We start from the raw sequence: 69,348 nt of genomic DNA on the forward strand, positions 1-69,348 counted from the left end.
TGTGGCTAGTTCTGTCTGTCTGCTGTGTGGCTAGTTCTGTCTGTCTGCTGCTGTGTGGCTAGTTCTGTCTGTCTGCTGCTGTGTGGCTAGTTCTGTCTGTCTGCTGCTGTGTGGCTAGTTCTGTCTGTCTGCTGTGTGGCTAGTTCTGTCTGTCTACTGCTGTGTGGCTAGTTCTGTCTGTCTGCTGTGTGGCTAGTTCTGTCTACTGCTGTGTGGCTACTCTGCTGCTGTGTGGCTAGTTCTGTCTGTCTGCTGTGTGGCTAGTTCTGTCTGTCTGCTGTGTGGCTAGTTCTGTCTGTCTGCTGTGTGGCTAGTTCTGTCTGTCTGCTGTGTGGCTAGTTCTGTCTGTCTGCTGCTGTGTGGCTAGTTCTGTCTGCTGCTGCTGTGTGGCTAGTTCTGTCTGTCTGCTGTGTGGCTAGTTCTGTCTGCTGCTGTGTGGCTAGTTCTGTCTGTCTGCTGCTGTGTGGCTAGTTCTGTCTGTCTGCTGTGTGGCTAGTTCTGTCTGTCTGCTGCTGTGTGGCTAGTTCTGTCTGTCTGCTGTGTGGCTAGTTCTGTCTGTCTGCTGTGTGGCTAGTTCTGTCTGTCTGCTGCTGTGTGGCTAGTTCTGTCTGTCTGCTGCTGTGTGGCTAGTTCTGTCTACTGCTGTGTGGCTAGTTCTGTCTGTCTGCTGCTGTGTGGCTAGTTCTGTCTGTCTGCTGCTGTGTGGCTAGTTCTGTCTGTCTGCTGTGTGGCTAGTCAACTGCTGTGTGGCTCTGTCTGCTGTGTGGCTAGTTCTGTCTGTCTCTGCTGTGTGGCTAGTTCTGTCTACTGCTGTGTGGCTAGTTCTGTCTACTGCTGTGTGGCTAGTTCTGTCTGTCTGCTGTGTGGCTAGTTCTGTCTGTCTGCTGTGTGGCTAGTTCTGTCTGTCTGCTGTGTGGCTAGTTCTGTCTGTCTGCTGCTGTGTGGCTAGTTCTGTCTGTCTGCTGCTGTGTGGCTAGTTCTGTCTGTCTGCTGCTGTGTGGCTAGTTCTGTCTGTCTGCTGCTGTGTGGCTAGTTCTGTCTGTCTGCTGCTGTGTGGCTAGTTCTGTCTGTCTGCTGTGTGGCTAGTTCTGTCTACTGCTGTGTGGCTAGTTCTGTCTGTCTGCTGTGTGGCTAGTTCTGTCTGTCTGCTGTGTGGCTAGTTCTGTCTGTCTGCTGTGTGGCTAGTTCTGTCTGTCTCTGCTGTGTGGCTAGTTCTGTCTGTCTGCTGCTGTGTGGCTAGTTCTGTCTGCTGCTGTGTGGCTAGTTCTGTCTACTGCTGTGTGGCTAGTTCTGTCTGTCTGCTGCTGTGTGGCTAGTTCTGTCTACTGCTGTGTGGCTAGTTCTGTCTGTCTGCTGCTGTGTGGCTAGTTCTGTCTACTGCTGTGTGGCTAGTTCTGTCTGTCTGCTGTGTGGCTAGTTCTGTCTGTCTGCTGTGTGGCTAGTTCTGTCTGTCTGCTGTGTGGCTAGTTCTGTCTGTCTCTGCTGTGTGGCTAGTTCTGTCTGTCTGCTGCTGTGTGGCTAGTTCTGTCTGTCTGCTGCTGTGTGGCTAGTTCTGTCTGTCTGCTGCTGTGTGGCTAGTTCTGTCTGTCTGCTGCTGTGTGGCTAGTTCTGTCTGTCTGTCTACTGCTGTGTGGCTAGTTCTGTCTGTCTGCTGTGTGGCTAGTTCTGTCTACTGCTGTGTGGCTAGTTCTGTCTGTCTGCTGTGTGGCTAGTTCTGTCTGTCTGCTGTGTGGCTAGTTCTGTCTGTCTGCTGTGTGGCTAGTTCTGTCTGTCTGCTGCTGTGTGGCTAGTTCTGTCTGTCTGCTGCTGTGTGGCTAGTTCTGTCTGTCTGCTGCTGTGTGGCTAGTTCTGTCTACTGCTGTGTGGCTAGTTCTGTCTGTCTGCTGCTGTGTGGCTAGTTCTGTCTGCTGCTGCTGTGTGGCTAGTTCTGTCTACTGCTGTGTCTGTCTACTGCTGTGTGGCTAGTTCTGTCTGTCTGCTGTGTGGCTAGTTCTGTCTACTGCTGTGTGGCTAGTTCTGTCTGTCTGCTGTGTGGCTAGTTCTGTCTACTGCTGTGTGGCTAGTTCTGTCTGTCTGCTGTGTGGCTAGTTCTGTCTGTCTGCTGTGTGGCTAGTTCTGTCTGTCTGCTGTGTGGCTAGTTCTTCTGTCTGTGCTGCTGTGTGCTGTGTGGCTAGTTCTGTCTGCTGCTGTGTGGCTAGTTCTGTCTGTCTGCTGCTGTGTGGCTAGTTCTGTCTGTCTGCTGTGTGGCTAGTTCTGTCTGCTGCTGTGTGGCTAGTTCTGTCTGTCTGCTGCTGTGTGGCTAGTTCTGTCTACTGCTGTGTGGCTAGTTCTGTCTACTGCTGTGTGGCTAGTTCTGTCTGTCTGCTGTGTGGCTAGTTCTGTCTGTCTGCTGTGTGGCTAGTTCTGTCTGTCTGCTGTGTGGCTAGTTCTGTCTGTCTGCTGTGTGGCTAGTTCTGTCTGTCTGCTGTGTGGCTAGTTCTGTCTGTCTGCTGTGTGGCAAGTTCTGTCTGCTGCTGCTGTGTGGCTAGTTCTGTCTGCTGCTGCTGTGTGGCTAGTTCTGTCTACTGCTGTGTGGCTAGTTCTGTCTGTCTGCTGCTGTGTGGCTAGTTCTGTCTACTGCTGTGTGGCTAGTTCTGTCTACTGCTGTGTGGCTAGTTCTGTCTGTCTGCTGTGTGGCTAGTTCTGTCTGTCTGCTGTGTGGCTAGTTCTGTCTGTCTGCTGCTGTGTGGCTAGTTCTGTCTGTCTGCTGCTGTGTGGCTAGTTCTGTCTGTCTGCTGCTGTGTGGCTAGTTCTGTCTGTCTGCTGCTGTGTGGCTAGTTCTGTCTGCTGCTGTGTGGCTAGTTCTGTCTGCTGCTGTGTGGCTAGTTCTGTCTACTGCTGTGTGGCTAGTTCTGTCTACTGCTGTGTGGCTAGTTCTGTCTACTGCTGTGTGGCTAGTTCTGTCTGTCTGCTGTGTGGCTAGTTCTGTCTGTCTGCTGTGTGGCTAGTTCTGTCTGTCTGCTGTGTGGCTAGTTCTGTCTGTCTGCTGTGTGGCTAGTTCTGTCTGTCTGCTGTGTGGCAAGTTCTGTCTGCTGCTGCTGTGTGGCAAGTTCTGTCTGCTGCTGCTGTGTGGCTAGTTCTGTCTACTGCTGTGTGGCTAGTTCTGTCTGTCTGCTGCTGTGTGGCTAGTTCTGTCTACTGCTGTGTGGCTAGTTCTGTCTACTGCTGTGTGGCTAGTTCTGTCTCTCTGCTGTGTGGCTAGTTCTGTCTGTCTGCTGTGTGGCTAGTTCTGTCTGTCTGCTGTGTGGCTAGTTCTGTCTGTCTGCTGCTGTGTGGCTAGTTCTGTCTGCTGCTGTGTGGCTAGTTCTGTCTACTGCTGTGTGGCTAGTTCTGTCTGTCTGCTGTGTGGCTAGTTCTGTCTGTCTGCTGCTGTGTGGCTAGTTCTGTCTGCTGCTGTGTGGCTAGTTCTGTCTACTGCTGTGTGGCTAGTTCTGTCTACTGCTGTGTGGCTAGTTCTGTCTACTGCTGTGTGGCTAGTTCTGTCTACTGCTGTGTGGCTAGTTCTGTCTACTGCTGTGTGGCTAGTTCTGTCTACTGCTGTGTGGCTAGTTCTGTCTGTCTGCTGTGTGGCTAGTTCTGTCTACTGCTGTGTGGCTAGTTCTGTCTGTCTGCTGTGTGGCTAGTTCTGTCTGTCTGCTGTGTGGCTAGTTCTGTCTGTCTGCTGTGTGGCTAGTTCTGTCTGTCTGCTGTGTGGCTAGTTCTGTCTGTCTGCTGTGTGGCTAGTTCTGTCTGTCTGCTGTGTGGCTAGTTCTGTCTGTCTGCTGCTGTGTGGCTAGTTCTGTCTGTCTGCTGTGTGGCTAGTTCTGTCTGTCTGCTGTGTGGCTAGTTCTGTCTGTCTGCTGTGTGGCTAGTTCTGTCTGTCTGCTGTGTGGCTAGTTCTGTCTGTCTGCTGTGTGGCTAGTTCTGTCTGTCTGCTGTGTGGCTAGTTCTGTCTGTCTGCTGCTGTGTGGCTAGTTCTGTCTGTCTGCTGCTGTGTGGCTAGTTCTGTCTGTCTGCTGCTGTGTGGCTAGTTCTGTCTGTCTGCTGCTGTGTGGCTAGTTCTGTCTGTCTGCTGCTGTGTGGCTAGTTCTGTCTGCTGCTGTGTGGCTAGTTCTGTCTACTGCTGTGTGGCTAGTTCTGTCTACTGCTGTGTGGCTAGTTCTGTCTACTGCTGTGTGGCTAGTTCTGTCTGTCTGCTGTGTGGCTAGTTCTGTCTGTCTGCTGTGTGGCTAGTTCTGTCTGTCTGCTGTGTGGCTAGTTCTGTCTGTCTGCTGTGTGGCTAGTTCTGTCTGTCTGCTGTGTGGCTAGTTCTGTCTGTCTGCTGTGTGGCTAGTTCTGTCTGCTGCTGCTGTGTGGCTAGTTCTGTCTACTGCTGTGTGGCTAGTTCTGTCTGTCTGCTGCTGTGTGGCTAGTTCTGTCTGCTGCTGTGTGGCTAGTTCTGTCTGTCTGCTGTGTGGCTAGTTCTGTCTACTGCTGTGTGGCTAGTTCTGTCTACTGCTGTGTGGCTAGTTCTGTCTGTCTGCTGCTGTGTGGCTAGTTCTGTCTGTCTGCTGCTGTGTGGCTAGTTCTGTCTGTCTGCTGTGTGGCTAGTTCTGTCTGTCTGCTGTGTGGCTAGTTCTGTCTGTCTGCTGTGTGGCTAGTTCTGTCTGTCTGCTGTGTGGCTAGTTCTGTCTGTCTGCTGTGTGGCTAGTTCTGTCTGTCTGCTGCTGTGTGGCTAGTTCTGTCTGTCTGCTGCTGTGTGGCTAGTTCTGTCTGTCTGCTGCTGTGTGGCTAGTTCTGTCTACTGCTGTGTGGCTAGTTCTGTCTGTCTACTGCTGTGTGGCTGTTCTGTCTACTGCTGTGTGGCTAGTCTGCTGTGTGGCTAGTTCTGTCTGTCTGCTGTGTGGCTAGTTCTGTCTGTCTGCTGTGTGGCTAGTTCTGTCTGCTGCTGTGTGGCTAGTTCTGTCTGTCTGCTGCTGTGTGGCTAGTTCTGTCTGTCTGCTGTGTGGCTAGTTCTGTCTGTCTGCTGTGTGGCTAGTTCTGTCTGTCTGCTGCTGTGTGGCTAGTTCTGTCTGCTGCTGTGTGGCTAGTTCTGTCTGTCTGCTGTGTGGCTAGTTCTGTCTGTCTCTGCTGTGTGGCTAGTTCTGTTCTGTGTGGCTAGTTCTGTCTACTGCTGTGTGGCTAGTTCTGTCTACTGCTGTGTGGCTAGTTCTGTCTACTGCTGTGTGGCTAGTTCTGTCTGTCTGCTGTGTGGCTAGTTCTGTCTGTCTGCTGTGTGGCTAGTTCTGTCTGTCTGCTGTGTGGCTAGTTCTGTCTGTCTGCTGTGTGGCTAGTTCTGTCTGTTCTCTGCTGTGTGGCTAGTTCTGTCTGTCTCTGCTGTGTGGCTAGTTCTGTCTGTCTGTCTGCTGCTGTGTGGCTAGTTCTGTCTACTGCTGTGTGGCTAGTTCTGTCTGTCTGCTGTGTGGCTAGTTCTGTCTACTGCTGTGTGGCTAGTTCTGTCTGTCTGCTGCTGTGTGGCTAGTTCTGTCTGTCTGCTGTGTGGCTAGTTCTGTCTGCTTCTGCTGTGTGGCTAGTTCTGTCTGCTGCTGTGTGGCTAGTTCTGTCTGTCTGCTGCTGTGTGGCTAGTTCTGTCTGTCTGCTGCTGTGTGGCTAGTTCTGTCTGCTGCTGTGTGGCTAGTTCTGTCTGTCTGCTGTGTGGCTAGTTCTGTCTACTGCTGTGTGGCTAGTTCTGTCTGTCTGCTGTGTGGCTAGTTCTGTCTGTGTGGCTAGTTCTGTCTGCTGCTAGTTCTAGTTCTGTCTGTCTGCTGTGTGGCTAGTTCTGTCTGTCTGCTGTGTGGCTAGTTCTGTCTGTCTGCTGTGTGGCTAGTTCTGTCTGTCTGCTGTGTGGCTAGTTCTGTCTGTCTGCTGTGTGGCTAGTTCTGTCTGTCTGCTGTGTGGCTAGTTCTGTCTGCTGCTGTGTGGCTAGTTCTGTCTACTGCTGTGTGGCTAGTTCTGTCTGTCTGCTGCTGTGTGGCTAGTTCTGTCTACTGCTGTGTGGCTAGTTCTGTCTGTCTGCTGTGTGGCTAGTTCTGTCTGTCTGCTGTGTGGCTAGTTCTGTCTGTCTGCTGTGTGGCTAGTTCTGTCTGTCTGCTGTGTGGCTAGTTCTGTCTGTCTGCTGCTGTGTGGCTAGTTCTGTCTGTCTGCTGCTGTGTGGCTAGTTCTGTCTGTCTGCTGCTGTGTGGCTAGTTCTGTCTGTCTGCTGCTGTGTGGCTAGTTCTGTCTGTCTGCTGTGTGGCTAGTTCTGTCTGTCTACTGCTGTGTGGCTAGTTCTGTCTACTGCTGTGTGGCTAGTTCTGTCTACTGCTGTGTGGCTAGTTCTGTCTGTCTGCTGTGTGGCTAGTTCTGTCTGTCTGCTGTGTGGCTAGTTCTGTCTGTCTGCTGTGTGGCTAGTTCTGTCTGTCTGCTGTGTGGCTAGTTCTGTCTGTCTGCTGTGTGGCTAGTTCTGTCTGCTGCTGCTGTGTGGCTAGTTCTGTCTGTGCTGCTGTGTGGCTAGTTCTGTCTACTGCTGTGTGGCTAGTTCTGTCTGTCTGCTGCTGTGTGGCTAGTTCTGTCTACTGCTGTGTGGCTAGTTCTGTCTACTGCTGTGTGGCTAGTTCTGTCTGTCTGCTGTGTGGCTAGTTCTGTCTGTCTGCTGTGTGGCTAGTTCTGTCTGTCTGCTGTGTGGCTAGTTCTGTCTGTCTGTCTGCTGTGTGGCTAGTTCTGTCTGTCTGCTGTGTGGCTAGTTCTGTCTGTCTGCTGTGTGGCTAGTTCTGTCTGTCTGCTGTGTGGCTAGTTCTGTCTGTCTGCTGCTGTGTGGCTAGTTCTGTCTGTCTGCTGCTGTGTGGCTAGTTCTGTCTGCTGCTGTGTGGCTAGTTCTGTCTGTCTGCTGTGTGGCTAGTTCTGTCTGTCTGCTGTGTGGCTAGTTCTGTCTGCTGCTGTGTGGCTAGTTCTGTCTACTGCTGTGTGGCTAGTTCTGTCTACTGCTGTGTGGCTAGTTCTGTCTACTGCTGTGTGGCTAGTTCTGTCTACTGCTGTGTGGCTAGTTCTGTCTACTGCTGTGTGGCTAGTTCTGTCTGTCTGCTGTGTGGCTAGTTCTGTCTGTCTGCTGTGTGGCTAGTTCTGTCTGTCTGCTGTGTGGCTAGTTCTGTCTGTCTGCTGTGTGGCTAGTTCTGTCTGTCTGCTGTGTGGCTAGTTCTGTCTGTCTGCTGCTGTGTGGCTAGTTCTGTCTGCTGCTGCTGTGTGGCTAGTTCTGTCTACTGCTGTGTGGCTAGTTCTGTCTGTCTGCTGCTGTGTGGCTAGTTCTGTCTACTGCTGTGTGGCTAGTTCTGTCTGTCTGCTGTGTGGCTAGTTCTGTCTGTCTGCTGTGTGGCTAGTTCTGTCTGTCTGCTGTGTGGCTAGTTCTGTCTGTCTGCTGTGTGGCTAGTTCTGTCTGTCTGTCTGCTGTGTGGCTAGTTCTGTCTGTCTGCTGTGTGGCTAGTTCTGTCTGTCTGCTGTGTGGCTAGTTCTGTCTGTCTGCTGCTGTGTGGCTAGTTCTGTCTGCTGCTGTGTGGCTAGTTCTGTCTGTCTGCTGTGTGGCTAGTTCTGTCTGTCTGCTGTGTGGCTAGTTCTGTCTCTGCTGCTGTGTGGCTAGTTCTGTCTGTCTGCTGTGTGGCTAGTTCTGTCTGTCTGCTGTGTGGCTAGTTCTGTCTGTCTGCTGTGTGGCTAGTTCTGTCTGTCTCTGCTGTGTGGCTAGTTCTGTCTGTCTGCTGTGTGGCTAGTTCTGTCTGTCTGCTGCTGTGTGGCTAGTTCTGTCTGTCTGCTGCTGTGTGGCTCTGTTCTGCTGCTGTGTGGCTTCTGTCTGTCTGCTGCTGTGTGGCTAGTTCTGTCTGTCTGCTGCTGTGTGGCTAGTTCTGTCTGTCTGCTGTGGCTGTTCTGTCTGTCTCTGCTGTGTGGCTAGTTCTGTCTGTCTGCTGTGTGGCTAGTTCTGTCTGTCTGCTGTGTGGCTAGTTCTGTCTGTCTCTGCTGTGTGGCTAGTTCTGTCTGTCTGCTGTGTGGCTAGTTCTGTCTGTCTGCTGCTGTGTGGCTAGTTCTGTCTGTCTGCTGCTGTGTGGCTAGTTCTGTCTGTCTGCTGTGTGGCTAGTTCTGTTCTGTCTGCTGTGTGGCTAGTTCTGTCTGCTGCTGTGTGGCTAGTTCTGTCTGCTGCTGTGTGGCTAGTTCTGTCTGTCTGCTGTGTGGCTAGTTCTGTCTGCTGCTGCTGTGTGGCTAGTTCTGTCTGTCTGCTGTGTGGCTAGTTCTGTCTGTCTGCTGTGTGGCTAGTTCTGTCTGCTGCTGTGTGGCTAGTTCTGTCTGTCTGCTGCTGTGTGGCTAGTTCTGTCTCTGTCTGTTCTGCTGTGTGGCTAGTTCTGTCTGTGTGGCTAGTTCTGTCTGCTGCTGTGTGGCTAGTTCTGTCTGTTCTGTCTGCTGCTGTGTGGCTGGCTAGTTCTGTCTGTCTGCTGTGTGGCTAGTTCTGTCTGTCTACTGCTGTGTGGCTAGTTCTGTCTGTCTGCTGTGTGGCTAGTTCTGTCTGTCTGCTGCTGTGTGGCTAGTTCTGTCTGTCTGCTGTGTGGCTAGTTCTGTCTGTCTGCTGTGTGGCTAGTTCTGTCTGTCTGCTGTGTGGCTAGTTCTGTCTGCTGCTGTGTGGCTAGTTCTGTCTGTCTGCTGTGTGGCTAGTTCTGTCTGTCTGCTGCTGTGTGGCTAGTTCTGTCTGTCTGCTGCTGTGTGGCTAGTTCTGTCTGTCTGCTGCTGTGTGGCTAGTTCTGTCTACTGCTGTGTGGCTGTTCTGTGTGGCTAGTTCTGTCTGTCTGCTGTGTGGCTGTTCTGTCTGTCTGCTGTGTGGCTAGTTCTGTCTGTCTCTGCTGTGTGGCTAGTTCTGTCTGTCTGCTGTGTGGCTAGTTCTGTCTGTCTGCTGTGTGGCTAGTTCTGTCTGTCTGCTGTGTGGCTAGTTCTGTCTGTCTGTCTGCTGTGTGGCTAGTTCTGTCTGTCTGCTGTGTGGCTAGTTCTGTCTGTCTGCTGCTGTGTGGCTAGTTCTGTCTGTCTGCTGTGTGGCTAGTTCTGTCTGTCTGCTGCTGTGTGGCTAGTTCTGTCTGTCTGCTGCTGTGTGGCTAGTTCTGTCTGCTGTGTGGCTAGTTCTGTCTGTCTGCTGTGTGGCTAGTTCTGTCTGTCTACTGCTGTGTGGCTAGTTCTGTCTGTCTGCTGTGTGGCTAGTTCTGTCTGTCTGCTGTGTGGCTAGTTCTGTCTGTCTGCTGTGTGGCTAGTTCTGTCTGTCTGCTGCTGTGTGGCTAGTTCTGTCTGTCTGCTGTGTGGCTAGTTCTGTCTGTCTGCTGCTGTGTGGCTAGTTCTGTCTACTGCTGTGTGGCTAGTTCTGTCTGTCTGCTGTGTGGCTAGTTCTGTCTACTGCTGTGTGGCTAGTTCTGTCTGTCTGCTGTGTGGCTAGTTCTGTCTGTGCTGTGTGGCTAGTTCTGTCTACTGCTGTGTGCTAGTTCTGTTCTGTCTGTCTACTGCTGTGTGGCTAGTTCTGTCTGTCTGCTGCTGTGTGGCTAGTTCTGTCTGTCTGCTGTGTGGCTAGTTCTGTCTGTTCTGTCTGTCTGGCTAGTTCTGCTGCTGTGTGGCTAGTTCTGTCTGTCTGCTGCTGTGTGGCTAGTTCTGTCTGTCTGCTGCTGTGTGGCTAGTTCTGTCTGTCTGCTGTGTGGCTAGTTCTGTCTGTCTGCTGCTGTGTGGCTAGTTACTGCTGTGTGGCTAGTTCTGTCTGTCTGCTGTGTGGCTAGTTCTGTCTACTGCTGTGTGGCTAGTTCTGTCTGTCTGCTGTGTGGCTAGTTCTGTCTGTCTGCTGTGTGGCTGTTCTGTCTGTCTGCTGTGTGGCTAGTTCTGTCTGTCTGCTGTGTGGCTAGTTCTGTCTGTTCTGTCTAGTTCTGCTGCTGTGTGGCTAGTTCTGTCTGTCTGCTGTGTGGCTAGTTCTGTCTGTCTGCTGCTGTGTGGCTAGTTCTGTCTGTCTGCTGCTGTGTGGCTAGTTCTGTCTGTCTGCTGCTGTGTGGCTAGTTCTGTCTGTCTGCTGTGTGGCTAGTTCTGTCTCTGCTGCTGTGTGGCTAGTTCTGTCTACTGCTGTGTGGCTAGTTCTGTCTACTGCTGTGTGGCTAGTTCTGTCTGTCTGCTGGCTGTGTCTGTCTGCTGTGTGGCTAGTTCTGTCTGTCTGCTGTGTGGCTAGTTGCTGCTGTGTGGCTAGTTCTGTCTGTCTGCTGTGTGGCTAGTTCTGTCTGTCTGCTGTGTGGCTAGTTCTGTCTCTGCTGCTGTGTGGCTAGTTCTGTCTGTCTGCTGCTGTGTGGCTAGTTCTGTCTACTGCTGTGTGGCTAGTTCTGTCTGTCTGCTGCTGTGTGGCTAGTTCTGTCTGTCTGCTGTGTGGCTAGTTCTGTCTACTGCTGTGTGGCTAGTTCTGTCTGTCTGCTGTGTGGCTAGTTCTGTCTGTCTGCTGCTGTGTGGCTAGTTCTGTCTGTCTGCTGCTGTGTGGCTAGTTCTGTCTGTCTGCTGCTGTGTGGCTAGTTCTGTCTGTCTGCTGCTGTGTGGCTAGTTCTGTCTGTCTGCTGCTGTGTGGCTAGTTCTGTCTACTGCTGTGTGGCTAGTTCTGTCTACTGCTGTGTGGCTAGTTCTGTCTACTGCTGTGTGGCTAGTTCTGTCTGTCTGCTGTGTGGCTAGTTCTGTCTGTCTGCTGTGTGGCTAGTTCTGTCTGTCTGCTGTGTGGCTAGTTCTGTCTGTCTGCTGTGTGGCTAGTTCTGTCTGTCTGCTGTGTGGCTAGTTCTGTCTCTGTGGCTGTCTGTCTGCTGTGTGGCTAGTTCTGCTGCTGTGTGGCTAGTTCTGTCTGTCTGCTGCTGTGTGGCTAGTTCTGTCTGTCTGCTCTGTGTGGCTAGTTCTGTCTGTCTCTGCTGTGTGGCTAGTTCTGTCTACTGCTGTGTGGCTAGTTCTGTCTGTCTGCTGTGTGGCTAGTTCTGTCTGTGTGGCTGCTGCTGTGTGGCTAGTTCTGTCTACTGCTGTGTGGCTAGTTCTGTCTGTCTGCTGTGTGGCTAGTTCTGTCTGTCTGCTGTGTGGCTAGTTCTGTCTACTGCTGTGTGGCTAGTTCTGTCTGTCTGCTGTGTGGCTAGTTCTGTCTGTCTGCTGTGTGGCTAGTTCTGTCTGTCTGCTGCTGTGTGGCTAGTTCTGTCTGTCTGCTGTGTGGCTAGTTCTGTCTACTGCTGTGTGGCTAGTTCTGTCTGTCTGCTGTGTGGCTAGTTCTGTCTGTCTGCTGTGTGGCTAGTTCTGTCTGCTCTGCTGTGTGGCTAGTTCTGTCTACTGCTGTGTGGCTAGTTCTGTCTGTCTGCTGTGTGGCTAGTTCTGTCTACTGCTGTGTGGCTAGTTCTGTCTACTGCTGTGTGGCTAGTTCTGTCTGTCTGCTGTGTGGCTAGTTCTGTCTACTGCTGTGTGGCTAGTTCTGTCTGTCTGCTGTGTGGCTAGTTCTGTCTGTCTGCTGTGTGGCTAGTTCTGTCTGTCTGCTGTGTGGCTAGTTCTGTCTGTCTGTCTGCTGTGTGGCTAGTTCTGTCTGTCTGCTGCTGTGTGGCTAGTTCTGTCTGCTGTGTGGCTAGTTCTGTCTACTGCTGTGTGGCTAGTTCTGTCTGTCTGCTGTGTGGCTAGTTCTGTCTGTCTGCTGTGTGGCTAGTTCTGTCTGTCTGTCTGTCTGCTGCTGTGTGGCTAGTTCTGTCTGTCTGCTGCTGTGTGGCTAGTTCTGTCTGTCTGCTGCTGTGGCTAGTTCTGTCTGTCTGTCTGCTGCTGTGTGGCTAGTTCTGTGTGGCTAGTTCTGCTGCTGTGTGGCTAGTTCTGTCTGCTGCTGTGTGGCTAGTTCTGTCTACTGCTGTGTGGCTAGTTCTGTCTGTCTGCTGTGTGGCTAGTTCTGTCTGTCTGCTGTGTGGCTAGTTGTGGCTGTCTGTCTGCTGTGTGGCTAGTTCTGTCTGTCTGCTGTGTGGCTAGTTCTGTCTGTCTGCTGTGTGGCTAGTTCTGTCTGTCTGCTGTGTGGCTAGTTCTGTCTGTCTCTGCTGTGTGGCTAGTTCTGTCTGTCTCTGCTGTGTGGCTAGTTCTGTCTGTCTGCTGTGTGGCTAGTTCTGTCTGTCTGCTGCTGTGTGGCTAGTTCTGTCTGTCTGCTGCTGTGTGGCTAGTTCTGTCTACTGCTGTGTGGCTAGTTCTGTCTGCTGCTGTGTGGCTAGTTCTGTCTACTGCTGTGTGGCTAGTTCTGTCTGTCTGCTGTGTGGCTAGTTCTGTCTGTCTGTCTACTGCTGTGTGGCTAGTTCTGTCTGTCTGCTGTGTGGCTAGTTCTGTCTGTCTGCTGTGTGGCTAGTTCTGTCTGTCTGCTGTGTGGCTAGTTCTGTCTGTCTGCTGCTGTGTGGCTAGTTCTGTCTGTCTGCTGCTGTGTGGCTAGTTCTGTCTACTGCTGTGTGGCTAGTTCTGTCTGTCTGTGTGGCTAGTTCTGTCTGTCTGCTGTGTGGCTAGTTCTGTCTACTGCTGTGTGGCTAGTTCTGTCTGTCTGCTGTGTGGCTAGTTCTGTCTACTGCTGTGTGGCTAGTTCTGTCTACTGCTGTGTGGCTAGTTCTGTCTACTGCTGTGTGGCTAGTTCTGTCTGTCTGCTGTGTGGCTAGTTCTGTCTGTCTGCTGTGTGGCTAGTTCTGTCTGTCTGCTGTGTGGCTAGTTCTGTCTGTCTGCTGTGTGGCTAGTTCTGTCTGCTGCTGTGTGGCTAGTTCTGTCTGTCTGCTGCTGTGTGGCTAGTTCTGTCTGTCTGCTGTGTGGCTAGTTCTGTCTGTCTGCTGTGTGGCTAGTTCTGTCTGTCTGCTGCTGTGTGGCTAGTTCTGTCTGTCTGCTGTGGCTAGTTCTGTCTGTCTCTGCTGTGTGGCTAGTTCTGTCTGTCTGCTGTGTGGCTAGTTCTGTCTGTCTGCTGCTGTGTGGCTGGCTAGTTCTGTCTGCTGCTGTGTGGCTAGTTCTGTCTGCTGCTGTGTGGCTAGTTCTGTCTGTCTGCTGCTGTGTGGCTAGTTCTGTCTGCTGCTGTGTGGCTAGTTCTGTCTACTGCTCTGTGGCTAGTTCTGCTGCTGTGTGGCTAGTTCTGTCTGTCTGCTGTGTGGCTAGTTCTGTCTGTCTGCTGTGTGGCTAGTTCTGTCTGTCTGCTGTGGCTAGTTCTGTCTGTCTGCTGTGTGGCTAGTTCTGTCTGCTCTGCTGTCTGGCTAGTTCTGTCTGTCTGCTGTGTGGCTAGTTCTGTCTGCTGTGTGGCTGTCTACTGCTGTGTGGCTAGTTCTGTCTGTCTGCTGCTGTGTGGCTAGTTCTGTCTGCTGCTGCTGTGTGGCTAGTTCTGTCTACTGCTGTGTGGCTAGTTCTGTCTGTCTGCTGCTGTGTGGCTAGTTCTGTCTGTCTGCTGTGTGGCTAGTTCTGTCTACTGCTGTGTGGCTAGTTCTGTCTGTCTGCTGTGTGGCTAGTTCTGTCTGTCTGCTGTGTGGCTAGTTCTGTCTGTCTGCTGTGTGGCTAGTTCTGTCTGTCTGCTGCTGTGTGGCTAGTTCTGTCTGTCTGCTGTGTGGTGTTCTGTCTACTGCTGTGTGGCTAGTTCTGTCTGTCTGCTGTGTGGCTAGTTCTGTCTGTGCTGCTGTGTGGCTAGTTCTGTCTGCTGTGTGGCTAGTTCTGTCTGCTGCTGTGTGGCTAGTTCTGTCTGTCTGCTGTGTGGCTAGTTCTGTCTGTCTGCTGTGTGGCTAGTTCTGTCTGTCTGCTGTGTGGCTAGTTCTGTCTGCTGCTGCTGTGTGGCTAGTTCTGTCTACTGCTGTGTGGCTAGTTCTGTCTGTCTGCTGCTGTGTGGCTAGTTCTGTCTGTCTGCTGTGTGGCTAGTTCTGTCTGTCTGCTGTGTGGCTAGTTCTGTCTGTCTGCTGTGTGGCTAGTTCTGTCTGTCTGCTGCTGTGTGGCTAGTTCTGTCTGTCTGCTGCTGTGGCTAGTTCTGTCTGTCTGCTGTGTGTGGCTAGTTCTGTCTGCTGCTGTGTGGCTAGTTCTAGTTCTGTCTGTCTGCTGTGTGGCTAGTTCTGTCTGTCTGCTGTGTGGCTAGTTCTGTCTGTCTGCTGTGTGGCTAGTTCTGTCTGTCTGCTGTGTGGCTAGTTCTGTCTGTCTGCTGCTGTGTGGCTAGTTCTGTCTGTCTGCTGTGTGGCTAGTTCTGTCTGTCTGCTGCTGTGTGGCTAGTTCTGTCTGTCTGCTGCTGTGTGGCTAGTTCTGTCTGTCTGCTGTGTGGCTAGTTCTGTCTGTCTGCTGCTGTGTGGCTAGTTCTGTCTACTGCTGTGTGGCTAGTTCTGTCTACTGCTGTGTGGCTAGTTCTGTCTACTGCTGTGTGGCTAGTTCTGTCTGTCTGCTGTGTGGCTAGTTCTGTCTGTCTGCTGTGTGGCTAGTTCTGTCTGTCTGTGGCTAGTTCTGTCTGTCTGCTGTGTGGCTAGTTCTGTCTGTCTGCTGTGTGGCTAGTTCTGTCTGTCTGCTGCTGTGTGGCTAGTTCTGTCTGTCTGCTGCTGTGTGGCTGTCTGCTGCTGTGTGGCTAGTTCTGTCTGCTGCTGTGTGGCTAGTTCTTCTGTCTGCTGCTGTGTGGCTAGTTCTGTCTGTCTGCTGCTGTGTGGCTAGTTCTGTCTCTGCTGTGTGGCTAGTTCTGTCTGTCTGCTGTGTGGCTAGTTCTGTGTCTGCTGTGTGGCTAGTTCTGTCTCTGCTGTGTGGCTAGTTCTGTCTGTCTGCTGCTGTGTGGCTAGTTCTGTCTGTCTGCTGCTGTGTGGCTAGTTCTGTCTGTCTGCTGCTGTGTGGCTAGTTCTGTCTGTCTGCTGCTGTGTGGCTAGTTCTGTCTACTGCTGTGTGGCTAGTTCTGTCTACTGCTGTGTGGCTGTTCTGTCTACTGCTGCTGCTGTGTGGCTAGTTCTGTCTGTCTGCTGTGTGGCTAGTTCTGTCTGTCTGCTGTGTGGCTAGTTCTGTCTGTCTCTGCTGTGTGGCTAGTTCTGTCTGTCTGCTGTGTGGCTAGTTCTGTCTGTCTCTGCTGTGTGGCTAGTTCTGTCTGCTGCTGTGTGGCTAGTTCTGTGTGGCTAGTTCTGTCTGTCTGTCTGCTGTGTGGCTAGTTCTGTCTGTCTACTGCTGTGTGGCTAGTTCTGTCTACTGCTGTGTGGCTAGTTCTGTCTGTCTGCTGTGTGGCTAGTTCTGTCTGTCTGCTGTGTGGCTAGTTCTGTCTGTCTGCTGCTGTGTGGCTAGTTCTGTCTGCTGCTGTGTGGCTAGTTCTGTCTGCTGCTGTGTGGCTAGTTCTGTCTGCTGCTGTGTGGCTAGTTCTGTCTGTCTGCTGTGTGGCTAGTTCTGTCTGTCTGCTGTGTGGCTAGTTCTGTCTGTCTGCTGTGTGGCTAGTTCTGTCTGTCTGCTGTGTGGCTAGTTCTGTCTGTCTGCTGTGTGGCTAGTTCTGTCTGACTGCTGTGTGGCTAGTTCTGTCTGTCTGTCTACTGATGTGTGGCTAGTTCTGTCTGTCTGCTGTGTGGCTAGTTCTGTCTGTCTGCTGTGTGGCTAGTTCTGTCTGTCTGCTGTGTGGCTAGTTCTGTCTGTCTGCTGTGTGGCTAGTTCTGTCTGTCTGCTGTGTGGCTAGTTCTGTCTGTCTGCTGTGTGGCTAGTTCTGTCTGTCTGCTGCTGTGTGGCTAGTTCTGTCTGTCTGCTGCTGTGTGGCTAGTTCTGTCTGTCTGCTGTGTGGCTAGTTCTGTCTGTCTGCTGCTGTGTGGCTAGTTCTGTCTGTCTGCTGTGTGGCTAGTTCTGTCTACTGCTGTGTGGCTAGTTCTGTCTGTCTGCTGTGTGGCTAGTTCTGTCTGTCTGCTGTGTGGCTAGTTCTGTCTGTCTGCTGTGTGGCTAGTTCTGTCTGTCTGCTGTGTGGCTAGTTCTGTCTGTCTGCTGCTGTGTGGCTAGTTATGTCTGTCTGCTGCTGTGTGGCTAGTTCTGTCTGTCTGCTGTGTGGCTCTGTTCTGTCTGTACTGCTGTGTGGCTAGTTCTGTCTACTGCTGTGTGGCTAGTTCTGTCTACTGCTGTGTGGCTAGTTCTGTCTGTCTGCTGTGTGGCTAGTTCTGTCTGTCTGCTGTGTGGCTAGTGTCTGTCTGTCTGCTGTGTGGCTAGTTCTGTCTGTCTCTGCTGTGTGGCTAGTTCTGTCTGTCTGCTGTGTGGCTAGTTCTGTCTGTCTGCTGCTGTGTGGCTAGTTCTGTCTGTCTGCTGCTGTGTGGCTAGTTCTGTCTGTCTGCTGCTGTGTGGCTAGTGTCTGTCTGTCTGCTGTGTGGCTAGTTCTGTCTGTCTGCTGCTGTGTGGCTAGTTCTGTCTGTCTGCTGCTGTGTGGCTAGTTCTGTCTGTCTGCTGTGTGGCTAGTTCTGTCTGTCTGCTGCTGTGTGGCTAGTTCTGTCTGTCTGCTGCTGTGTGGCTAGTTCTGTCTGCTGCTGTGTGGCTAGTTCTGTCTGTCTGCTGTGTGGCTAGTTCTGTCTGTCTGCTGCTGTGTGGCTAGTTCTGTCTGTCTGCTGTGTGGCTAGTTCTGTCTGCTGGCTCTGTCTGTACTGCTGTGTGGCTAGTTCTGTCTGTCTGCTGCTGTGTGGCTAGTTCTGTCTGTCTACTGCTGTGTGGCTAGTTCTGTCTGTCTGCTGTGTGGCTAGTTCTGTCTACTGCTGTGTGGCTAGTTCTGTCTGTCTGCTGTGTGGCTAGTTCTGTCTGTCTGCTGTGTGGCTAGTTCTGTCTGTGGCTGCTGTGTGGCTAGTTCTGTCTGTCTGCTGTGTGGCTAGTTCTGTCTGTCTGCTGCTGTGTGGCTAGTTCTGTCTGTCTGCTGTGTGGCTAGTTCTGTCTGTCTGCTGTGTGGCTAGTTCTGTCTGTCTGCTGTGTGGCTAGTTCTGTTCTGTCTACTGCTGTGTGGCTAGTTCTGTCTGTCTGCTGTGTGGCTAGTTCTGTCTGTCTGTCTGCTGTGTGGCTAGTTCTGTCTGTCTGCTGTGTGCTAGTTCTGTCTGCTGTGTGGCTAGTTCTGTCTGTCTGCTGTGTGGCTAGTTCTGTCTGTCTGCTGTGTGGCTAGTTCTGTCTGTCTGCTGTGTGGCTAGTTCTGTCTGTGCTGCTGTGGCTAGTTCTGTCTGTCTGTCTGCTGTGTGGCTAGTTCTGTCTGTCTGCTGTGTGGCTAGTTCTGTCTGTCTGCTGCTGTGTGGCTAGTTATGTCTGTCTGCTGCTGTGTGGCTAGTTCTGTCTACTGCTGTGTGGCTAGTTCTGTCTGCTGCTGTGTGGCTAGTTCTGTCTGTCTGCTGTGTGGCTAGTTCTGTCTGTCTGCTGTGTGGCTAGTTCTGTCTGTCTGCTGTGTGGCTAGTTCTGTCTGTCTGCTGTGTGGCTAGTTCTGTCTGTCTGCTGTGTGGCTAGTTCTGTCTGTCTGCTGCTGTGTGGCTAGTTCTGTCTGTCTGCTGCTGTGTGGCTAGTTCTGTCTGTCTGCTGTGTGGCTAGTTCTGTCTGTCTGCTGCTGTGTGGCTAGTTCTGTCTGTCTGCTGCTGTGTGGCTAGTTCTGTCTGCTGCTGTGTGGCTAGTTCTGTCTGCTGCTGTGTGGCTAGTTCTGTCTGTCTGCTGTGTGGCTAGTTCTGTCTGTCTGCTGCTGTGTGGCTAGTTCTGTCTGTCTGCTGTGTGGCTAGTTCTGTCTGTCTGCTGTGTGGCTAGTTCTGTCTGTCTGCTGTGTGGCTAGTTCTGTCTGTCTGCTGCTGTGTGGCTAGTTCTGTCTGTCTGCTGCTGTGTGGCTAGTTCTGTCTGTCTGCTGCTGTGTGGCTAGTTCTGTCTGTCTGCTGCTGTGTGGCTAGTTCTGTCTGTCTGCTGCTGTGTGGCTAGTTCTGTCTGTCTGCTGCTGTGTGGCTAGTTCTGTCTGTCTGCTGTGTGGCTAGTTCTGTCTGTCTGCTGTGTGGCTAGTTCTGTCTACTGCTGTGTGGCTAGTTCTGTCTGTCTGCTGTGTGGCTAGTTCTGTCTGTCTGCTGTGTGGCTAGTTCTGTCTGTCTGCTGTGTGGCTAGTTCTGTCTGTCTGCTGTGTGGCTAGTTCTGTCTGTCTGCTGCTGTGTGGCTGTTCTGTCTGTCTGCTGCTGTGTGGCTAGTTCTGTCTCTGTCTGCTGTGTGGCTAGTTCTGTCTGTCTGCTGCTGTGTGGCTAGTTCTGTCTGTCTGCTGCTGTGTGGCTAGTTCTGTCTACTGCTGTGTGGCTAGTTCTTCTGTCTGTCTGCTGTGTGGCTAGTTTCTGTCTGCTGCTGTGTGGCTAGTTCTGTCTGTCTGCTGTGTGGCTAGTTCTGTCTGTCTGCTGTGTGGCTAGTTCTGTCTGTCTGTCTGCTGTGTGGCTAGTTCTGTCTCTGCTGCTGTGTGGCTAGTTCTGTCTGTCTGCTGTGTGGCTAGTTCTGTCTGTCTCTGCTGTGTGGCTAGTTCTGTCTGTCTGCTGTGTGGCTAGTTCTGTCTGTCTGCTGTGTGGCTAGTTCTGTCTGTCTGCTGTGTGGCTAGTTCTGTCTGTCTGCTGTGTGGCTAGTTCTGTCTGTCTGCTGTGTGGCTAGTTCTGTCTGTCTGCTGTGTGGCTAGTTCTGTCTGTCTGCTGTGTGGCTAGTTCTGTCTGTCTGCTGTGTGGCTAGTTCTGTCTGTCTGCTGTGTGGCTAGTTCTGTCTGTCTGCTGTGTGGCTAGTTCTGTCTGTCTGCTGTGTGGCTAGTTCTGTCTGTCTGTCTGCTGTGTGGCTAGTTCTGTCTGTCTGCTGTGGCTAGTTCTGTCTGTCTGCTGTGTGGCTAGTTCTGTCTACTGCTGTGTGGCTAGTTCTGTCTGTCTGCTGTGTGGCTAGTCTGTCTGCTGTGTGGCTTCTCTGTCTCTGCTGTGTGGCTAGTTCTGTCTGTCTGCTGCTGTGTGGTGGTCTGTCTGCTGTGTGGCTAGTTCTGTCTGTCTGCTGCTGTGTGGCTAGTTCTGTCTGTCTGCTGCTGTGTGGCTAGTTCTGTCTGTCTGCTGTGTGGCTAGTTCTGTCTGTCTGCTGTGTGGCTAGTTCTGTCTGTCTGCTGTGTGGCTAGTTCTGTCTACTGCTGTGTGGCTAGTTCTGTCTGTCTGCTGTGTGGCTAGTTCTGTCTGTCTGCTGTGTGGCTAGTTCTGTCTGTCTGCTGTGTGGCTAGTTCTGTCTGTCTGCTGTGTGGCTAGTTCTGTCTGTCTGCTGTGTGGCTAGTTCTGTCTGTCTGCTGTGTGGCTAGTTCTGTCTGTCTGCTGTGTGGCTAGTTCTGTCTGTCTGCTGCTGTGTGGCTAGTTCTGTCTGTCTGCTGTGTGGCTAGTTCTGTCTGTCTGCTGTGTGGCTAGTTCTGTCTGTCTGCTGCTGTGTGGCTAGTTCTGTCTACTGCTGTGTGGCTAGTTCTGTCTCTGCTGTGTGGCTAGTTCTGTCTGTCTGCTGTGTGGCTAGTTCTGTCTGTCTGCTGTGTGGCTAGTTCTGTCTGTCTGCTGCTGTGTGGCTAGTTCTGTCTGTCTGCTGCTGTGTGGCTAGTTCTGTCTGTCTGCTGCTGTGTGGCTAGTTCTGTCTGTCTGCTGCCGTGTGGCTAGTTCTGTCTACTGCTGTGTGGCTAGTTCTGTCTTTCTGCTGCTGTGTGGCTAGTTCTGTCTGTCTACTGCTGTGTGGCTAGTTCTGTCTGACTGCTGTGTGGCTAGTTCTGTCTACTGCTGTGTGGCTAGTTCTGTCTGTCTGCTGTGTGGCTAGTTCTGTCTGTCTCTGCTGTGTGGCTAGTTCTGTCTGTCTGCTGTGTGGCTAGTTCTGTCTGTCTGCTGTGTGGCTAGTTCTGTCTGCTGCTGTGTGGCTAGTTCTGTCTGTCTGCTGCTGTGTGGCTAGTTCTGTCTACTGCTGTGTGGCTAGTTCTGTCTGTCTGCTGCTGTGTGGCTTGCTGTGTCTAGTTCTGCTGCTGTGTGGCTAGTTCTGTCTGTCTGCTGCTGTGTGGCTAGTTCTGTCTGTCTGCTGTGTGGCTAGTTCTGTCTGTCTGCTGTGTGGCTAGTTCTGTCTCTGCTGTGTGGCTAGTTCTGTCTGTCTGCTGTGTGGCTGTGTGGCTAGTTCTGTCTGTCTGTCTGCTGTGTGGCTAGTTCTGTCTGTCTGCTGCTGTGTGGCTAGTTCTGTCTGTCTGCTGCTGTGTGGCTAGTTCTGTCTGTCTGCTGCTGTGTGGCTAGTTCTGTCTCTGTGGCTAGTTCTGTCTCTGCTGTGTGGCTAGTTCTGTCTGTCTGCTGTGTGGCTAGTTCTGTCTGTCTGCTGTGTGGCTAGTTCTGTCTGTCTGCTGTGTGGCTAGTTCTGTCTGTCTGCTGCTGTGTGGCTAGTTCTGTCTGTCTGCTGTGTGGCTAGTTCTGTCTGCTGCTGTGTGGCTAGTTCTGTCTGTCTGCTGTGTGGCTAGTTCTGTCTGTCTGCTGTGTGGCTAGTTCTGTCTGTCTGCTGTGTGGCTAGTTCTGTCTGTCTGCTGTGTGGCTAGTTCTGTCTGTCTGCTGTGTGGCTAGTTCTGTCTGTGCTGCTGTGGCTAGTTCTGTCTGTCTGCTGTGTGGCTAGTTCTGTCTGTCTCTGCTGTGTGGCTAGTTCTGTCTGTCTGCTGTGTGGCTAGTTCTGTCTGTCTGCTGCTGTGTGGCTAGTTCTGTCTGTCTGCTGTGTGGCTAGTTCTGTCTGCTGCTGTGTGGCTAGTTCTGTCTACTGCTGTGTGGCTAGTTCTGTCTGTCTGCTGTGTGGCTAGTTCTGTCTGTCTGCTGTGTGGCTAGTTCTGTCTGTCTGCTGTGTGGCTAGTTCTGTCTGTCTGCTGCTGTGTGGCTAGTTCTGTCTGTCTGCTGTGTGGCTAGTTATGTCTGTCTGCTGCTGTGTGGCTAGTTATGTCTACTGCTGTGTGGCTAGTTCTGTCTGCTGCTGTGTGGCTAGTTCTGTCTACTGCTGTGTGTCTAGTTCTGTCTGTCTGCTGTGTGGCTAGTTCTGTCTGTCTGCTGTGTGGCTAGTTCTGTCTGCTGTGTGGCTAGTTCTGTCTGTCTGCTGTGTGGCTAGTTCTGTCTGTCTCTGCTGTGTGGCTAGTTCTGTCTGTCTGCTGTGTGGCTAGTTCTGTCTGCTGCTGCTGTGTGGCTAGTTCTGTCTCTGCTGTGTGGCTAGTTCTGTCTGTCTGCTGCTGTTGGCTGTTCTGTCTACTGCTGTGTGGCTAGTTCTGTCTGTCTGTCTGCTGTGTGGCTAGTTCTGTCTGTCTCTGCTGTGTGCTAGTTCTGTCTGTCTGCTGTGTGGCTAGTTCTGTCTGTCTGCTGTGTGGCTAGTTCTGTCTGTCTGCTGCTGTGTGGCTAGTTCTGTCTGTCTGCTGTGTGGCTAGTTCTTCTGTCTGCTGCTGTGTGGCTAGTTCTGTCTGTCTGCTGTGTGGCTAGTTCTGTCTGTCTGTCTGTCTGCTGCTGTGTGGCTAGTTCTGTCTGCTGCTGTGTGGCTAGTTCTGTCTACTGCTGTGTGTCTAGTTCTGTCTGTCTGCTGTGTGGCTAGTTCTGTCTGTCTGCTGTGTGGCTAGTTCTGTCTGTCTGCTGTGTGGCTAGTTCTGTCTGTCTGCTGTGTGGCTAGTTCTGTCTACTGCTGTGTGGCTAGTTCTGTCTGCTGTGTGGCTAGTTCTGCTGCTGTGTGGCTAGTTCTGTCTGTCTGCTGTGTGGCTAGTTCTGTCTGTCTGCTGTGTGGCTAGTTCTGTCTGTCTGCTGTGTGGCTAGTTCTGTCTGTCTGCTGTGTGGCTAGTTCTGTCTGTCTGCTGTGTGGCTAGTTCTGTCTGTGCTGCTGTGTGGCTAGTTCTGTCTGTCTGCTGCTGTGTGGCTAGTTCTGTCTACTGCTGTGTGGCTAGTTCTGTCTGTCTGCTGTGTGGCTAGCTGTCTACTGCTGTGTGGCTAGTTCTGTCTGTCTGCTGTGTGGCTAGTTCTGTCTGTCTGCTGTGTGGCTAGTTCTGTCTGTCTGCTGTGTGGCTAGTTCTGTCTGTCTGCTGTGTGGCTAGTTCTGTCTGTCTGCTGTGTGGCTAGTTCTGTCTGTCTGCTGCTGTGTGGCTAGTTCTGTCTGTCTGCTGCTGTGTGGCTAGTTCTGTCTGCTGCTGTGTGGCTAGTTCTGTCTGTCTGCTGCTGTGTGGCTAGTTCTGTCTACTGCTGTGTGGCTAGTTCTGCTGTCTGCTGTGTGGCTAGTTCTGTCTGTCTGCTGTGTGGCTAGTTCTGTCTGTCTGCTGTGTGGCTAGTTCTGTCTGTCTGCTGTGTGGCTAGTTCTGTCTGTCTGCTGTGTGGCTAGTTCTGTCTGTCTGCTGCTGTGTGGCTAGTTCTGTCTGTCTGTCTGCTGTGTGGCTAGTTCTGTCTGTCTGTCTGCTGTGTGGCTGTGTGGCTAGTTCTGTCTGTCTGTCTGCTGCTGTGTGGCTAGTTCTGTCTGTCTCTGCTGTGTGGCTAGTTCTGTCTGTCTGCTGTGTGGCTAGTTCTGTCTGTCTGCTGTGTGGCTAGTTCTGTCTGTCTGCTGTGTGGCTAGTTCTGTCTGTCTGCTGCTGTGTGGCTAGTTCTGTCTGTCTGCTGCTGTGTGGCTAGTTCTGTCTGTCTGCTGTGTGGCTAGTTCTGTCTACTGCTGTGTGGCTAGTTCTGTCTGTCTGCTGCTGTGTGGCTAGTTCTGTCTGTCTGCTGCTGTGTGGCTAGTTCTGTCTGTCTGTCTGCTGCTGTGTGGCTAGTTCTGTCTGTCTGTCTGCTGTGTGGCTAGTTCTGTCTGTCTGCTGTATGGCTAGTTCTGTCTGTCTGCTGCTGTGTGGCTAGTTCTGTCTGTCTGCTGTGTGGCTAGTTCTGTCTGTCTGCTGTGTGGCTAGTTCTTCTGTCTCTCTGTGTGGCTAGTTCTGTGTCTGCTGCTGTGTGGCTAGTTCTGTCTGTCTGCTGCTGTGTGGCTAGTTCTGTCTGTCTGTCTGCTGTGTGGCTAGTTCTGTCTGTCTGTCTGCTGCTGTGTGGCTAGTTCTGTCTGTCTGCTGTGTGGCTAGTTCTGTCTGTCTGCTGTGTGGCTAGTTCTGTCTCTGTGTGGCTAGTTCTGCTGCTGTGTGGCTAGTTCTGTCTGTCTGCTGTGTGGCTAGTTCTGTCTGTCTGCTGTGTGGCTAGTTCTGTCTGTCTGCTGTGTGGCTAGTTCTGTCTGTCTGCTGTGTGGCTAGTTCTGTCTGTCTGCTGTGTGGCTAGTTCTGTCTGTCTGCTGCTGTGGCTAGTCTGTCTGCTGCTGTGTGGCTAGTTCTGTCTGTCTGCTGTGTGGCTAGTTCTGTCTGTCTGCTGCTGTGTGGCTAGTTCTGTCTGTCTGCTGTGTGGCTAGTTCTGTCTGTCTGCTGCTGTGTGGCTAGTTCTGTCTGTCTGCTGCTGTGTGGCTAGTTCTGTCTGTCTGCTGTGTGGCTAGTTCTGTCTACTGCTGTGTGGCTAGTTCTGTCTGTCTGCTGTGTGGCTAGTTCTGTCTGTCTGTCTACTGATGTGTGGCTAGTTCTGTCTGTCTGCTGTGTGGCTAGTTCTGTCTGTCTGCTGTGTGGCTAGTTCTGTCTGTCTGCTGTGTGGCTAGTTCTGTCTGTCTGCTGTGTGGCTAGTTCTGTCTGTCTGCTGTGTGGCTAGTTCTGCTGTTCTGTCTCTGCTGTGTGGCTAGTTCTGTCTGTCTGCTGTGTGGCTAGTTCTGTCTGTCTGCTGCTGTGTGGCTAGTTCTGTCTGTCTGCTGCTGTGTGGCTAGTTCTGTCTGTCTACTGCTGTGTGGCTAGTTCTGTCTGTCTGCTGTGTGGCTAGTTCTGTCTGTTCTGTCTGTCTGTGTGGCTAGTTCTGTCTGTCTGTCTGCTGTGTGGCTAGTTCTGTCTGTCTGCTGTGTGGCTAGTTCTGTCTGTCTGCTGTGTGGCTAGTTCTGTCTGTCTGCTGTGTGTGGTCTGTCTGCTGTTCTAGTTCTGTCTGTCTGCTGTGTGGCTAGTTCTGTCTGTCTGCTGTGTGGCTAGTTCTGTCTACTGCTGTGTGGCTAGTTCTGTCTGTCTGCTGCTGTGTGGCTAGTTCTGTCTGTCTGCTGCTGTGTGGCTAGTTCTGTCTGTCTGCTGTCTGCTGTGGCTAGTGTCTGTGGCTAGTTCTGTCTGTCTGCTGTGTGGCTAGTTCTGTCTGTCTGCTGTGTGGCTAGTTCTGTCTCTGCTGTGTGGCTAGTTCTGTGTGGCTAGTTCTGCTGCTGTGTGGCTAGTTCTGTCTGCTGCTGTGTGGCTAGTTCTGTCTGTCTGCTGTGTGCTGGCTAGTTCTGTCTGTCTGCTGCTGTGTGGCTAGTTCTGTCTGTCTGCTGCTGTGTGGCTAGTTCTGTCTGTCTGCTGTGTGGCTAGTTCTGTCTGTCTGCTGTGTGGCTAGTTCTTCTGTCTACTGCTGTGTGGCTAGTTCTGTCTGCTGCTGTGTGGCTAGTTCTGTCTACTGCTGTGTGGCTAGTTCTGTCTGTCTGCTGTGTGGCTAGTTCTGTCTGTCTGCTGTGTGGCTAGTTCTGTCTGTCTACTGCTGTGTGGCTAGTTCTGTCTGTCTGCTGTGTGGCTAGTTCTGTCTGTCTGCTGTGTGGCTAGTTCTGTCTGTCTGCTGCTGTGTGGCTAGTTCTGTCTGTCTGCTGCTGTGTGGCTAGTTCTGTCTGTCTGCTGTGTGGCTAGTTCTGTCTCTGCTGTGTGGCTAGTTGCTGTGGCTAGTTCTGTCTGTACTGCTGTGGCTGTTCTGCTGTCTGCTGTGTGGCTAGTTCTGTCTGTCTGCTGTGTGGCTAGTTCTGTCTACTGCTGTGTGGCTAGTTCTGTCTGTCTGCTGTTGTGTGGCTAGTTTTGTCTGTCTGCTGCTGTGTGGCTAGTTCTGTCTGTCTCTGCTGTGTGGCTAGTTCTGTCTGCTGCTGTGTGGCTAGTTCTGTCTGTCTGCTCTGTGTGGCTAGTTCTGTCTGTCTGCTGCTGTGTGGCTAGTTCTGTCTGTTCTGCTGTGTGGCTAGTTCTGTCTGTTCTGCTGTGTGGCTAGTTCTGTCTGTCTGCTGTGTGGCTAGTTCTGTCTGTCTGCTGTGTGGCTAGTTCTGTCTGTCTGCTGTGGCTAGTTCTGTCTGCTGCTGTTCTGTCTGTCTGTCTGCTGCTGTGTGGCTAGTTCTGTCTGTCTGTCTGCTGTGTGGCTAGTTCTGTCTGTCTGCTGTGTGGCTAGTTCTGTCTGTCTGCTGTGTGGCTAGTTCTGTCTGTCTGCTGCTGTGTGGCTAGTTCTGTCTGTCTGCTGTGTGGCTAGTTCTGTCTGTCTGCTGCTGTGTGGCTAGTTCTGTCTGTCTGCTGCTGCTGTTCTGGTCTGCTGTGTGGCTGTCTGTCTGCTGTGTGGCTAGTTCTGTCTGTCTGCTGCTGTGTGGCTAGTTCTGTCTGTCTACTGCTGTGTGGCTAGTTCTGTCTGTCTGCTGTGTGGCTAGTTCTGTCTACTGCTGTGTGGCTAGTTCTGTCTGTCTGCTGTGTGGCTAGTTCTGTCTGTCTGTCTACTGCTGTGTGGCTAGTTCTGTCTGTCTGCTGGCTAGTTCTGTCTGTCTGCTGTGTGGCTAGTTCTGTCTGTCTCTGCTGTGTGGCTAGTTCTGTCTGTCTGCTGTGTGGCTAGTTCTGTCTGTCTGCTGTGTGGCTAGTTCTGTCTGTCTGCTGTGTGGCTAGTTCTGTGTGGCTAGTTCTGCTGCTGTGTGGCTAGTTCTGCTCTGCTGTGTGGCTAGTTCTGTCTGTCTGCTGTGTGGCTAGTTCTGTCTGTCTGCTGTGTGGCTAGTTCTGTCTGTCTACTGCTGTGTGGCTAGTTCTGTCTGTCTGCTGCTGTGTGGCTAGTTCTGTCTGTCTCTGCTGTGTGGCTAGTTCTGTCTGCTGCTGTGTGGCTAGTTCTGTCTGTCTCTGTCTGTCTACTGCTGTGTGGCTAGTTCTGTCTGTCTGCTGTGTGGCTAGTGTCTGTCTCTGCTGTGTGGCTAGTTCTGTCTGTCTGCTGTGTGGCTAGTTCTGTCTGTCTGCTGCTGTGTGGCTAGTTCTGTCTGTCTGCTGCTGTTCTGTCTGTCTGCTGCTGTGTGGCTAGTTCTGTCTGCTGCTGTGTGGCTAGTTCTGTCTGTCTGCTGTGTGGCTAGTTCTGTCTGTCTGCTGTGTGGCTAGTTCTGTCTGTCTCTGTGGCTGTTCTGCTGCTGTGTGGCTAGTTCTGTCTGTCTGCTGTGTGGCTAGTTCTGTCTGTCTGCTGTGTGGCTAGTTCTGTCTGTCTGCTGTGTGGCTAGTTCTGTCTGTCTGCTGTGTGGCTAGTTCTGTCTGTCTGCTGCTGTGTGGCTAGTTATGTCTGTCTGCTCTGTGGCTAGTTCTGTCTGTGGCTGCTGTTGGCTAGTTCTGTCTGTCTGCTGTGTGGCTAGTTCTGTCTGTCTGCTGCTGTGTGGCTAGTTCTGTCTGTCTCTGCTCTGTGGCTAGTTCTGTCTGTCTCTGCTGTCTGCTGCTGTGTGGCTAGTTCTGTCTGTCTGTCTGCTGTGTGGCTAGTTCTGTCTGTCTGTGGCTAGTTCTGTCTGTCTGCTGTGTGGCTAGTTCTGTCTGTCTGCTGCTGTGTGGCTAGTTCTGTCTGTCTGCTGCTGTGTGGCTAGTTCTGTCTGTCTGCTGTGTGGCTAGTTCTGTCTGCTGCTGTGTGGCTAGTTCTGTCTGTCTACTGCTGTGTGGCTAGTTCTGTCTGTCTGCTGTGTGGCTAGTTCTGTCTGTCTGCTGTGTGGCTAGTTCTGTCTGTCTGCTGTGTGGCTAGTTCTGTCTGTCTGCTGTGTGGCTAGTTCTGTCTGTCTGCTGTGTGGCTAGTTCTGTCTGTCTGCTGTGTGGCTAGTTCTGTCTGTCTATCTGTGTGGCTAGTTCTGTCTGTCTACTGCTGTGTGGCTAGTTCTGTCTGCTGCTGTGTGGCTAGTTCTGTCTGTCTGCTGCTGTGTGGCTAGTTATGTCTGTCTACTGCTGTGTCTGTGTGTACTACTGTGTCTGTGTGTCTGTGTGTACTACTGTGTCTGTGTGTACTACTGTGTCTGTGTGTACTACTGTGTCTGTGTGTCTGTGTGTACTACTGTGTCTGGTGTACTACTGTGTCTGTGTGTACTACTGTGTCTGTGTGTACTACTGTGTCTGTGTGTACTACTGTGTCTGTGTGTACTACTGTGTCTGTGTGTCTGTGTGTACTACTGTGTCTGGTGTACTACTGTGTCTGTGTGTCTGTGTGTACTACTGTGTCTGTGTATCTGTGTGTACTACTGTGTCTGTGTGTACTACTGTGTCTGTGTGTACTACTGTGTCTGTGTGTACTACTGTGTCTGTGTATCTGTGTGTACTACTGTGTCTGTGTGTACTACTGTGTCTGTGTGTCTGTGTGTACTACTGTGCCTGTGCTTGGGCTGGCTCTGGATTGGCCCAGGGTCTGAGGGTGGGGCTGGGAGGGGGTCAGAGCCCCGTGGTCTCCCTCAGGTCCTCCTGCTGCCTGCGGTCCAATCAGACACAAGGACAGGCCCTCTGGCACCGTCCTACTGGGCCTGAGGTTCCCCACATCCCCCCCTCTACTGGAAGACCACAGCAGCTTGGGGGTGGAGGGGCGAGGGGACGGCTTCTCTCTCTGGGGTGGTCTGGGGGAGAGGGGGGGGGTGAAAGAGGAGAGAGAGATGAAATGGCACCCTGTTCCCTACATAGTGCACTACTTTTATCCAGAGCGTTAGGTTATGACCCACTAACTGTAACAGAGAGATGAGGTCGTCTAGTCTAGTGGCGTATTAGAGAGATATTAGAATGATAGGTTCTCTATGAGCTGCTATTTCCACCAACCTGCCAGGCGAGGGCGCTGTCACTCTACTCTGCTGTTTCCGTGGCGACCGGGACATGTTGGCAGTGGGTGTGGTCAGAGGGGGTGTGGTCAGAGGGGGCGTGGTCAGAGGCATGGAGAGATTGCTCCAAGACTTTCTGACTGAGTCCCTATTTTTATCCTTTACACACACAAATACAGAGAGACACACACACATGAATGAGTGAGGGGTGATAAAGGCAATAAATTAAAATTAATAAAGGAACGCTACTACTAACACCTTGTTGAACGTGTGAACGCCTGTACATTTCTTTTTAAAATGTTATTGTCACACATGGTCGTGTGATTTATATACACACTATATATACAAAAGTATGTGGACACCCCATGATTGAATTCAGCCATTTAATGTATTTATAGTGTACGAGGACACTTTTCAAATGAGTGGATTCGGCTATTTCAGCCACATCCGTTGCTGACATATGTATAAACATCGAGCACACAGCCATGCAATCTCCATAGACAAACATTGGTAGTAGAATGGCCCGTACTGAAGAGCTCAGTGACTTTCAACGTGGCACCGTCACAGGATGCCACCTTTCCAACAAGTCAGTTTGTAAAATTTCAGCCCTGCTAGAGCTGTTATAGTGCTGTTATTGTGAAGTGGAAACGTCTAGGAGCAACAACGGCTCAGCCATGAAGTGGTAGGCCAAACAAGCTCACAGAACGGGACCGTAGCGTGTAAAAATAGTCTGTCCTCGGTTGCAACTTTACTACCGTGTTCCAAACTGCCTCTGGAAGCAACGTCAGCACAACGGGAACTTCATGAAACAGGTTTCCATGGCCAAGCAGCCGCACACAAGCCTAAGATCACCATGCTGATGAAACACGCTTCACCATCTGGTGAATCTGGCAGTCCGACAGACACATCTGGGTTTGGCAGATGCCAGGAGAACGACACCTGCGCCAATGCATAGTGCCAACTGTAAAGTTTGGTGGAGGAGGAATAATAGTCTGGGGCTGTTTTTTCATGGTTCGGACCCCTTAGTTCCAGTGAAGGGAATTCTTAACGCTACAACATACAATGACATTCTAGATGATTCTTGTGCTTCCGTGCACAAAGTGAGGTACATACAGAATTTGTTCATCAAGATCAGTGTGGAAGAACTTGACTGACCAGCACAAAGCCCTGACCTCAACCCCATCGAACACTTTTGGGATGAATTGGTTCACCGATTGCGAGCCTGGCCTAATCGCCCAACATCAGTGCCCGACCTCACTAATGCTCTTGTGGCTGAGTGGAAGCAATGTTCCAACATCAAGTGGAAAGCTTTCCCAGAAGAGTGGAGGCTGTTATAGCAGCAATGTTCCAACATCTAGTGGAAAGCCTTCCCAGAAGAGTGGAGGCTGTTATAGCAGCAATGTTCCAACATCTAGTGGAACGCCTTCCCAGAAGAGTGGAGGCTGTTATAGCAGCAATGTTCCAACATCTAGTGGAAAGCCTTCCCAGAAGAGAGGAGGCTGTTATAGCAGCAATGTTCGTACATCTAGTGGAAAGCCTTCCCAGAAGAGTGGAAGCTGTTATAGCAGCAATGTTCCAACATCTAGTGGAAAGCCTTCCCAGAAGAGTGGAGGCTGTTATAGCAGCAATGTTCCAACATCTAGTGGAAAGCCTTCCCAGAAGAGTGGAGGCTGTTATAGCAGCAATGTTCCAACATCTAGTGGAAAGCCTTCCCAGAAGAGTGGAGGCTGTTATAGCAGCAATGTTCCAACATCTAGTGGAAAGCCTTCCCAGAAGAGTGGAGGCTGTTATAGCAGCAATGTTCCAACATCTAGTGGACATCCTTCCCAGAAGAGTGGAGGCTGTTATAGCAGCAATGTTCCAACATCTAGTGGAAAGCCTTCCCATGAGAGTGGAGGCTGTTATAGCAGCAATGTTCCAACATCTAGTGGAAAGCCTTCCCAGAAGAGTGGAGGCTGTTATAGCAGCAATGTTCCAACATCTAGTGGAAAGCCTTCCCAGAAGAGTGGAGGCTGTTATAGCAGCAATGTTCCTACATCTAGTGGAAAGCCTTCACAGAAGAGTGGAGGCTGTTATAGCAGCAATGTTCCAACATCTAGTGGAAAGCCTTCCCAGAAGAGTGGAGGCTGTTATAGCAGCAATGTTCCAACATCTAGTGGAAAGCCTTCCCAAAAGAGTGGAGGCTGTTATAGCAGCAATGTTCCAACATCTAGTGGAAAGCCTTCCCAGAAGAGTGGAGGCTGTTATAGCAGCAATGTTCCAACATCTAGTGGAAAGCCTTCCCAGAAGAGTGGAGGCTGTTATAGCAGCAATGTTCCAACATCTAGTGGAAAGCCTTCCCAGAAGAGTGGAGGCTGTTATAGCAGCAATGTTCCTACATCTAGTGGAAAGCCTTCCCAGAAGAGTGGAGGCTGTTATAGCAGCAATGTTCCAACATCTAGTGGAAAGCCTTCCCAGAAGAGTGGAGGCTGTTATAGCAGCAATGTTCCAACATCTAGTGGAAAGCCTTCCCAGAAGAGTGGAGGCTGTTATAGCAGCAATGTTCCTACATCTAGTGGAAAGCCTTCCCAGAAGAGTGGAGGCTGTTATAGCAGCAATGTTCCAACATCTAGTGGAAAGCCTTCCCAGAAGCTGTTATAGCAGCAATGTTCCAACATCTAGTGGAAAGCCTTCCCAAAAGAGTGGAGGCTGTTATAGCAGCAATGTTCCAACATCTAGTGGAAAGCCTTCCCAGAAGAGTGGAGGCTGTTATAGCAGCAATGTTCCAACATCTAGTGGAAAGCCTTCCCAGAAGAGTGGAGGCTGTTATAGCAGCAATGTTCCAACATCTAGTGGAAAGCCTTCCCAGAAGAGTGGAGGCTGTTATAGCAGCAATGTTCCTACATCTAGTGGAAAGCCTTCCCAGAAGAGTGGAGGCTGTTATAGCAGCAATGTTCCAACATCTAGTGGAAAGCCTTCCCAGAAGAGTGGAGGCTGTTATAGCAGCAATGTTCCAACATCTAGTGGAAAGCCTTCCCAGAAGCTGTTATAGCAGCAATGTTCCAACATCTAGAGGAAAGCCTTCCCAGAAGAGTGGAGGCTGTTATAGCAGCAATGTCCCAACATCACCTCCCAGCTCAAAGTGGATTACCTGCCCCTGATTAATTCAGTTGCCAACTAATTAAATCACATTTTATTGCTCACATACAGGTGTTTAGCAGATATTATTGCGACTAAATGCTTGTTTATCTAGCTCCGACAGTGCAGTAATTATCTAACAATTTCACAACAATACACACAAATCTAAAGTAGAGGAATGTAATTAAGAATTGCAAACTTACAAGACATTTCTCAACGATGTTAAATTAATTATTAATAATATAATCAACATGTAAAGTAATTAAATATAATCAATAATTAAAAATAAAACATGCCAGACATTTTCCATTTTCACAAAAAAAGCTTATTTTTCTCAGATTGTGATCAAATGTGTTTATATCCCTGTTAGTGAGCATTCCTCCTTTTACCAAGATAATCCATCCACCTGACAGCTGTGGAATATCAAGAAGTGGAATAAACAGCATGATCATTACACAGGTGCACCTTGTGCTGGGGACAATAAAAGGCCACACTAAAATTTGTGCAGTTTTGTCACACAACACAATGCCACAGATGTCTCAAGTTTTGAAGGAGCGTACAATTGGTGGGGGTATGGTGTGGTGGAGGGGGGGTTATGGTATGGTGGAGGGGGTTATGGTGTGGTGGAGGGGGTTATGGTATGGTGGAGGTGGGGTTATGATGTGGTGGAGGTGGGGTTATGGTATGGTGGAGGGGGTTATGGTATGGTGTTTGCTGACGTCAACGTTGTGAACAGAGCGCCCCATAGTGGCGGTGGGGTTATGGTGTGGTGGATGGTGTGGTGGGGGGGTTATGGTATGGTGGAGGGGGTTATGGTATGGTGGAGGGGGGTTATGGTATGGTGTTTACTGACGTCAACGTTAGAACAGAGGCCCCATAGTGGCGGTGGGGTTATGGTATGGTGGTGGGGGTTATGGTATGGTGGAGGGGGTTATGGTATGGTGGTGGTGGGGTTATGGTATGGTGGTGGGGGGGTTATGGTATGGTGGAGGGGGGTTATGGTATGGTGGTGGGGGGTTATGGTATGGTGGTGGGGGGTTATGGTATGGTGGTGGGGGGTTATGGTATGGTGGTGGGGGGTTATGGTATGGTGGTGGGGGGTTATGGTATGGTGGAGGGGGGTTATGGTGTGGTGGCGGTGGGGTTATGGTATGGTGGAGGTGGGGTTATGGTATGGTGGAGGGGGTTATGGTATGGTGGAGGGGGTTATGGTGTGGTGGAGGGGGTTATGGTGTGGTGGAGGGGTTATGGTGTGGTGGGGTTATGGTATGGTGGTGGGGGGTTATGGTATGGTGGAGGGGGGTTATGGTATGGTGGAGGTGGGGTTATGGTATGGTGGCGGTGGGGTTATGGTATGGTGGTGGGGGGTTATGGTATGGTGGCGGTGGGGTTATGGTATGGTGGCGGTGGGGTTATGGTATGGTGGAGGTGGGGTTATGGTATGGTGGCGGTGGGGTTATGGTATGGTGGCGGTGGGGTTATGGTATGGTGGTTATGGTATGAGTGGCGGTGGGGTTATGGTATGGTGGCGGTGGGGTTATGGTATGGTGGAGCGGAGGGTTATGGTATGGTGGGAGGGGGGGTTATGGTATGGTGGTGGGGGGTTATGGTATGGTGGTGGGGGGGTTATGGGTGTGGTGGTGTGGGGTTATGGTATGGTGGTGGGGGGTTATGGTATGGTGGCGGTGGGGTTATGGTATGGTGGAGGTGGGGTTATGGTATGGTGGAGGTGGGGTTATGGTATGGTGGCGGTGGGGTTATGGTATGGTGGCGGTGGGGTTATGGTATGGTGTTTACTGACGTCAACGTTAGAACAGAGCGCCCCATAGTGGCGGTGGGGTTATGGTATGGTGGAGGTGGGGTTATGGTGTGGTGGAGGTGGGGTTATGGTGTGGTGGCGGTGGGGTTATGGTGTGGTGGTGGGGTTATGGTATGGTGGAGGTGGGGTTATGGTATGGTGGCGGTGGGGTTATGGTATGGTGGTGGGGGGGTTATGGTATGGTGGCGGTGGGGTTATGGTATGGTGGTGGTGGGGTTATGGTATGGTGGTGGGGGGTTATGGTATGGTGGAGGGGGGTTATGGTGTGGTGGTGGGGGGTTATGGTATGGTGGTGGGGGGTTATGGTGTGGTGGTGGGGGGTTATGGTATGGTGGTGGTGGGGTTATGGTATGGTGGTGGGGGTTATGGTATGGTGGTGGTGGGGTTATGGTATGGTGGTGGTGGGGTTATGGTATGGTGGTGGTGGGGTTATGGTATGGTGGTGGTGGGGTTATGGTGTGTGGTGGTGGGGGTTATGGTATGGTGGCGGTGGGGTTATGGTATGGTGGTGGGGGTTATGGTGTGGTGGTGGGGGGTTATGGTATGGTGGAGGGGGTTATGGTGAGGTGGAGGGGGGTTATGGTATGGTGGCGGTGGGGTTATGGTATAGTGGCGGTGGGGTTATGGTATGGTGGCGGTGGGGTTATGGTATGGTGGAGGTGGGGTTATGGTATGGTGGCGGTGGGGTTATGGTATGGTGGTGGTGGGGGGTTATGGTATGGTGGCGGTGGGGGTTATGGTATGGTGGAGGGGGTTATGGTGTGGTGGTGGGGGGTTATGGTATGGTGGAGGGGGGTTATGGTATGGTGGCGGTGGGGTTATGGTATGGTGGAGGGGGGTTATGGTGTGGTGGTGGGGGGTTATGGTATGGTGGTGGGGGTTATGGTATGGTGGTGGGGGGTTATGGTATAGTGGCGGGGGGTTATGGTATAGTGGCGGTGGGGTTATGGTATGGTGGTGGGGGGTTATGGTGTGGTGGAGGTGGGGTTATGGTATAGTGGCGGTGGGGTTATGGTATGGTGGTGGGGGGTTATGGTGTGGTGGAGGTGGGGTTATGGTATGGTGGAGGTGGGGTTATGGTATAGTGGCGGTGGGGTTATGGTATAGTGGCGGTGGGGTTATGGTATAGTGGCGGTGGGGTTATGGTATGGTGGTGGTGGGGGGTGGTATGGGGTGGTATGGTGGCGGTGGGGTTATGGTATGGTGGCGGTGGGGTTATGGTGTGGTGGCGGTGGGGTTATGGTATGGTGGTGGGGGGTTATGGTATGGTGGAGGTGGGGTTATGGTATGGTGGTGGGGGGGTTATGGTGTGGTGGTGGTGGGGTTATGGTGTGGTGGCGGTGGGGTTATGGTATGGTGGTGGGGGGTTATGGTATGGTGGAGGTGGGGTTATGGTATGGTGGCGGTGGGGTTATGGTGTGGTGGTGGTGGGGTTATGGTATGGTGTTTACTGACGTCAACGTTGTGAACAGAGGGGTTATAGTGGCGGTGGGGTTATGGTATGGTGGAGGTGGGGTTATGGTATGGTGGAGGTGGGGTTATGGTGTGGTGGCGGTGGGGTTATGGTGTGGTGGCGGTGGGGTTATGGTATGGTGGAGGTGGGGTTATGGTATGGTGGCGGTGGGGTTATGGTATGGTGGTGGGGTTATGGTATGGTGGCGGTGGGGTTATGGTATGGTGGTGGGGGGTTATGGTATGGTGGAGGGGGTTATGGTATGGTGGTGGGGGGTTATGGTATGGTGGAGGTGGGGTTATGGTGTGGTGGCGGGGGTTATGGTATGGTGGTGGTGGGGTTATGGTGTGGTGGTGGGGGGTTATGGTATGGTGGTGGTGGGGTTATGGTATGGTGGTGGTGGGGTTATGGTATGGTGGTGGTGGGGTTATGGTATGGTGGTGGTGGGGTTATGGTATGGTGGTGGTGGGGGGGTTATGGTATGGTGGTGGTGGGGTTATGGTATGGTGGTGGTGGGGGTTATGGGTGGTGGTGGGGGGTTATGGTATGGTGGGGGTTATGGTGAGGTGGGTGGGGTTATGGTATGGTGGTGGGGGGTTATGGTGTGGTGGTGGGGGGTTATGGTATGGTGGTGGGGGGGGTTATGGTATGGTGGGGGGGCGGTGGTAGGGGGTTATGGTATGGTGGTGGTGGGGTTATGGTATGGTGGAGGTGGGGTTATGGTATGGTGGGCGGGGGGTTATGGTATGGTGGTGGGGGTTATGGTATGGTGGAGGTGGGGTTATGGTATGGTGGAGGTGGGGTTATGGTATGGTGGCGGGGGGGGTTATGGTTATGTATAGTGGCGGTGGGGTTATGGTATGGTGGTGGGGGGTTATGGTGTGGTGGGGTGGTGGTGGGGTTATGGTATGGTGGGGGGGGTTATGGTATGGTGGCGGTGGGGTTATGGTATGGTGGCGGGGGGTTATGGTAGTGGTGGTGGGGGGTTATGGTATGGTGGTGGGGGGTTATGGTATGGTGGTGGTGGGGTTATGGTATAGTGGCGGTGGGGTTATGGTATGGTGGTGGGGGGTTATGGTATAGTGGAGGTGGGGTTATGGTATGGTGGTGGGGGGGTTATGGTGTGGTGGAGGTGGGGTTATGGTATAGTGGCGGTGGGGTTATGGTATGGTGGTGGGGGGTTATGGTATGGTGGAGGTGGGGTTATGGTATGGTGGTGGTGGGGTTATGGTATGGTGGCGGTGGGGTTATGGTATAGTGGCGGTGGGGTTATGGTATAGTGGCGGTGGGGTTATGGTATGGTGGTGGGGTTATGGTGGTGGTGGGGTTATGGTATGGTGGAGGGGGTTATGGTATGGTGGCGGTGGGGTTATGGTGTGGTGGCGGTGGGGGGTATATGGTTATGGTATGGTGGTGGGGGGTTATGGTATGGTGGAGGGGTGGGGTTATGGTATGGTGGTGGGGTGGGGTTATGGTGTGGTGGTGGTGGGGTTATGGTATGGTGGCGGTGGGGTTATGGTATGGTGGTGGGGGGTTATGGTATGGTGGAGGTGGGGTTATGGTATGGTGGTGGGGTTATGGGGGGGTTATGGTATGGTGGTGGTGGGGTTATGGTATGGTGGCGGGGTGGGGTTATGGTATGGTGGTTATGGTATAGTGGGTGGGGTTATGGTATGGTGGTGGCGGTGGGGTTATGGTGTGGTGGTGGTGGGGTTATGGTATGGTGGTGGTATGGTGGCGGTGGGGTTATGGTATGGTGGAGGGGGGGGTATGGTGGTGGGGGGGTGGTATGGTGGAGGGGGGGTTATGGTATGGTGGCGGTGGGGTTATGGTATGGTGGAGGGGTTATGGTGTGGTGGGGGGGGTTATGGTATGGTGGTGGGGGGGTTATGGTGGTGGTGGGGTTATGGCGGGGTTATGGTATAGTGGCGGGGGTTATGGTATGGTGGTGGGGGGTTATGGTGTGGTGGAGGTGGGGTTATGGTATAGTGGCGGTGGGGTTATGGTATGGTGGTGGGGGGGTTATGGTATGGTGGAGGTGGGGTTATGGTATGGTGGAGGTGGGGTTATGGTAGTGGCGGTGGGGTTATGGGGGTTATGGTATGGTGGTGGTGGGGTTATGGTGTGGTGGTTATGGTATGGTGGCGGTGGGGTTATGGTGTGGTGGCGGTGGGGTTATGGTATGGTGGGGGTTATGGTATGGTGGTGGTGGGGTTATGGTATGGTGGTGGGGGGTTATGGTGTGGTGGTGGGGGGTTATGGTGTGGTGGTGGGGTTATGGTATGGTGGTGGGGGGTTATGGTATGGTGGAGGGGGGTTATGGTGTGGTGGTGGGGGGTTATGGTATGGTGGTGGTGGGGTTATGGTATGGTGGCGGTGGGGTTATGGTATGGTGGTTATGGTGTGGTGGGGTTATGGTATGGTGGAGGTGGGGTTATGGTGTGGTGGTGGGGGGTTATGGTATGGTGGAGGGGTTATGGTATGGTGGAGGTGGGGTTATGGTGTGGTGGCGGTGGGGTTATGGTATAGTGGTGGTGGGGTTATGGTATGGTGGCGGGGGGTTATGGTGTGGTGGAGGTGGGGTTATGGTATAGTGGTGGTGGGGTTATGGTGTGGTGGAGGTGGGGTGGTATGGTGGAGGGGTTATGGTATAGTGGGTGGTGGGGTTATGGTATAGTGGCGGTGGGGTTATGGTGTGGTGGTGGGGTTATGGTGTGGTGGGCGGTGGGGTTATGGTGTGGTGGCGGTGGGGTTATGGTGTGGTGGCGGGGGGTTATGGTGTGGTGGCGGTGGGGTGGTGGCGGTGGGGTTATGGGGTTATGGTATGGTGGCGGTGGATGGTATGGTGGAGGGGGGTTATGGTATGGTGGTGGTGGGGTTATGGTATGGTGGTGGGGTTATGGTATGGTGGCGGTGGGGTTATGGGTGGGTGGTGGGGGTTATGGTATGGTGGTGGGGGGTTATGGTATGGTGGTGGGGGGTTATGGTATGGAGTGGCGGTGGGGTTATGGTAGGTGGGGTTATGGTGTGGTGGTGGGGGGTTATGGGGTTATGGTGGCGGTGGGGTTATGGTGTGGTGGCGGTGGGGTTATGGTATGGTGGTGGGGGGTTATGGTATGGTGGCGGTGGGGTTATGGTATGGTGGTGGGGGGTTATGGTATGGTGGTGGGGGGTTATGGTATGGTGGTGGGGGTTATGGTATGGTGGTGGTGGGGTTATGGTATGGTGGAGGGGGGTTATGGTATGGTGGTGGGGGTTATGGTATGGTGGTGGGGGGGTTATGGTATGGTGGTGGGGGTTATGGTATGGTGGTGGGGGGGTTATGGTATGGTGGCGGGGGGGTTATGGTATGGTGGTGGGGGTTATGGTATGGTGGTGGGGGGTTATGGTATGGTGGTGGGGGGGGTTATGGTGTGGTGGTGGGGGTTATGGTATGGGCATGCATAAGTTACGGACAATGAACACAATTGTATTTTATAGACGAGATCCTGTCATCCACCGCCATGTTTCAGCATCATAATAAAATAAAAAGTATATATTTTTATTCATTTATTTAACCTTTATTTAATTAGGGAAGTCAGTTAAGAACAAATTCCTATTTACAATGACGGCCTACACCAGGGATAACCCGGACGACGCTGGGCCAATTGTGCATCGCCATACGGGACTCCCAATCACGGCCGGTTGTGATACAGCCTGGATTCGAACCAGGGTGTCTGTAGTGACGCCTCTAGCACTGAGATGCAGTGCCTTAAACCGCTGCGCCACTTGGGAGCAGGAAATAATGTAACTTTACCAGCTCATGTCCATCGTGGTCCGAATCCTGAACACGAGGAGGAAGAGGTGAGAAGCTCACCTCAGACAATCACTGGTACAGCTGATTAGCCTGTCCTAAGTATGGTATCTAGGAAAGTGAATTCAATTAGGACCTTCCTGCTACTCTCTTCAGACCATCGCTGCTCTCATCACCCAACTGTGGATCATCGACACGGCTGATTGGCTGTCTTCAGAGGACCAATGGAAGGGAACACTATCTTTAAGTTCTGCTCGAGATGACAGAACAAGGCATTGAAGCCTCGGGCAACTAAGAAGAAGGACATGGTGACCTCTTGTGGACAATCAGAGCCTTTACACTCAAGTCCAAGAGAAGGCCTGTCCAAGAGAAGGCCCAACCAAGAGAAGGCCCAACCAAGAGAAGGCCCAACCAAGAGAAGGCCCAACCAAGAGAAGGCCCAACCAAGAGAAGGCCCAACCAAGAGAAGGCCCAACCAAGAGAAGGCCCAACCAAACCCCTTTCCGAGAAGGCTTGGTTTCCGACAGAGACGAACGAAGGCATTTCACACGTAAATACATTCATTGTTTTTTACTCCAAACGGGCGGCAGTTCGTGTCCAAAGTATATGATTAACGGAAGAATATTTATAGAATGTATCCATGATAAGTGTCCCTTATTCTCTCTCTCTCTCTCTCTCTTCTCCATGTTTATTCTGGGTCATTATTTAGTTAGCTAGTAAATAAATTATTAAACCCATTTCTGTAGTAGTGTGTTACCGGTGCATGTTGATGATGTCGTCATGTGTTACCGGTGCATGTTGATGATGTCGTCATGTGTTACCGGTGCATGTTGATGATGTCGTCATGTGTTACCGGTGCATGTTGATGATGTCGTCATGTGTTAACGGTGCATGTTGATGATGTCACATGTGTTACTCGGCATGTTGATGATGTCATGTGTTACTAGTGCAATTGATGATGTCGTAGTATGTGTTACCGGTGCATGTTGATGATGTCGTCATGTGTTACCGGTGCATGTTGATGATGTGATGTGTTCGTGCAAGTTGATGATGTCGTCATGTGTTACCGGTGCATGTTGATGATGTCGTCATGTGTTACCGGTGCATGTTGATGATGTCGTCATGTGTTACCGGTGCATGTTGATGATGTCGTCATGTGTTACCGGTGCATGTTGATGATGTCGTCATGTGTTACCGGTGCATGTTGATGATGTCGTCATGTGTTACCGGTGCATGTTGATGATGATCATGCGTGTTACCGTGCAAGTTCATGTGTTACCGTGCATGTTGATGATGTCGTCATGTGTTACCGGTGCATGTTGATGATGTCGTCATGTGTTACCGGTGCATGTTGATGATGTCGTCATGTGTTACCGGTGCATGTTGATGATGTCATGTGTTAAATCAACAACAGTCTTACCGGTGCTTTTCCGGTGGTCCTCCGGCGGTCGGTCATGTCCCTGGGGAGGAGTGGCTCTTGGCTGCGGCAGACGGTCAGAGGCTGGGACTGGATGGACTTGAAGGACATAGATCCCATAGGGTGGCAGGATACCGAGCGAGGACATGCAGGCATGGCTCCTGTCACACGGTCACCACCAATCAGGGGTTAGACAGGATGGGTTAAAGGAAGGAGAAAAGGAGGCGAGGAACAGAGAGAGGGAAAAGAGGAGTATTTGTTAGTGCTGCTAACATGCAGACACCGTTGGTGAGGACATTAACCATGAGGAGTCTGACAGGTTAGAGATATAATCAATCAGAGCTATTGATCACACATTAGGTGACATAATTTATAGAGAAAGAAGAAGAGAGAGAGAATAAGAGAGAGAGAGGAAGAGAGAGAGGGGAAGTTAGAGAGAGAATAAGAGAGAGAGAGGAAGAGAGAGAGGGGAAGTTAGAGAGAGAATAAGAGAGAGAGAGGAAGTTAGAGAGAATGAGAGAGAGAGGAAGAGAGAGAGAGAGAAAGAGAGAGAGAGAGGAAGAGAGAGAGAGGAAGAGAGAGAGAGAGAAAGAGAGAGAGAGAGGAAGAGAGAGAGAGACAGAGAGAGAGAGAGAGAGAGAGAGAGGAAGAGAGAGAGGGGAAGTTAGAGAGAGAATAAGAGAGAGAGGGGGGAAGAGAGAGATAGGGGTGTCGCCCCTATCAGATCACAGAAAAATCACAGTATACTTGAACAGAGCTCAATCATGAGGCATCAAAGCCAAAGGAACTGAATAACATTAAGAAATGCTATAGATGGAAGGAGAGTAGTGTGGAAATCTACCAAAAACCAAATTAACACAATCCCTTCTAGACTCCCTCTGGCTACCCAAGGATGTCAGAGGACAAAAATCAGTTAACCACCTAACTGAGGAACTCAATTTAACCTTGTGTAATACCCTAGATGCAGTTGCACCCCTAAAAACATTTCTCATAAGAAACTATCTCCCTGGTATACAGAAATACTCTGAAGCCATTTTTAGTCCATTTTGATTAATTGTTCAGCAGACTTGGAAGCTGTTGAGGAGCCTTCTGGTCCTGGACTTGGCGCTCCGGTACCGCCGTGACAATATGATGGGCTTTCCTCTGACACCGCCCGGTATAGAGGTCCTGGATGGCAGGAAGCTTGGTCCCAGTGATGTACTGGGCCCTACGCACTACCCTCTGTAGTGCCTTATGGTTAGATGCTGAGCAGTTGCCATACCAGGCGGTGATGCAACCGGTCAGGATGCTCTCCAGGATGCAGGTGCTTCTACACCTGCATTGCTTGCTGTTTGGGGTTTTAGGCTGGGTTTCTGTACAGCACTTTGAGATATCAGCTGATGTACGAAGGGCTATATAAATACATTTGATTTGATGAGATTGATGGTGCAGCTGTAGAACTTTTTGAGGATCTGGGGACCCATGACAAATCTTTTCAGTCTCCTGAGGGGGAAAAGGTTTTGTCGTGCCCTCTACACGACTGTCTTGGTGTGTTTGGACCATGATAGTTCATTGGTGATATGGACACCAAGGAACTTGAACCTCTCGACCCGCTCAACTACAGTCCTGTCGATGTTAATGTGGGCCTGTTCGGTGAATGTGGGTGTGTTTGGCCTCCTTTCCTGTAGTCCATGATCAGCACCTTTGTCTTGCTCACATTGAGGGAGAGGTTGTTGTCCTGGTACCACAATGCCAGGTCTCTGACCTCCTCCCTATAGGCTGTCTCATCGTTGTTGGTGATCAGACCACTGTTGGGTCGTCAGCAAACTTAATGAAGGTGTTGGAGTCGTGTTAGGCCACCTAGTCATGGGTAAACAGGGAATACAGGAGGGGACTAAGTACACAACCCTAAACTGTGTTAAGGATCAGTGTGGCAGACGTGTTGTTACCACCTGGGGACGGGCCGTCAGGAAGTCCAGGATCCAGTAACAGAGGGAGGTGTTGTTACCACCTGGGGACGGGCCGTCAGGAAGTCCAGGATCCAGTAACAGAGGGAGGTGTTGTTACCACCTGGGGACGGGCCGACAGGAAGTCCAGGATCCAGTAACAGAGGGAGGTGTTGTTACCACCTGGGGACGGGCCGTCAGGAAGTCCAGGATCCAGTAACAGAGGGAGGTGTTGTTACCACCTGGGGACGGGCCGTCAGGAAGTCCAGGATCCAGTAACAGAGGGAGGTGTTGTTACCACCTGGGGACGGGCCGTCAGGAAGTCCAGGATCCAGTAACAGAGGGAGGTGTTGTTACCACCTGGGGGGGAAGTCCAGGATCCAGTAACAGAGGAGAAGTACCACCAGGATCGGGAAGTCCAACAGAGAGGGAGGTGTTGTTACCCTCACCACCTGGGGACGGGCCGTCAGGAAGTCCAGGATCCAGTAACAGAGGGAGGTGTTGTTACCACCTGGGGGCGGGCCGTCAGGAAGTCCAGGATCCAGTAACAGAGGGAGGTATTGTTACCCTCACCACCTGGGGACGGGCCGTCAGGAAGTCCAGGATCCAGTAACAGAGGGAGGTATTGTTACCCTCACCACCTGGGGACGGGCCGTCAGGAAGTCCAGGATCCAGTAACAGAGGGAGGTATTGTTACCCTCACCACCTGGGGACGGGCCGTCAGGAAGTCCAGGATCCAGTAACAGAGGGAGGTGTTGTTACCACCTGGGGGCGGGCCGTCAGGAAGTCCAGGATCCAGTAACAGAGGGAGGTGTTGTTACCCTCACCACCTGGGGACGGGCCGTCAGGAAGTCCAGGATCCAGTAACAGAGGGAGGTGTTGTTACCACCTGGGGGCGGGCCGTCAGGAAGTCCAGGATCCAGTAACAGAGGGAGGTGTTGTTACCCTCACCACCTGGGGACAGGCCGTCAGGAAGTCCAGGATCCAGTTGCAGAGGGAATTTGTTTAGTCCCAGGATCCTTAGCTTAGTGATGAGCTTCATGGGCACTATGGTGTTGAACGCTGAGCCGTAGTCAATGAACAGCATTCTCATATAGGTCTTCCTTTTGTCCAGGTGAGAAAAGGCAGTGTGGAGTGCGATCGAGATTATGTGGATCTGTTGGGGCAGGATGTGAATTGGAGTGGGTCTAGGGGTATCTGGGAGGACGCTGTTGACGTGAGCCATAACCAGCCTTTCAAAGCACTTCATGGCTACCGACTATGGGCACAGGGACTATGGTGGTCTGCTTGAAACATGTAGGTAATTCAGACTCGGTCAGGGAGAGGTTGAAAATGTCACGTCCTGGTAATCCGTCTGGCCCCGCGGCTTTGTGAATGTCGATCTATTTAAAGGTTTTGTTCACATCGGCTACCGAGAGCGTTATCTCACAGTCATCCAGAACAGCTGGTGCTCTAGTGCATGCGTCAGTGTTGCTTGCCTCAAAGCGAGCATAGAAGGCATTCAGCTCATCTGGTAGGCTTGCGTCACTGGGCAGCTCGCGTCTGGGTTTCCCTTTGTAGTCCATAATAGTTTTCAAGCCCTGCCACATCCGTTGAGCGTCAGAGTCGGTGTAGTAGGATTCAATCTTAATCCTGTATTGACACTTTGCTTGTTTGATGGTTCGTCTGAGGGCTTAGTGGGATTTCTTATAAGCGTCCAGATTAGTGTCCCGCTCCTTGAAAGTGGCAGCTCTAGCCTTTAGCTTGATGCGGATGTTGCCTGTAATCCATGGCTTCTGGTTGGGGTATGTACGTACAGTCACCGTGGGGAGGACGTCATTGATGCACTTATTGATGAAGCCGGTGACTGAGGTGGTGTACTCCTTAATGCCATTGGATGAATCCCGGAACATATTCCAGTCTGTGCTGCAAAACAGTCCTGCAGTGTAGCATCCACATCATCTAACCACTTCTGTATGGAGCGAGTCACTGGTACTTCCTGCTTTAGATTTAGCTTGTAAGCAGGAATCAGGAGGATAGAATTACGGTCAGATTTGCCAAATTGAGGGCGGTGGAGGCTTCGTACAAGTCTCTGATTGTGGAGTAAAGGTGGTCCAGAGATTTCTTTCCTCTGGTTGCACATGTGACATGCTGGTAAAAATTTGGTAAAACGGATTTAAGTTTGCCTGTATTAAAGTCCCTGGCCACTAGCGCAGCTTCTGGATGAGCATTTTCTTGTTTGCTTATGGCCTTATAGAGTTGTCTGAGTGCGGTCTTAGCGCCAGCATGAGTCTGTGGTGGCAAACAGATGGCTATGAATAATATAGATGAGAAATCTCTTGGTAGATAGTGCGGTCTACAGCTTATCATGAGGTACTCTACCTCAGGTGAGCAATACCTCGATACTTCTTTAATATTAGACATCGCACACCAGCTGTTATTGACAAATAGACACACCCCCACCTTTTGTCTTACCAGACGTAGCTTCTTCTCTGTTCTACCGGTGAAAATCCCTCCAGATCTTATATCCTCCAATACTTATTTTCCACCATAATTTGCAAATAAATTCATAAAAAATCCTACAATGTGATTTTCTGGATTTTTTTCCCTCATTTTGTCTGTCATAGTTGAAGTGTACCTATGATGAACATTACAGGCCTCTCTCATCTTTTTACGTGGGAGAACTTGCACAATTGGTGGCTGACTAAATACTTGTTTGCCCCACTGTATATTCCCTCAGCGAAAACAATGTACTGAGTAAATGTCGAATTGGCTTTTTTACCAAATTACAGTACGACAGACCACGTATTCACTCTGCACACTCTAAATGACAAACAAACAAACAAACCAATGCTTTTTTTATTTAAAAAAAGCTTTTGACTCAATTTGAAATGAGGGTCTGCATCTTATTATACAAATTGATGGAAAGTGGTATTGGGGGAAAAACATAGAACCTTATAAAATCCACAAAACAACAAGACAGGGATGCAGCTTAAGCCCCACCCTCTTCAACATATATATTAACGAATTTGCGGGCACTAGAACAGTCTGCAGAACAGAACAGTCTGCAACACCCGGACTCACCCTACTAGAATCTGAAGTCAAATGTCTACTGATGATCTGGTGCTTCTGTCCTCAACCAAGGAGGGCCTACAGCAGCACATAGATCTTCTGCACAGATTCTGTCAGACCTGGGCCCTGACATTAAATCTCACTAAGACAAAAATAATGGTGTTCCAAAAAATATCCAGTTGCCAGGACCACAAATACAAATTCTATTGAGACACCGTTGCCCTAAAGCACATAGAAAACTATACAGTCGTGGCCAAAAGTTTTGAGAATGACACAAATATTAATTTTCACAAAGTCTGCTGCCTCAGTTTGTATGATGGCAATTTGCATATACTCTAGAATGTTATGAAGAGTGATCAGATGAATTGCAATTAATCAATCAATCAAAGTCCATCTTTGCCATGCAAATGACTGAATCCCCCAAAAACATTTCCACTGCATTTCAGCCCTGCCACAAAAGGACCAGCTGACATCATGTCAGTGATTCTCTCGTAAACACAGGTGTGAGTGTTGACAAGGACAAGGCTGGAGATCACTCTGTCATGCTGATTGAGTTTGAATAACAGACTGGAAGCTTCAAAAGGAGGGTGGTGCTTGGAATCATTGTTCTTCCTCTGTCAACCATGGTTACCTGCAAGGAATCACGTGCCGTCATCATTGCTTTGCACAAAAAGGGCTTAACAGGCAAGGGTATTGCTGCCAGTAAGATTGCACCTAAATCAACCAGTTATCGGATCATCAAGAACTACAAGAAGAGCGGTTAAATTGTTGTGAAGAAGGCTTCAGGGCGCCCAAGAAAGTCCAGCAAGCGCCAGGACCGTCTCCTAAAGTTGATTCAGCTGCGGGATCGGGGCACCACCAGTACAGAGCTTGCTCAGGAATGGCAGCAGGCAGGTGTGAGTGCATCTGCATGCACAGTGAGGCGAAGTCTTTTGGAGGATGGCCTGGTTTCAAGAAGGGCAGCAAAGAAGCCACTTCTCTCCAGGAAAAACATCAGAGACAGACTGGTATTCTGCAAAAGGTACATGGATTGGACTGCTGAGGACTGAGGTAAAGTAATTTTCTCTGATGAATCCCCTTTCCGATTGTTTGGGGCATTTGGAAAAAAGCTTGTCTGGAGAAGACAAGGTGAGCGCTACCATCAGACCTGTGTCATGCCAACAGTAAAGCATCCTGAGACCATTCATGTGTGGGGTTGCATCTCAGCCAAGGGAGTGGGCTCATTCACAATGTTGCCTAAGAACACAGTCATGAATAAAGAATGGTACCAACACATCCTCCGAGAGCAACTTCTCCCAACCATCCAGGAACAGTTTGGTGACAAACAATGCCTTTTCCAGCATGATGGAGCAACTTGCCATAAGGCAAAGTGATAACTAAGTGGCTCGAGGAACAAAACATCGATATTTTGGGTCCATGGCCAGGAAACTCCAGAGACCTTAATCCCATTGAGAACTTGTGGTCAATCCTCAAGGAGGCGGTGGACAAACAAAAACCCACAAATTCTGACAAACCTAAAGCATTGATTATGCAAGAATGGGCTGCCATCAGTCAGGATGTGGCCCAGAAGTTAATTGACAGCATGTCAGGGTGGATTGCGGAGGTCTTGAAAAAGAAGGGTCAATACTGCAAACATTACATTTACATTTAAGTCATTTAGCAGACGCTCTTATATACCAAGAAGGGCATTCTATGCCATCAAAAGGAATGTAAAATTCAACATCCCAATTAGAATCTGGCTAAAAGTACTTGAATCAGTTATAGAACCCATTTCCCTTTATGGTTGTGAGGTCTGGGGTCCGCTCACCAACCAAGAATTCACTAAAAGGGACAAACACCAAATTGAGACTCTGCATACTGAATTCTGCAAAAATATCCTCCGTGTACAACGTAAAACACCAAATAATGCATGCAGAGCAGAATTAGGCCGAAACCCACTAATTATCAAAATCCAGAAAAGAGCCGTTCCATTCTACAACAACCTAAAAGGAAGCGATTCCCAAACTTTCCATAACAAAGCCATCACCTACAGAGAGATGAACCTGGAGAAGAGCCCCCTAAGCAAGCTGGTCCTGGGGCTCTGTTCACAAACACACCCTACAGAGCCCCAGGACAGCAGCACAATTAGACCAAACCAAATCATGAGTCCTACCACTAACCCCCTGTTATTACCAGTCTAACCACTAACCCCCTGTTATTACCAGTCTAACCACTACCCCCCTGTTATTACCAGTCTAACCACTAACCCCCCTGTTATTACCAGTCTAACCACTAACCCCCCTGTTATTACCAGTTTAACCACTAACCCCCTGTTATTACCAGTCTAACCACTAACCCCCTGTTATTACCAGTCTAACTACTAACCCCCTGTTATTACCAGTTTAACCACTAACCCCCATTATTACCAGTCTAACTACTAACCCCCTGTTATTACCAGTCTAACCACTAACCCCCTGTTATTACCAGTCTAACCACTAACCCCCCTGTTATTACCAGTCTAACCACTAACCCCCTGTTATTACCAGTCTAACCACTAACCCCCTGTTATTACCAGTCTAACCACTAACCCCTGTTATTACCAGTCTAACCACTAACCCCTGTTATTACCACAGTCTAACCACTAACCCCCTGTTATTACCAGTCTAACCACTAACCCCTGTTATTACCAGTCTAACCACTAACCCCCTGTTATTACCAGTCTAACCACTAACCCCTGTTATTACCAGTCTAACCACTAACCCCCTGTTATTACCAGTATAACCACTAACCCCTGTTATTACCAGTCTAACCACTAACCCCTGTTATTACCAGTCTAACCACTAACCCCTGTTATTACCACAGTCTATCCACTAACCCCTGTTATTACCAGTCTAACCACTAACCCCTGTTATTACCAGTCTAACCACTAACCCCCTGTTATTACCAGTCTAACCACTAACCCCTGTTATTACCAGTCTAACCACTAACCCCTGTTATTACCAGTCTAAACACTAACCCCTGTTATTACCAGTCCAACCACTAACCCCTGTTATTACCAGTCCAACCACTAACCCCCTGTTATTACCAGTCTAACCACTAACCCCTGTTATTACCAGTCTAACCACTAACCCCCTGTTATTACCAGTTTAACCACTAACCCCCTGTTATTACCACAGTCTAACCACTAACCAACCCCCTGTTATTACCAGTCTAACCACTAACCCCTGTTATTACCAGTCCAACCACTAACCCCTGTTATTACCAGTCTAACCACTAACCCCTGTTATTACCACAGTCCAACCACTAACCCCTGTTATTACCAGTCTAACCACTAACCCCCTGTTATTACCACAGTCTAACCACTAACCCCCTGTTATTACCAGTCTAAACACTAACCCCCTGTTATTACCAGTCCAACCACTAACCCCATGTTATTACCAGTCCAACCACTAACCCCCTGTTATTACCAGTCTAACCACTAACCCCCTGTTATTACCACAGTATAACCACTAACCCCCTGTTATTACCAGTCTAACCACTAACCCCTGTTATTACCAGTCTAACCACTAACCCCTGTTATTACCACAGTCCAACCACTAACCCCCTGTTATTACCAGTCTAACCACTAACCCCTGTTATTACCAGTCTAACCACTAACCCCTGTTATTACCAGTCTAAACACTAACCCCTGTTATTACCAGTCCAACCACTAACCCCTGTTATTACCAGTCCAACCACTAACCCCTGTTATTACCAGTCTAACCACTAACCCCCTGTTATTACCAGTCTAACCACTAACCCCCTGTTATTACCAGTTTAACCACTAACCCCCTGTTATTACCACAGTCTAACCACTAACCAACCCCCTGTTATTACCAGTCTAACCACTAACCCCCTGTTATTACCAGTCCAACCACTAACCCCCTGTTATTACCAGTCTAACCACTAACCCCCTGTTATTACCACAGTCCAACCACTAACCCCCTGTTATTACCAGTCTAACCACTAACCCCCTGTTATTACCACAGTATAACCACTAACCCCCTGTTATTACCAGTCTAACCACTAACCCCCTGTTATTACCAGTCCAACCACTAACCCCTGTTATTACCAGTCTAACCACTAACCCCTGTTATTACCAGTCTAACCACTAACCCCCTGTTATTACCACAGTCTAACCACTAACCAACCCCTGTTATTACCAGTCTAACCACTAACCCCCTGTTATTACCAGTCCAACCACTAACCCCCTGTTATTACCAGTCCAACCACTAACCCCCTGTTATTACCAGTCTAACCACTAACCCCCTGTTATTACCACAGTCCAACCACTAACCCCCTGTTATTACCAGTCTAACCACTAACCCCCTGTTATTACCACAGTCTAACCACTAACCCCCTGTTATTACCAGTCTAAACACTAACCCCCTGTTATTACCAGTCTAACCACTAACCCCTGTTATTACCAGTCTAAACACTAACCCCTGTTATTACCAGTTTAACCACTAACCCCTGTTATTACCACAGTCTAACCACTAACCCCCTGTTATTACCAGTTCAACCACTAACCCCCTGTTATTACCAGTCTAACCACTAACCCCTGTTATTACCAGTCAACTACTAACCCCTGTTATTACCAGTTTAACCACTAACCCCTGTTATTACCAGTTTAACCACTAACCCCCCCATTATTACCAGTCTAACCACTAACCCCTGTTATTACCAGTCTAACCACTAACCCCTGTTATTACCAGTCTAACCACTAACCCCTGTTATTACCAGTCTAACCACTAACCCCTGTTATTACCAGTCTAACCACCAACCCCTGTTATTACCAGTCTAACCACTAACCCCTGTTATTACCAGTTTAACCACTAACCCCCTGTTATTACCAGTCCAACCACTAACCCCCTGTTATTACCAGTCTAACCACTAACCCCCTGTTATTACCAGTCCAACCACTAACCCCCTGTTATTACCAGTCTAACCACTAACCCCCTGTTATTACCAGTCCAACCACTAACCCCTGTTATTACCAGTCTAACCACTAACCCCCTGTTATTACCACAGTATAACCACTAACCCCCTGTTATTACCAGTCTAACCACTAACCCTCTGTTATTACCAGTCTAACCACTAACCCCCTGTTATTACCAGTCTAAACACTAACCCCCTGTTATTACCAGTCTAACCACTAACCCCCTGTTATTACCCAGTATAACCACTAACCCCTGTTATTACCAGTCTAACCACTAACCCCTGTTATTACCAGTATAACCACTAACCCCCTGTTATTACCAGTCCAACCACTAACCCCTGTTATTACCAGTCCAACCACTAACCCCAGTTATTACCAGTCTAACCACTAACCCCTGTTATTACCCAGTATAACCACTAACCCCCTGTTATTACCAGTCTAACCACTAACCCCTGTTATTACCAGTATAACCACTAACCCCTGTTATTACCAGTCTAACCACTAACCCCCAGTTATTACCAGTCTAACCACTAACCCCCTGTTATTACCACAGTCTAACCACTAACCCCCTGTTATTACCAGTCTAACCACTAACCCCCTGTTATTACCACAGTCTAACCACTAACCCCCTGTTATTACCACAGTCCAACCACTAACCCCCTGTTATTACCAGTCTAACCACTAACCCCCTGTTATTACCACAGTCTAACCACTAACCCCCTGTTATTACCAGTCTAAACACTAACCCCCTGTTATTACCAGTCCAACCACTAACCCCATGTTATTACCAGTCCAACCACTAACCCCCCTGTTATTACCAGTCTAACCACTAACCCCCTGTTATTACCAGTCTAAACACTAACCCCTGTTATTACCAGTCCAACCACTAACCCCATGTTATTACCAGTCCAACCACTAACCCCTGTTATTACACAGTATAACCACTAACCCCTGTTATTACCAGTCTAACCACTAACCCCTGTTATTACCAGTTTAACCACTAACCCCATGTTATTACCAGTCCAACCACTAACCCCTGTTATTACCAGTCTAACCACTAACCCCCTGTTATTACCAGTCTAACCACTAACCCCCTGTTATTACCAGTCCAACCACTAACCCCTGTTATTACCAGTCTAACCACTAACCCCTGTTATTACCAGTCTAACCACTAACCCCTGTTATTACCACAGTCTAACCACTAACCCCCTGTTATTACCAGTCCAACCACTAACCCCCTGTTATTACCAGTCTAACCACTAACCCCCTGTTATTACCAGTCTAACCACTAACCCCCTGTTATTACCAGTTTAACCACTAACCCCCTGTTATTACCACAGTCTAACCACTAACCAACCCCTGTTATTACCAGTCCAACCACTAACCCCCTGTTATTACCAGTCCAACCACTAACCCCTGTTATTACCAGTCTAACCACTAACCCCTGTTATTACCACAGTCCAACCACTAACCCCTGTTATTACCAGTCCAGTCTAACCACTAACCCCTGTTATTACCAGTCTAACCACTAACCCCCTGTTATTACCAGTCTAAACACTAACCCCTGTTATTACCAGTCCAACCACTAACCCCTGTTATTACCAGTCCAACCACTAACCCCTGTTATTACCAGTCCAACCACTAACCCCCTGTTATTACCAGTCTAACCACTAACCCCTGTTATTACCAGTCTAACCACTAACCCCTGTTATTACCAGTTTAACCACTAACCCCCTGTTATTACCACAGTCTAACCACTAACCAACCCCCTGTTATTACCAGTCTAACCACTAACCCCCTGTTATTACCACAGTATAACCACTAACCCCCTGTTATTACCAGTCTAACCACTAACCCCCTGTTATTACCACAGTCTAACCACTAACCCCTGTTATTACCAGTCTAAACACTAACCCCTGTTATTACCAGTCCAACCACTAACCCCTGTTATTACCAGTCCAACCACTAACCCCTGTTATTACCAGTCTAACCACTAACCCCTGTTATTACCAGTCTAACCACTAACCCCCTGTTATTACCAGTTTAACCACTAACCCCTGTTATTACCACAGTCTAACCACTAACCCCCCTGTTATTACCAGTCTAACCACTAACCCCTGTTATTACCAGTCTAACCACTAACCCCTGTTATTACCAGTCAGTCCAACCACTAACCCCTGTTATTACCAGTCTAACCACTAACCCCTGTTATTACCACAGTCTAACCACTAACCAACCCCCTGTTATTACCAGTCTAACCACTAACCCCCTGTTATTACCACAGTATAACCACTCTGTTACCACAGTATTACCACAGTATAACCACCCTGTTATTACCAGTCTAACCACTAACCCCCTGTTATTACCACAGTCTAACCACTAACCCCTGTTATTACCAGTCTAAACACTAACCCCTGTTATTACCAGTCCAACCACTAACCCCCTGTTATTACCAGTCCAACCACTAACCCCCTGTTATTACCAGTCTAACCACTAACCCCCTGTTATTACCAGTCTAACCACTAACCCCCTGTTATTACCAGTTTAACCACTAACCCCCTGTTATTACCACAGTCTAACCACTAACCAACCCCCTGTTATTACCAGTCTAACCACTAACCCCTGTTATTACCAGTCCAACCACTAACCCCTGTTATTACCAGTCTAACCACTAACCCCTGTTATTACCACAGTCCAACCACTAACCCCTGTTATTACCAGTCTAACCACTAACCCCTGTTATTACCACAGTCTAACCACTAACCCCTGTTATTACCAGTCTAAACACTAACCCCTGTTATTACCAGTCCAACCACTAACCCCTGTTATTACCAGTCCAACCACTAACCCCTGTTATTACCAGTCTAACCACTAACCCCTGTTATTACCCAGTTAACCACTAACCCCCTGTTATTACCAGTCTAACCACTAACCCCTGTTATTACCAGTCTAACCACTAACCCCCTGTTATTACCAGTCCAACCACTAACCCCTGTTATTACCAGTCCAACCACTAACCCCCTGTTATTACCAGTCTAACCACTAACCCCTGTTATTACCAGTCTAACCACTAACCCCTGTTATTACCAGTCTAAACACTAACCCCTGTTATTACCAGTCCAACCACTAACCCCTGTTATTACCAGTCCAACCACTAACCCCTGTTATTACCAGTCTAACCACTAACCCCTGTTATTACCAGTCTAACCACTAACCCCTGTTATTACCAGTTTAACCACTAACCCCTGTTATTACCACAGTCTAACCACTAACCAACCCCTGTTATTACCAGTCTAACCACTAACCCCTGTTATTACCAGTCCAACCACTAACCCCTGTTATTACCAGTCTAACCACTAACCCCCTGTTATTACCACAGTCCAACCACTAACCCCTGTTATTACCAGTCTAACCACTAACCCCTGTTATTACCACAGTATAACCACTAACCCCTGTTATTACCAGTCTAACCACTAACCCCCTGTTATTACCAGTCCAACCACTAACCCCTGTTATTACCAGTCTAACCACTAACCCCCTGTTATTACCAGTCTAACCACTAACCCCTGTTATTACCAGTTTAACCACTAACCCCTGTTATTACCACAGTCCAACCACTAACCAACCCCCTGTTATTACCAGTCTAACCACTAACCCCTGTTATTACCAGTCCAACCACTAACCCCCTGTTATTACCAGTCTAACCACTAACCCCTGTTATTACCACAGTCCAACCACTAACCCCCTGTTATTACCAGTCTAACCACTAACCCCTGTTATTACCAGTCCAACCACTAACCCCTGTTATTACCAGTCTAACCACTAACCCCTGTTATTACCACAGTCCAACCACTAACCCCTGTTATTACCAGTCTAACCACTAACCCCTGTTATTACCAGTCTAACCACTAACCCCCTGTTATTACCAGTCTAACCACTAACCCCTGTTATTACCAGTCTAACCACTAACCCCCTGTTATTACCAGTCTAAACACTAACCCCTGTTATTACCAGTTTAACCACTAACCCCTGTTATTACCCAGTCTAACCACTAACCCCTGTTATTACCAGTTCAACCACTAACCCCTGTTATTACCAGTCTAACCACTAACCCCTGTTATTACCAGTCTAACCACTAACCCCTGTTATTACCAGTTTAACCACTAACCCCTGTTATTACCAGTTTAACCACTAACCCCCTGTTATTACCAGTCTAACCACTAACCCCTGTTATTACCAGTCTAACCACTAACCCCTGTTATTACCAGTCTAACCACTAACCCCTGTTATTACCAGTCTAACCACTAACCCCCTGTTATTACCAGTCTAACCACTAACCCCTGTTATTACCAGTCTAACCACTAACCCCTGTTATTACCAGTTTAACCACTAACCCCCTGTTATTACCAGTCCAACCACTAACCCCTGTTATTACCAGTCTAACCACTAACCCCTGTTATTACCAGTCCAACCACTAACCCCTGTTATTACCAGTCTAACCACTAACCCCTGTTATTACCAGTCTAACCACTAACCCCTGTTATTACCAGTCTAACCACTAACCCCTGTTATTACCACAGTATAACCACTAACCCCCCTGTTATTACCAGTCTAACCACTAACCCCTGTTATTACCAGTCTAACCACTAACCCCTGTTATTACCAGTCTAAACACTAACCCCTGTTATTACCAGTCTAACCACTAACCCCTGTTATTACCACAGTATAACCACTAACCCCTGTTATTACCAGTCTAACCACTAACCCCTGTTATTACCAGTCTAACCACTAACCCCTGTTATTACCAGTCCAAGTACTAACCCCTGTTATTACCAGTCCAACCACTAACCCCTGTTATTACCAGTCTAACCACTAACCCCTGTTATTACCAGTATAACCACTAACCCCCTGTTATTACCAGTCTAACCACTAACCCCCTGTTATTACCAGTCTAACCACTAACCCCTGTTATTACCACAGTCTAACCACTAACCCCCTGTTATTACCAGTCTAACCACTAACCCCCTGTTATTACCACAGTCTAACCACTAACCCCTGTTATTACCAGTCCAACCACTAACCCCTGTTATTACCAGTCTAACCACTAACCCCTGTTATTACCACAGTCTAACCACTAACCCCCTGTTATTACCAGTCTAAACACTAACCCCTGTTATTACCAGTCCAACCACTAACCCCTGTTATTACCAGTCCAACCACTAACCCCTGTTATTACCAGTCTAACCACTAACCCCTGTTATTACCAGTCTAAACACTAACCCCTGTTATTACCAGTCCAACCACTAACCCCTGTTATTACCAGTCCAACCACTAACCCCCTGTTATTACCAGTCTAACCACTAACCCCTGTTATTAGTATAACCACTAACCCCTGTTATTACCAGTCTAACCACTAACCCCCTGTTATTACCAGTTTAACCACTAACCCCCTGTTATTACCAGTCCAACCACTAACCCCCTGTTATTACCAGTCCAACCACTAACCCCCCTGTTATTACCAGTCTAACCACTAACCCCCTGTTATTACCAGTCCAACCACTAACCCCCTGTTATTACCAGTCTAACCACTAACCCCTGTTATTACCAGTCTAACCACTAACCCCTGTTATTACCACAGTCTAACCACTAACCCCCTGTTATTACCAGTCTAAACACTAACCCCCTGTTATTACCAGTCCAACCACTAACCCCTGTTATTACCAGTCCAACCACTAACCCCTGTTATTACCAGTCTAACCACTAACCCCTGTTATTACCAGTCTAACCACTAACCCCCTGTTATTACCAGTTTAACCACTAACCCCTGTTATTACCACAGTCTAACCACTAACCCCCTGTTATTACCAGTCTAAACACTAACCCCCTGTTATTACCAGTCCAACCACTAACCCCATGTTATTACCAGTCCAACCACTAACCCCCTGTTATTACCAGTCTAACCACTAACCCCCTGTTATTACCACAGTATAACCACTAACCCCCTGTTATTACCAGTCTAACCACTAACCCCCTGTTATTACCAGTCTAACCACTAACCCCCTGTTATTACCACAGTCCAACCACTAACCCCCTGTTATTACCAGTCTAACCACTAACCCCTGTTATTACCAGTCTAACCACTAACCCCTGTTATTACCAGTCTAAACACTAACCCCTGTTATTACCAGTCCAACCACTAAGTTATTACCAGTCCAACCACTAACCCCCTGTTATTACCAGTCTAACCACTAACCCCTGTTATTACCAGTCTAACCACTAACCCCTGTTATTACCAGTTTAACCACTAACCCCTGTTATTACCAGTCTAACCACTAACCCCTGTTTATAACCACTAACCCCTGTTATTACCAGTCTAACCACTAACCCCTGTTATTACCAGTCCAACCACTAACCCCTGTTATTACCAGTCTAACCACTAACCCCTGTTATTACCCAGTCTAACCACTAACCCCCTGTTATTACCAGTCTAACCACTAACCCCTGTTATTACCAGTCCAACCACTAACCCCCTGTTATTACCAGTCTAACCACTAACCCCTGTTATTACCAGTAACCACTAACCCCTGTTATTACCAGTTTAACCACTAACCCCTGTTATTACACAGTCTAACCACTAACCCCTGTTATTACCAGTCTAACCACTAACCCCTGTTATTACCAGTCTAACCACTAACCCCTGTTATTACCAGTCTAACCACTAACCCCTGTTATTACCAGTCTAACCACTAACCCCCTGTTATTACCAGTCTAACCACTAACCCCTGTTATTACCAGTCTAACTACTAACCCCTGTTATTACCAGTTTAACCACTAACCCCTGTTATTACCAGTTTAACCACTAACCCCTGTTATTACCAGTCTAACCACTAACCCCTGTTATTACCAGTCTAACCACTAACCCCTGTTATTACCAGTCTAACCACTAACCCCTGTTATTACCAGTCTAACCACTAACCCCCTGTTATTACCAGTCTAACCACCAACCCCTGTTATTACCACAGTCTAACCACTAACCCCTGTTATTACCAGTTTAACCACTAACCCCCTGTTATTACCAGTCCAACCACTAACCCCCTGTTATTACCAGTCTAACCACTAACCCCCTGTTATTACCAGTCCAACCACTAACCCCTGTTATTACCAGTCTAACCACTAACCCCTGTTATTACCAGTCCAACCACTAACCCCTGTTATTACCAGTCTAACCACTAACCCCTGTTATTACCACAGTATAACCACTAACCCCCTGTTATTACCAGTCTAACCACTAACCCCTGTTATTACCAGTCTAACCACTAACCCCTGTTATTACCAGTCTAAACACTAACCCCTGTTATTACCAGTCTAACCACTAACCCCTGTTATTACCAGTATAACCACTAACCCCTGTTATTACCAGTCTAACCACTAACCCCTGTTATTACCAGTATAACCACTAACCCCTGTTATTACCAGTCCAACCACTAACCCCTGTTATTACCAGTCCAACCACTAACCCCTGTTATTACCAGTCTAACCACTAACCCCCTGTTATTACCAGTATAACCACTAACCCCTGTTATTACCAGTCTAACCACTAACCCCTGTTATTACCAGTATAACCACTAACCCCTGTTATTACCAGTCTAACCACTAACCCCCTGTTATTACCAGTCTAACCACTAACCCCTGTTATTACCACAGTCAACCACTAACCCCTGTTATTACCAGTCTAACCACTAACCCCCTGTTATTACCCAGTCTAACCACTAACCCCTGTTATTACCACAGTCCAACCACTAACCCCCTGTTATTACCAGTCTAACCACTAACCCCCTGTTATTACCACAGTCTAACCACTAACCCCCTGTTATTACCAGTCTAAACACTAACCCCCTGTTATTACCAGTCCAACCACTAACCCCATGTTATTACCAGTCCAACCACTAACCCCCCTGTTATTACCAGTCTAACCACTAACCCCCTGTTATTACCAGTCTAAACACTAACCCCCTGTTATTACCAGTCCAACCACTAACCCCATGTTATTACCAGTCCAACCACTAACCCCCCTGTTATTACCAGTCTAACCACTAACCCCCTGTTATTACCACAGTATAACCACTAACCCCCTGTTATTACCAGTCTAACCACTAACCCCCTGTTATTACCAGTTTAACCACTAACCCCCTGTTATTACCAGTCCAACCACTAACCCCCTGTTATTACCAGTCTAACCACTAACCCCCCTGTTATTACCAGTCTAACCACTAACCCCCTGTTATTACCAGTCCAACCACTAACCCCTGTTATTACCAGTCTAACCACTAACCCCTGTTATTACCAGTCTAACCACTAACCCCCTGTTATTACCAGTCTAACCACTAACCCCTGTTATTACCAGTTAACCACTAACCTGTTATTACAGTAACCACTAACCCCTGTTATTACCAGTCCAACCACTAACCCCCTGTTATTACCAGTCTAACCACTAACCCCTGTTATTACCAGTTAACCACTAACCCCTGTTATTACCAGTTTAACCACTAACCCCTGTTATTACCACAGTCCAACCACTAACCCCTGTTATTACCAGTCTAACCACTAACCCCCTGTTATTACCACAGTCTAACCACTAACCCCCTGTTATTACCAGTCTAAACACTAACCCCTGTTATTACCAGTCCAACCACTAACCCCCTGTTATTACCAGTCCAACCACTAACCCCCTGTTATTACCAGTCTAACCACTAACCCCCTGTTATTACCAGTCTAACCACTAACCCCTGTTATTACCAGTCAACCACTAACCCCTGTTATTACCACAGTCCAACCACTAACCCCTGTTATTACCAGTCTAACCACTAACCCCTGTTATTACCAGTCTAACCACTAACCCCTGTTATTACCAGTCTAACCACTAACCCCTGTTATTACCAGTCCAACCACTAACCCCCTGTTATTACCAGTCCAACCACTAACCCCCTGTTATTACCAGTCTAACCACTAACCCCCTGTTATTACCAGTCTAACCACTAACCCCCTGTTATTACCAGTTTAACCACTAACCCCCTGTTATTACCACAGTCTAACCACTAACCAACCCCCTGTTATTACCAGTCTAACCACTAACCCCCTGTTATTACCAGTCCAACCACTAACCCCCTGTTATTACCAGTCTAACCACTAACCCCTGTTATTACCCAGTCCAACCACTAACCCCTGTTATTACCAGTCTAACCACTAACCCCCTGTTATTACCACAGTCTAACCACTAACCCCCTGTTATTACCAGTCTAAACACTAACCCCCTGTTATTACCAGTCCAACCACTAACCCCATGTTATTACCAGTCCAACCACTAACCCCCTGTTATTACCAGTCTAACCACTAACCCCCTGTTATTACCACAGTATAACCACTAACCCCCTGTTATTACCAGTCTAACCACTAACCCCCTGTTATTACCAGTTTAACCACTAACCCCCTGTTATTACCAGTCCAACCACTAACCCCTGTTATTACCAGTCTAACCACTAACCCCCTGTTATTACCAGTCTAACCACTAACCCCCTGTTATTACCAGTCTAACCACTAACCCCCTGTTATTACCAGTCTAACCACTAACCCCCTGTTATTACCAGTCCAACCACTAACCCTGTTATTACCAGTCCAACCACTAACCCCTGTTATTACCAGTCTAACCACTAACCCCCTGTTATTACCAAACCACTAACCTGTTATTACCAGTTTAACCACTAACCCCTGTTATTACCAGTCTAACCACTAACCCCTGTTATTACCAGTCTAACCACTAACCCCTGTTATTACCAGTCTAACCACTAACCCCTGTTATTACCAGTCCAACCACTAACCCCTGTTATTACCAGTCTAACCACTAACCCCCTGTTATTACCAGTCTAACCACTAACCCCTGTTATTACCAGTCTAACCACTAACCCCCTGTTATTACCACAGTCCAACCACTAACCCCTGTTATTACCAGTCTAACCACTAACCCCTGTTATTACCAGTCTAACCACTAACCCCCTGTTATTACCAGTCTAACCACTAACCCCCTGTTATTACCAGTCCAACCACTAACCCCTGTTATTACCAGTCCAACCACTAACCCCTGTTATTACCAGTCTAACCACTAACCCCCTGTTATTACCAGTCTAACCACTAACCCCCTGTTATTACCAGTTTAACCACTAACCCCTGTTATTACCAGTCTAACCACTAACCCCCCCTGTTATTACCAGTCTAACCACTAACCCCCTGTTATTACCAGTCCAACCACTAACCCCCTGTTATTACCAGTCTAACCACTAACCCCCTGTTATTACCACAGTCCAACCACTAACCCCTGTTATTACCAGTCTAACCACTAACCCCCTGTTATTACCAGTCTAACCACTAACCCCTGTTATTACCAGTCTAAACACTAACCCCTGTTATTACCAGTCCAACCACTAACCCCTGTTATTACCAGTCTAACCACTAACCCCTGTTATTACCAGTCTAACCACTAACCCCTGTTATTACCAGTATAACCACTAACCCCTGTTATTACCAGTCTAACCACTAACCCCTGTTATTACCAGTCCAACCACTAACCCCTGTTATTACCAGTCCAACCACTAACCCCTGTTATTACCAGTTAACCACTAAGTGTTAACCACTAACCACTAACCCCCTGTTATTACCACAGTCTAACCACTAACCCCCTGTTATTACCAGTCTAACCACTAACCCCCTGTTATTACCAGTCCAACCACTAACCCCCTGTTATTACCAGTCTAACCACTAACCCCCTGTTATTACCACAGTCTAACCACTAACCCCCTGTTATTACCAGTCTAACCACTAACCCCCTGTTATTACCAGTCTAACCACTAACCCCCTGTTATTACCAGTCTAACCACTAACCCCTGTTATTACCAGTCTAACCACTAACCCCCTGTTATTACCAGTCTAAACACTAACCCCTGTTATTACCAGTTTAACCACTAACCCCTGTTATTACCAGTCTAACCACTAACCCCCTGTTATTACCAGTTCAACCACTAACCCCTGTTATTACCAGTCTAACCACTAACCCCTGTTATTACCAGTCTAACCACTAACCCCCTGTTATTACCAGTTAACCACTAACCCCTGTTATTACCAGTCTAACCACTAACCCCCTGTTATTACCAGTCTAACCACTAACCCCCTGTTATTACCAGTCTAACCACTAACCCCCTGTTATTACCAGTCTAACCACTAACCCCCTGTTATTACCAGTCTAACCACTAACCCCCTGTTATTACCAGTCTAACCACTAACCCCCTGTTATTACCAGTTTAACCACTAACCCCTGTTATTACCAGTCTAACCACTAACCCCCTGTTATTACCAGTTAACCACTAAGTTATTACCAGTCCAACCACTAACCCCTGTTATTACCAGTCTAACCACTAACCCCTGTTATTACCAGTCTAACCACTAACCCCCTGTTATTACCAGTCTAACCACTAACCCCTGTTATTACCAGTCTAACCACTAACCCCTGTTATTACCAGTCCAACCACTAACCCCTGTTATTACCAGTCTAACCACTAACCCCCTGTTATTACCAGTCTAACCACTAACCCCTGTTATTACCAGTCTAACCACTAACCCCTGTTATTACCAGTTTAACCACTAACCCCCTGTTATTACCAGTCTAACCACTAACCCCCCTGTTATTACCAGTCTAACCACTAACCCCTGTTATTACCAGTCCAACCACTAACCCCTGTTATTACCAGTCTAACCACTAACCCCCTGTTATTACCAGTCCAACCACTAACCCCTGTTATTACCAGTCTAACCACTAACCCCTGTTATTACCCAGTCTAACCACTAACCCCTGTTATTACCAGTCTAAACACTAACCCCCTGTTATTACCAGTCCAACCACTAACCCCTGTTATTACCAGTCCAACCACTAACCCCCTGTTATTACCAGTCTAACCACTAACCCCCTGTTATTACCACAGTATAACCACTAACCCCCTGTTATTACCAGTCTAACCACTAACCCCTGTTATTACCAGTCCAACCACTAACCCCTGTTATTACCAGTCTAACCACTAACCCCTGTTATTACCAGTCTAACCACTAACCCCTGTTATTACCAGTTTAACCACTAACCCCTGTTATTACCACAGTCTAACCACTAACCCCTGTTATTACCAGTCTAACCACTAACCCCTGTTATTACCAACCACTAACCCCTGTTATTACCAGTCTAACCACTAACCCCTGTTATTACCACAGTCCAACCACTAACCCCTGTTATTACCAGTCTAACCACTAACCCCTGTTATTACCAGTCTAACCACTAACAACCCCTGTTATTACCAGTCTAACCACTAACCCCCTGTTATTACCAGTCTAACCACTAACCCCTGTTATTACCAGTCTAACCACTAACCCCTGTTATTACCAGTCCAACCACTAACCCCCTGTTATTACCAGTCTAACCACTAACCCCCTGTTATTACCAGGACAACCACTAACCCCCTGTTATTACCAGTCTAACCACTAACCCCTGTTATTACCAGTCTAACCACTAACCCCCTGTTATTACCAGTTAACACTAACCCCCTGTTATTACCAGACTAACCACTAACCCCTGTTATTACCAGTCTAACCACTAACCCCTGTTATTACCAGTCTAATCACTAACCCCTGTTATTACCAGACTAACCACTAACCCCTGTTATTACCAGTCTAACCACTAACCCCTGTTATTACCAGTCTAACCACTAACCCCTGTTATTACCAGTCTAACCACTAACCCCTGTTATTACCAGGAACCACTAACCCCCTGTTATTACCAGTCTAACCACTAACCCCCTGTTATTACCAGGACAACCACTAACCCCTGTTATTACCAGTCTAACCACTAACCCCCTGTTATTACCACCACCACTAACCCCTATTACCAGGACAACCACTAACCCCCTGTTATTACCAGTCTAACCACTAACCCCTGTTATTACCAGTCCAACCACTAACCCCTGTTATTACCAGTCTAACCACTAACCCCCTGTTATTAGGAGTCTAACCACTAACCCCCTGTTATTACCAGTCTAACCACTAACCCCTGTTATTACCAGTCTAACCACTAACCCCTGTTATTACCACAGTCTAACCACTAACCCCCTGTTATTACCAGTCTAACCACTAACCCCTGTTATTACCAGTCAACACTAACCCCTGTTATTACCAGTCCAACCACTAACCCCCTGTTATTACCAGTCTAACCACTAACCCCTGTTATTACCAGTCTAACCACTAACCCCCTGTTATTACCAGTTTAACCACTAACCCCTGTTATTACCAGGACAACCACTAACCCCTGTTATTACCAGTCTAACCACTAACCCCCTGTTATTACCAGGACAACCACTAACCCCTGTTATTACCAGTCTAACCATCTGTTATTACCCAGTCATAACCACTAAGTCTGTTATTACCAGTCTAACCAGGAGACTGTTATTACCAGACAACCACTAACCCCCTGTTATTACCAGTCTAACCACTAACCCCCTGTTATTACACAGTCTAACCACTAACCCCTGTTATTACCATGACCCAGTCCAACCACTAACCCCAGTTAAGGACCAGGACAACATATTACCCAGTCTGGGGACTAAGTTAGGACAGTCTAACCACTAACCCCTGTTATTACCAGTATAAACACTAACCCCTGTTATTACCAGTCCAACTACTAACCCCCTGTTATTACAACAGACCCAGTCTCTGTTATCCACTAACCTCTGGGAGAGCCTGTTATTACCACCAGTCTAACCACTAACCCCTGTTATTACCAGTCTAACCACTAACCCCTGTTATTACCAGTCTATCACTAACCCCTGTTATTACATGACCAGTCTGGGAACCACTAAGACCCTGTTATTACCAGTCCTAAGGACAGGACAACATGACCCTGTTGGGAGACCAGTCATGGAGACTAACCCCATTACCAGCCTAACCACTAACCCCCTGACCCAGTCTGAGGACCACAGTCTGGGAGAGAGGAGGACAGGAGACTATCAGCTAAGGACCAGGACAACATGACCCAGTCTGGGAGAGGAGGACAGGAGACTATCAGCTGGACAACACATGACTTCACCAGTCTGGGAGAGGAGGACTAGGGAGACGAACACAGGACACACACAGACAGTCTGGGAGACAATATGGACACAGGACAACAGAGTCTGGGAGAGTATCAGCTCAAGGACCAGGACAACATGACCCAGTCTGGGAGAGGAGGACAGGAGACTATCAGCTAAGGACCAGGACAACATGACCCAGTCTGGGAGAGGAGGACAGGAGACTATCAGCTAAGGACCAGGACAACATGACCCAGTCTGGGAGAGGAGGACAGAGACTATCAGCTAAGGACCAGGACAACATGACCCAGTCTGGGAGAGAGGACAGGAGACTATCAGCTAAGGACCAGGACAACATGACCCAGTCTGGGAGAGGAGGACAGGAGACTATCAGCAGGACAACATGACCCAGTCTGGGAGAGGAGGACAGGAGACTATCAGCAGGACAACATGACCCAGTCTGGGAGAGGAGGACAGGAGACTATCAGCTAAGGACCAGGACAACATGACCCAGTCTGGGAGAGGAGGACAGGAGACTATCAGCTAAGGACCAGGACAACATGACCCAGTCTGGGAGAGGAGGACAGGAGACTATCAGCTAAGGACCAGGACAACATGACCCAGTCTGGGAGAGGAGGACAGGAGACTATCAGCAGGACAACATGACCCAGCCTGGGAGAGGAGGACAGGAGACTATCAGCTAAGGACCAGGACAACATGACCCAGTCTGGGAGAGGAGGACAGGAGACTATCAGCAGGACAACATGACCCAGTATTTGTTTCATTAGTTCATGGTTGACAAATCAAATCTGCGAAACGCAGAATCATATAATGCTAAATAAATATATCATACAGGGATGATTTGTGTAGAAAGTTACATTATGTTGAAAACTTGTCAACAATGGACCAATGAAACAAATCCCAAAATATAGTTTTCGGGTGGAAACTTTCTTTATAGATGTCACAGACTTTTACAGACACTGTAGCGAGAGTGAGCTGGAGAATATGACAATGTGTGTGTGTTTACCTCTGTCTGGAGAGTGTAAGAGTGTGGCAGAGGAGTAGGACAGTCTCTTGGTTATAACTGGATCAGCTGCATGTTTGGAAAGGTTCATGGTCGACACAGACCGTCTGTCAGCATCTACAGACACACAGATACACAGACAGACTTCAGAGACAGCTGAGAGAGAGAGAGAGAGACAGCTGAGAGAGAGAGACAGCTGAGAGAGAGACAGCTGAGAGAGAGAGAGAGACAGCTGACAGAGAGACAGCTGAGAGAGAGAGACAGCTGAGAGAGAGAGAGACAGCTGAGAGAGAGAGAGAGACAGCTGAGAGAGAGAGAGAGACAGCTGAGAGAGAGAGAGACAGCTGAGAGAGAGAGAGAGAGAGACAGCTGAGAGCGAGAGAGAGACAGCTGAGAGCGAGAGAGAGACAGCTGAGAGAGAGAGAGACAGCTGAGAGAGAGAGAGAGACAGCTGAGAGAGAGAGAGAGAGAGAGAGAGACAGCTGAGAGAGAGAGAGACAGCTGAGAGAGAGAGAGAGAGAGACAGCTGAGGAGAGAGAGAGACAGCTGAGAGAGAGAGACAGCTGAGAGAGAGAGCTGAGAGAGAGAGAGACAGCTGAGAGAGAGAGAGAGAGAGAGACAGCTGAGAGAGAGAGAGACAGCTGAGAGAGAGAGACAGCTGAGAGAGAGAGACAGCTGAGAGAGAGAGACAGCTGAGAGAGAGAGAGAGAGAGACAGCTGAGAGAGAGAGAGACAGCTGAGAGAGAGAGAGACAGCTGAGAGAGAGAGAGACAGCTGAGAGAGAGAGAGACAGCTGAGAGAGAGAGAGACAGCTGAGAGAGAGAGAGAGAGACAGCTGAGAGAGAGACAGCTGAGAGAGAGAGAGAGACAGCTGAGAGAGAGAGAGAGAGACAGCTGAGAGAGAGAGAGACAGCTGAGAGAGAGAGACAGCTGAGAGAGAGAGAGAGAGACAGCTGAGAGAGAGAGAGAGACAGCTGAGAGAGAGAGAGAGACAGCTGAGAGAGAGAGAGACAGCTGAGAGAGAGAGACACAGCTGAGAGAGAGACAGCTGAGAGAGAGAGACAGCTGAGAGAGAGACAGCTGGAGAGAGAGAGACAGCTGAGAGAGAGAGACACAGCTGAGAGAGAGAGACAGCTGAGAGAGACAGCTGAGAGAGACAGACAGCTCGAGAGTGAGACAGCTGGAGAGAGAGAGACAGCTGAGAGAGATACAGCTGAGAGAGAGAGAGACAGCTGAGAGAGAGGGACAGCTGAGAGATAGACAGCTGAGAGAGAGAGAGAGACAGCTGAGAGAGATAGACAGCTGAGAGAGAGAGAGAGACAGCTGAGAGAGAGAGACAGCAGAGAGAGAGAGAGACAGCTGAGAGAGAGAGCTGAGAGACAGCTGAGAGAGAGAGACAGCTGAGAGAGAGAGACAGCTGAGAGAGAGAGACAGCTGAGAGAGAGACAGCTGAGAGAGACAGACAGCTGAGAGAGAGAGACAGACAGCTGAGAGAGAGAGAGACAGACAGCTGAGAGAGAGAGAGAGACAGCTGAGAGAGAGAGAGACAGCTGAGAGAGAAGACAGCTGAGAGAGAGAGACAGTGAGAGAGAGAGAGAGACAGCTGAGAGAGACAGCTGAGAGACAGCTGAGAGAGAGAGAGACAGCTGAGAGAGAGAGAGACAGCTGAGAGAGAGAGACAGCTGAGAGAGAGAGACAGCTGAGAGACAGAGACAGCTGAGAGAGAGAGAGACAGAGAGAGAGAGACAGACAGCTGAGAGAGAGAGAGAGACAGCTGAGAGAGACAGCTGAGAGAGAGACAGCTGAGAGAGAGAGAGACAGCTGGGAGAGAGAAGACAGCTGAGAGAGAGAGAGAGACAGCTGAGAGAGAGACAGCTGAGAGAGAGAAACAGCTGAGAGAGAGAGAGAGAGACAGCTGAGAGAGAGAGACAGCTGAGAGAGAGAGAGACAGCTGAGAGAGAGAGACAGCTGAGAGAGAGAGAGAGAGACAGCTGAAGAGAGAAGACAGCTGAGAGAGAGAGACAGCTGAGAGAGAGAGAGACAGCTGAGAGAGAGAGAGAGAGAAGACAGCTGAGAGAGAGAGACAGCTGAGAGAGAGAGACAGCTGAGAGAGAGAGAGAGACAGCTGAGAGAGAGAGAGACAGCTGAGAGAGAGACAGAGAGAGAGAGACAGCTGAGAGAGAGAGAGAGAGAGACAGCTGAGAGAGAGAGACAGCTGAGAGAGAGAGAGAGAGAGACAGCTGAGAGAGAGAGAGAGAGAGACAGCTGAGAGAGAGAGAGAGAGAGACAGCTGAGAGAGAGAGAGACAGCTGAGAGAGAGAGACAGCTGAGAGAGAGAGACAGCTGAGAGAGAGAGAGACAGCTGAGAGAGAGACAGCTGAGAGAGAGAGACAGCTGAGAGAGAGAGAGACAGCTGAGAGAGAGAGAGAGAGAGACAGCTGAGAGAGAGAGAGACAGCTGAGAGAGAGACAGCAGAGAGAGAGACAGCTGAGAGAGAGAGACAGCTGAGAGAGAGAGAGAGAGACAGACAGAGAGAGAGAGAGACAGCTGAGAGAGAGAGAGACAGCTGAGAGAGAGAGAGACAGCTGAGAGAGAGAGAGACAGCTGAGAGAGAGAGAGAGAGACAGCTGAGAGAGAGAAACAGCTGAGAGAGAGAGACAGCTGAGAGAGAGACAGCTGAGAGAGAGACAGCTGAGAGAGAGAGACAGCTGAGAGAGAGAGAGAGAGAGAGAGACAGCTGAGAGAGAGAGAGAGAGAGAGAGAGAGAGACAGCTGAGAGAGAGAGAGACAGGAGAGAGAGAGAGACAGCTGAGAGAGAGAGACAGCTGAGAGAGAGAGAGACAGCTGAGAGAGAGAGAGACAGCTGAGAGAGAGAGAGAGAGACAGCTGAGAGAGAGACAGCTGAGAGAGAGAGACAGCTGAGAGAGAGAGACAGCTGAGAGAGAGACAGCTGAGAGAGAGAGAGCTGAGACAGCTGAGAGACAGCTGAGAGAGAGAGACAGCTGAGAGAGAGAGAGACAGCAGCTGAGAGAGAGAGAGACAGCTGAGAGAGAGAGAGACAGCTGAGAGAGAGAGACAGCTGAGAGAGAGAGAGACAGCTGAGAGAGAGAGAGAGAGACAGCTGAGAGAGAGAGAGAGAGACAGCTGAGAGAGAGACAGCTGAGAGAGAGAGAGACAGCTGAGAGAGAGACTGAGAGAGAGAGAGACAGCTGAGAGAGATAGACAGCAGAGAGAGAGACAGAGACAGCTGAGAGAGAGAGAGACAGCTGAGAGAGATAGACAGCTGAGAGAGAGACAGCTGAGAGCTGAGAGAGACAGACAGCTGAGAGCAGCTATATAGATAGACAGCTGAGAGAGAGAGAGAGACAGCTGAGAGAGAGAGAGAGACAGCTGAGAGAGAGAGAGAGAGACAGCTGAGAGATAGAGAGACAGCTGAGAGAGAGACAGCTGAGAGAGAGAGAGACAGCTGAGAGAGAGAGACAGCTGAGAGAGAGACAGCTGAGAGAGAGAGAGAGAGACAGCTGAGAGAGCAGCTGAGAGAGAGACAGCTGAGAGAGAGACAGAGAGAGACAGCTGAGAGACAGGACAGCTGAGAGAGAGAGACAGCTGAGAGAGACAGCTGAGACAGCTGAGACAGCTGAGAGAGAGAGAGACAGCTGAGAGAGAGAGACAGCTGAGAGAGAGAGACAGCTGAGAGAGAGACAGCTGAGAGAGAGAGAGACAGCTGAGAGAGAGAGAGAGAGACAGCTGAGAGAGAGAGAGATAGCTGAGATACAGAGAGAGAGAAGACAGCTGAGAGAGAGAGAGAGAGCTGAGAGAGAGAGACAGCTGAGAGAGAGACAGCTGAGAGAGAGAGAGAGACAGACTGAGAGAGAGAGAGACAGCTGAGAAGACAGCTGAGAGAGAGAGAGACAGCTGAGAGAGAGAGAGAGAGAGAGACAGCTGAGAGAGAGAGAGACAGCTGAGAGAGAGAGAGAGAGAGCTGAGAGAGAGAGAGAGAGACAGCTGAGAGAGAGAGAGACAGCTGAGAGAGAGAGAGAGACAGCTGAGAGAGAGACAGCTGAGAGAGAGAGACAGCTGAGAGAGAGAGAGACAGCTGAAGAGAAGACAGCTGAGAGAGAGAGAGACAGCTGAGAGAGAGAGAGAGAGCTGAGAGAGAGACAGAGAGAGAGAGAGAACAGCTGAGAGAGAGAGACAGCTGAGAGAGAGACAGCTGAGAGACAGCTGAGAGAGAGAGAGACAGCTGAGAGAGAGAGACATCTGAGAGAGAGAGACAGCTGAGAGAGAGACAGCTGAGAGAGAGAGACATCAGCTGAGAGAGAGAGAGACAGCTGAGAGAGAGAGACAGCTGAGAGAGAGAGAGAGACAGCTGAGAGAGAGAGAGACAGCTGAGAGAGAGAGAGACAGCTGAGAGAGAGAGAGACAGCTGAGAGAGAGACAGCTGAGAGAGAGAGAGACAGCTGAGAGAGAGAGAGACAGCTGAGAGAGAGAGAGACAGCTGAGAGAGAGACAGCTGAGAGAGAGAGACAGCTGAAGAGACAGCTGAGAGAGAGAGAGACAGCTGAGAGAGAGACATCTGAGAGAGAGAGACAGCTGAGAGAGAGAGACAGAGAGAGAGAGAGAGAGAGAGAGAGAGAGAGACAGCTGAGAGAGAGAGACAGCTGAGAGAGAGAGAGACAGCTGAGAGAGAGAGAGAGACAGCTGAGAGAGAGAGCTGAGAGAGACAGCTGAGAGAGAGAGAGACAGCTGAGAGAGAGAGAGACAGCTGAGAGAGAGAGAGAGAGAGAGAGAGACAGCTGAGAGAGAGAGAGACAGCTGAGAGAGAGAGAGCTGAGAGAGACAGC

General features: G+C 49.6%; 2 protein-coding genes across 2 annotated transcripts in view; both read right to left on the reverse strand.

Moving 5' to 3' along the window:
• Positions 1–27,332: 27,332 nt before the first annotated feature.
• On the reverse strand, positions 27,333–43,214 carry LOC135574639 (uncharacterized). The gene is made up of 4 exons (XM_065026088.1): positions 43,115–43,214; positions 39,401–39,558; positions 27,800–27,957; positions 27,333–27,603 (listed from the first exon to the last, which is right to left on the reverse strand). Exons 1-4 carry the CDS (start codon positions 43,212–43,214, stop codon positions 27,333–27,335), a joined length of 687 nt encoding a protein of 228 aa, XP_064882160.1.
• A 20,282-nt stretch (positions 43,215–63,496) lies between these two features.
• Positions 63,497–69,348, reverse strand: part of LOC135574640 (ensconsin-like) — a 74,173-nt gene continuing 68,321 nt past the window's right edge. The window contains exons 8-9 of the mRNA XM_065026089.1: positions 64,508–64,621; positions 63,497–63,552 (exon numbers count right to left, since the gene is read on the reverse strand). Of these exons, the coding sequence (XP_064882161.1) occupies positions 63,497–63,552; positions 64,508–64,621 (170 nt within the window). The remainder of the gene's footprint in view (positions 63,553–64,507; positions 64,622–69,348) is intronic.

This window comes from Oncorhynchus nerka, linkage group LG13 (assembly GCF_034236695.1).
Source record: "Oncorhynchus nerka isolate Pitt River linkage group LG13, Oner_Uvic_2.0, whole genome shotgun sequence".
NCBI lineage: Eukaryota > Metazoa > Chordata > Actinopteri > Salmoniformes > Salmonidae > Oncorhynchus > Oncorhynchus nerka.

Bases quoted from the DNA above. Each gene is read 5' to 3' on its own strand.
- LOC135574639 (XM_065026088.1), bottom strand. From the start codon at position 43,214: ATGTTCCGGGATTCATCCAATGGCATTAAGGAGTACACCACCTCAGTC. The intron at 39,559-43,114 runs GTACATACCCCA...ACCGTGTGACAG, and splicing joins CCTCCCCACGGTGACTGTAC to GAGCCATGCCTGCATGTCCT. The intron at 27,958-39,400 runs GTAAGACTGTTG...GTGTGTGTAAAG, and splicing joins GGACCACCGGAAAAGCACCG to GATAAAAATAGGGACTCAGT.